General features: G+C 44.5%; 1 protein-coding gene across 5 annotated transcripts; it reads left to right on the forward strand.

Moving 5' to 3' along the window:
• Nucleotides 1–2,542: 2,542 nt before the first annotated feature.
• Nucleotides 2,543–42,841, forward strand: LOC123062205 (protein MON2 homolog). 5 transcript variants are annotated; one of them, XM_044485605.1, is made up of 44 exons: nucleotides 2,543–2,853; nucleotides 4,806–4,991; nucleotides 5,309–5,398; nucleotides 5,984–6,057; nucleotides 6,137–6,289; nucleotides 12,978–13,089; nucleotides 13,234–13,289; nucleotides 14,940–14,994; nucleotides 15,079–15,135; nucleotides 15,522–15,623; nucleotides 16,650–16,730; nucleotides 16,808–16,860; nucleotides 18,041–18,110; nucleotides 28,097–28,160; nucleotides 28,272–28,420; nucleotides 28,497–28,621; nucleotides 28,712–28,769; nucleotides 28,989–29,086; nucleotides 31,896–31,983; nucleotides 32,070–32,135; nucleotides 32,208–32,267; nucleotides 32,361–32,447; nucleotides 32,575–32,749; nucleotides 33,621–33,667; nucleotides 33,754–33,885; nucleotides 33,958–34,086; nucleotides 34,158–34,210; nucleotides 34,289–34,337; nucleotides 34,552–34,610; nucleotides 35,162–35,310; nucleotides 35,382–35,536; nucleotides 35,691–35,819; nucleotides 35,907–35,992; nucleotides 36,502–36,617; nucleotides 36,713–36,825; nucleotides 37,715–37,838; nucleotides 37,919–38,037; nucleotides 38,757–38,961; nucleotides 39,055–39,226; nucleotides 39,930–40,254; nucleotides 40,405–40,544; nucleotides 40,642–40,763; nucleotides 40,892–41,093; nucleotides 42,354–42,841. In XM_044485605.1, exons 1-44 carry the CDS (start codon nucleotides 2,749–2,751, stop codon nucleotides 42,430–42,432), a joined length of 4,869 nt encoding a protein of 1,622 aa, XP_044341540.1. In that variant the 5' UTR covers nucleotides 2,543–2,748; the 3' UTR covers nucleotides 42,433–42,841. The 5 variants fall into 5 exon arrangements, with proteins under 5 accessions (XP_044341540.1, XP_044341541.1, XP_044341543.1 ...); XM_044485606.1 differs by having other exon boundaries at nucleotides 33,621–33,664; XM_044485608.1 differs by having other exon boundaries at nucleotides 31,899–31,983.
• The last annotated feature ends 29,248 nt before the right edge of the window (nucleotides 42,842–72,089 follow it).

Genomic DNA, 72,089 nt, shown 5'->3' on the forward strand with positions numbered 1-72,089 from the left:
ATTATCTCACAAGCAAAACATGATCACACCTTAGTACTCTTTGGGTGTTAATCACATAGCGATGTGAAACTAGATTACTAACTCTAGTAAACCCTTTGGGTGTTGATCACATATCGATGTGAACTATGGGTGTTAATCACATGGTGATGTGAACTATTGCTGTTAAATCACATGGCGATGTGAACTAGATTATTGACTCTAGTGCAAGTGGGAGACTGAAGGAAATATGCCCTAGAGGCAATAATAAAGTTATTATTTATTTCCTTATATCATGATAAATGTTTATTATTCATGCTAGAATTGTATTAATCAGGAAACATAATACATGTGTGAATACATAGACAAACAGAGTGTCACTAGCAAGCCTCTACTTGACTAGCTCGTTAATCAAAGATGGTTATGTTTCCTAACCATGAACAAAGAGTTGTTATTTGATTAACGGGATCACATCATTAGATGAATGATCTGATTGACATGACCCATTCCGTTAGCTTAGCACCCGATCGTTTAGTATGTTGCTATTGCTTTCTTCATGACTTATACATGTTCCTATGACTATGAGATTATGCAACTCCCGTTTGCCGGAGGAACACTTTGTGTGCTACCAAACGTCACAACGTAACTGGGTGATTATAAAGGTGCTCTACAGGTGTCTCCAAAGGTACATGTTGGGTTGGCGTATTTCGAGATTAGGATTTGTCACTCCGATTGTCGGAGAGGTATCTCTGGGCCCTCTCGGTAATGCACATCACATAAGCCTGGCAAGCATTACAACTAATGAGTTAGTTGCGAGATGATGTATTACGGAACGAGTAAAGAGACTTGCCGGTAACGAGATTGAACTAGGTATCGGATACCGACGATCGAATCTCGGGCAAGTAACATACCGATGACAAAGGGAACAAACGTATGTTGTTATGCGGTCTGACCGATAAAGATCTTCGTAGAATATGTAGGAGCCAATATGGGCATCCAGGTCCCGCTATTGGTTATTGACCGGAGACGTGTCTCGGTCATGTCTACATTGTTCTCGAACCGTAGGGTCCGCACGCTTAAGGTTTTGATGACAATTATATTATGAGTTTATGAGTTTTGATGTACCGAAGGAGTTCGGAGTCCCGGATGGGATCGGGGACATGACGAGGAGTCTCGAAATGGTCGAGACGTAAATATCGATATATTGGACGACTATATTCGGACATCGAAAAGGTTCCGAGTGATTTGGGTATTTTTCGGAGTACCGGAGAGTTACAGGAATTCGCCGGGGAGTATATGGGCCTTATTGGGCCATACGGGAATAGAGGAGAGAGGCCAAAAGGAAGGAGGCCTGCGCCCCCCCTCTGGTCCGAATTGGACAAGGGGCGCAACCCCCTTTTCCTTCTTTCTCTCCCCCTCTTTCCCCTTCTCCTACTCCAACAAGGAAGGAGGCCGCCCCCTCCCCCTTGCTCCTTTATATATGGGGGCAGGGGGCACCCCATGACACACAAGTTGATCTTCGTGATCGTTCCTTAACCGTGTGCGGTGCCCCCCTCCACGATATTACACCTCGGTCATATTGTAGCGGTGCTTAGGGGAAGCCCTGCGACGGTTGAACATCAAGATCGTCACCACACCGTCGTGCTGACGGAACTCATCCCCGAAGCTTTGCTGGATCGGAGTCCGGGGATCGTCATCGAGCTGAACGTGTGCCAAGGACTCGGAGGTGCCGGGGTAACGGTGCTTGGATCGGTCGGGCCGTGAAGACGTACAACTACATCAACCACGTTGTGCTAACGCTTCCGTTGTCGATCTACAAGGGTACGTAGATCACACTCTCCCCTCTCGTTGCTGTGCATCACCATGATCTTGCGTGTGCGTAGGAATTTTTTTGAAATTACTACGAAACCCAACACCCACCCCATCACCGGCCATCGGAGCGGCGGACAGAGGAGAGGCGAATCCACAGACTCGCTGGCAAAGCTTGGAGGGGGGAGTTGCCCTAGCTGCCAAGGAATAGGGGAGGGGAAGAGAAACCCTAGATTGGTTCACTTGTAAATTACCATACTTCTTATATCAAGACACATGTGTTAGCGCTAAAAGTAGTGGCGCGACTGTGAAGAGGGGAAAGGAAAACATCTTTCATATCAAAAACAAGTAAGAATACTGCCGATACACCATCCGCACATCAATATACTTCTGAAGAGGGCGACACTACCGCAGGAATGCTTAGTAGTGGCGTCCAAGATAGGATGTAAACCAGGCCCCGTTTAATCCCGTTTGAGCCCACCTATCGATTTATCTGTTTAAGAAGAAAATTTCGGAGAAAATAAACTATTAAGCTAACTAAAGCTAATTAAACAGGCCTTGCAGTGCTGTTTATTGCGCCATTTACATCCCTAGCCGAGCTAGCTTTTTGAGTTTGATTTTGTGGACGATCTTTTAAGCCAGTGCCTAACTCCTCGTCCTTTTACGGCCTGGGCATTGTGTTCGTGTTAGAAAGGGTGAACTTAGGGTGAAACCATACTCACCCTCAGATCATGATCGAACGGTTCCGCGACCTTCTTCCCACCAGACAACTACACCGGAAACACAGCGATGGCCGATTGCAACTAACATCAAGCTCCTGTCGTCGTCTCCGTCTCACCTCGTCAGATCTCACCAATCCTCCATCTCCGTCTGGTCTTCCCTCGATCTCCGCGAGGAGATAGTCCAAAACCCTAACCCCCTAGCCTCCCGGCTGAACCCGAGGAGGAGGAGGAAGAGGCGGAGATGGCCTTCATGGCGGCGCTGGAGGCCGATCTGCGTGCTCTCTCCGCCGAGGCGCGCCGCCGCCACCCCGCCGTCAAGGACGCCGCCGAGCACGCAACACTCAAGGTACGCCCCTCACCTCAGCCCCCGAGATTTCAGTGACGCTGCTCATTTCGCCTTCATGTACTTGCTCGCTCGTTTCGGATCCAACATGCCAACTGGCCAGGGGAGTAGTGTCCAGACATATCGAACTGTGGTTGGAAGTTGTTGTCAGTCTCCTGTAACTCTCTCATGTTCGGTTTCGTGATAGCTACGCGTAGTGAGCTAGCGCTGTAGGAGCAGGACTCCCGGTTTGATGATTTTAGGTGACATTTTGCAGGAGAACTAAGGTTTGGCCTTAGGTGACTTGTAGGATAGATATTTCAGCTGCAGTTTGTGACTTTCAGTTAGTCCCAGTTAATGGTTAGTGTTAGTGAGGGTTTATCCACTTGGTGGGTGCATAATTTCAACTGTAGAGAATGGTTGTGAGTTTTTCCAAGGTTTGGTTCTTGCATTTGGAAACTTGCAGTTGATTTTGTTTAGACCTTCGTTTTTCATTGGAGGTCCCAAGCTAAATCTTTGGGCACATAGCTTATGAGAGTAGTTTGAGTAATTGAGCAAGAAGACTGGGCACATACACTGATGCACCCTGTAGAGCTGGAGGAAATTTATTGGTTTCTCCAGGTTGAATGGTTCTGTACGTACCAAGCTGGGTTTCTGTGGTTGGAGGGATAAATTTTATTTACTGTGGTGGAGACTGGAGACAAACAATTGGCTTTTTTGTTTACATGTTTCTGGGCACTGGGCACCTATAAGTGCTTCTACAGGACTTCATAATAGAATACACAAAAACATGACTTGATGCTAGCATAACTTGAACAAAATATACTGGTGCTGGTTTATAGTTAAGATGCAATACTACATAACAAGAGTTATTAGTTTGTCACAAAAAATAGCCATGAACTATGGACATATGCACAATGAAACATTGCTGCTCATATTTATTTGATCAAGTGAGATCACCCGTACCCTACCTCTTAGAAGACTTGGTGCATGAAACTAACATTCACACAACGACAACAACAAAGCCTTTAGTCCCAAACAAGTTGGGGTAGGCTAGAGCTGAAGCCCATAAGATCTCAAAACCAACTCATGGTTCTGGCACGTGGATAGCTACCTTACATGCACCCCTATCCATGCGCTAGTTCTTGGGTGATATTCCAGTCCTTCAGATCTCACTTGCCTTTTCTTTCGTGTGTGTGTGTGTGGGTTGGGGGGGGGGGGGGGTTGGGGGGGGGTGTTACCACTTTTTATATTTTCGTGTACCCTTATTGTATTTGCACTGCCAAGGTTTTTTTTTTGCCATGTTATCTTTTTTTTTGGAGATTCACCTTGTTATCTTGGCTGCATAGAGAAGTGAACTTCAGTGATGCTGGGACACAATATTGCCCATAACTAATTCGACAGGTTAAACAACTAATGTCTTTGTTATCAGCAGTATCCTCTGAAGTCTGAACCAAATTAGCTTAGATTTTAGTCAGCATTTAGTTGTACTTGGCCTGCATGGACATGTCGTCCATATTTGTGCACATTGCTGCCTTGCATCAGTCTTTGATCTTGTGGAAAGTACCTGCCACCTTCCTGTATTAGTTTTCTATGTTTAAGACGCTTTTGATGTTGTTTTGATTTATGAAGCAACTAACTAGATAATTGTCATATACTTATATTTCATCACCATTTTATTGTTGGGATGCATCAACAACATATCATGTCCAGTTTCAGAAAAATGATTAAGCAAACCCATCCAAAATTATGTGTTGGCACTAATTCCTACCATAATCCAAGTAGTGTCAGAATTTCTTCGTCTGTAATAGCTAGATGATGAATATCGCTTTTCTTATTTCTTATGTTACTCCTGCACAAATACCAGTACTTTCTAGCCTTTCTGTACATTTAACATTCATTTCAGTTCTCATGTGATATAAGTGGTATGCCACTTGCTTAATTCACATTCATTTTCAATTCTTTTTGGCCTGCAGCTCCGTTCTCTATCTAATCCAAGGGAAATAGCTCAAAAGGGGGATATATTACGGATCTTTCTGATGGCATGCAGTGTCAAATCAGTGAAGCTGAGTGTGATAGGACTATCCTGTTTGCAAAAGCTTATATCACATGATGCTGTAGCATCATCTGCGTTGAAGGAGATATTAGCTACTTTGAGGGATGTGAGTTTCTCTTCACTTATGTATCCACTCGCCTCACTTTTTTAAATTTAGTATAATAATATTTGCCTTAGAATTTCTGTGGTTTCTGTTGATGGGCTTATGTTAATTGTTATTCTGGATAATTGAGTTTGATAATGTGTTTTTCTTTGGAAAGCTGATTCTTCATCATAACATTTATATTTTAAATAGGATCTTGTGCTTTATTTGACCTCTTGTAAATATTTGTGTGATTTAATTTGATGGATCATCCTGTAGTATGTTAACTCTCAAGACCTTTAAACTAATTACACTGAACTGTGATGTTTGTCTGACTGCAGCACTCAGAGATGCCAGATGAGAGTCTTCAGCTGAAGACATTGCAAACAATGTTGATTGTCTTTCAGTCACATTTACGTCCTGAAAGTGAGGTAGCAGTTATGAATGGTTATCATCTAAATTTTTTAATGTCTGTAATAGATGAAATGGTTTCTTACCATCTGTTGTATGCTTAGCTGGCCTTATAACACATAGAAGCTTCCCTCTATAAAAAGATTGAATGTACGACTCTAAAGTGAGCCAGTGAGCAGTCACCACTTGTTAGCATTCTTGCCTTCCGTTTTTGCATTTGACTCATTTGAATTTATTTATTTTGTAAAATAAGGTACTCTGCCTGTTTGTTTTATTTCTTTGGAGTGCTGGTGCCTGGCGTTTGAACTTGGGTTACCAGATGTTTATGTTTCAAACATAGTGCTTTTTTATTCATTACAGCAATCCAGGGAATCTTTCTTAAGTCCAACAGCAGAGAGTAACTCTGATTGCACCATGAATTTTTGTTTCTGATGGGAGAGGGGAACACTGCTGTTGATTATTTCTTGGAGTGCATGTGAAACTTGACTATTTTGATAGTTCATGCAATTCTACAGGATGATGTACTATTTATTGAATGCCTTTTGGGAATCATTAGTATTGCTGTCCACAGGTTTATCTTATTAGTATATTGTTTCATTTCTCAGGAGGACATGTCTCAAGCCCTTGGCATATGTCTTCACCTACTTGAAAGCAGTCGATCTTCTGACAGTGTCCGCAAGTAAGCCCATTCAAGTTGTTGGCTCATGGATTCACAATTTCTTTGTGGCAATCTCCTAAATCATACATTTCTCATTTAGCACGGCAGCAGCTACGTTTAGACAAGCAGTGGCATTGGTCTTTGATAATGTTGTTCTTGCCGAATCACTTCCGACTGGTAAAGCATCCCCAAGATTTGGCTCGAGTGCTAGCTCTGTTGCCAACAATGTTACTCGTAGCTTCGGCCAGACGCTGTAAGGCTCAGTCTATTTCTCTTTCTTCAATATTGTTCTCATCCAGTAGCAATACAGCTAATATCATAACAAGTTTGTTAGTAAGAAACACACCTTTATGCATTATCATCTATGGAAAAAAAATCATGTTGCATCAAACCGCTCGTGTCTGCCTGTCTGGCATATTATCCATAGATGGGACACACATGAGATGAGACACTAATCATGATGGATAAGTCTGTGTACTAGGGTCCTTGTGGGGCTGCAGCACATGGTCCTTGTGGCAGTTAGGAGGATAAAGTCCTGGACCATCAAGGACTGGCTGTTAGGATAGAGTTTTGTTCTTGACCATCAAGGACTGTCAGTTAGCATCTTAGACTAGCATCTTAGACTGGCATCTTGGCAGCATCTTAGCATATGCCTTGGCTGGCTAGCAGCCTATAAATATGTATCCCCAACCCCTCGGGTTGGCATGGCATTGTGTGAGAAATAAACCAACGAAAATTGTCCCAACTCTCCTAGTGTCATCCACATCTATCAATGCTCAGGCTGAAAGGTCTAACAAGTGGTATCAGAGCCAGGTTAACCTGTACCCTGAGCATTTCCTGTGAGCAGCCCAAGTCGGTAGCAGCAGCTGCTCCGTCTGCCTCTGGTTACCTTCCTCCCTCCGGACTGTCGAGCAGCAGCTCGTCTTCATCGGCCTCCTCTTCACGCAACAGCCCCCCTGCAGCGAGCCATGTCTGCAGGTCGCTCTCAGCACACGGCTACCTCGAGCATGCGGCGCCGGCAAGAGGCCGAGCGCGCCGTGGCAGAGGAGCGTGAGCGAGCGGCTGTAGCAGCGGCTGCTGCGGCGGCAAGAGTGTCGAGGCTGGCTGCAGCGGAGCTGGCAGCAGCCAGAGCGGAGGTAGAAGCAGCCAGGGCGGAGGTTGAAGCAGCAGCAGCAGAAGCAGCCCGTGAGGCTACGGAGGATGCCAAGGCACTCCGCGGCAGCCCCGGCAGCTCCAGCAGCTCCGCGCCTGCGGACGAAGGCGCCGACGCAGATCGCGCCAAAGTGGCGCAGGAGCGGACGGCGCAGTGGGCAGCCGAGCACGCCCGCGCTCCAGGTGGAGGCGCGCACCGCGACGGCGGCTGCAACGACCAGGACCGCGGCCTCTACGAGGTCCGGACTGTGGTCAGGGATGTTGGTTCCAGTGTTGGGTGGCCTACCCTCACTAAAACCAACTACGTCGAGTGGGCCGGGATCATGAAGGTCAGGCTCCAGGTGCGGCGCATGTGGGAGGCAGTCCAGGACAGCAACGTCGACCACCTAGAGGATTGACGGGCACTGGACGCCCTCATCGCCGCAGTCCCGCCCGAGATGCAGTTCTCGCTTTCCAACAAGCGGACTGCCAAGGAGGCTTGGGACGCCATCGCCGCAGCACGCATCGGCAGCGACCGTGCTCGCAAGTCCACCCTGCAGGCACTTCGTAAGGAGTGGGAGAACCTAGGCTTCAAGCCAGGTGAGGACGTTGATGACTTTGCTCTCCGTCTCAACACTCTGCTGCAGAAGATGGTGAAGTTTGGCGATGCCACCTACACCGAGGAGAGAGCTGTCGAGAAGCTTTTTCAGTGCATTCCCGAGAAGTATAAGCAGATGGCTCGCTCGATCGAGTCGTTGCTGGACCTCTCCACGATGACGATCGAGGAGGCGATAGGTCGACTCAAGGTCGTCGACACCGACGAGCCACAGCCCCCCCGGGGCCCGTCACCACCGGCGGGAAGCTGCTCCTAACTCGGGAGCAGTGGGATCCCAGCCTTGGTGACAGGAAGAAGGGGGATCCTTCCTCCTCGACGGGCGGCCGCAAGCGTGGCAAGCAGCGTAAGGCGCGAAGAGGCCCCCCGGGCAGGGCACAAGGACGTGCCGAAGGTGACACCCGCGGAGGCGCCAAGGACGGCGCCGCTGGCAAGCCCAAGCCGGCACAAGACAACAGTTGCCACAACTGTGGCCGGTTTGGCCATTGGGCCAATGAGTGTCGGCAACCACGACAAGGCCAAGCTCACGTCGCACAGGCGAAGGAGGAGACGGCTCTGTTCATGGCGCATGCAAGCATTGAGCTACCCTCGGCGACTCCAGTCGCAAAGGCTTTCATCCACCTTGATGAGCCAAAAGCACACGCTCTTCTCGGCGATGGCTCCGGGAAGGACAAGGCTACGGGGTGGTGCCTCGACACCGGCGCCACCCACCACATGACCGGTCGAAGGGAATTCTTCGCCGAGCTCGACTCCGATGCGCGAGGCTCCGTCAAGTTCGGGGATGCCTCCGCTGTGGAGATAAAGGGCGTCGGCTCCGTCATCTTCACCACCAAGATGGGAGAGCACCGGCTGCTCACCGATGTCTACTACATCCCCGCGCTAAGGAATTCCATCATCAGCTTGGGACAGCTGGATGAGAACGGCTCACGCGTGCTGATTGAGCATGGGGTCCTACGCATCTGGGATCGCCAGCGTCGCCTTCTCGCCAAGGTGCCCAGAGGTGAAAATCGACTCTACGTCCTTGATGTGCAGGTGGCACAACCGGTCTGTCTCGCTGTCCGTCGAGACGACGAGGCGTGGCAGTGGCATGAGCGCTTTGGGCACCTTCACTTTGAGGCCCTGAAGCGTCTAAGTGCCAAGGAGATGGTGCGAGGCCTGCCATGCCTCGACCATGTGGAGCAGTTCTGCGACATCTGCGTACTGACAAAGCAGAGACGACTCCCCTTTCCCCAACAGGCGAGTTTTCGGGCTAAGGAGAAGCTGGAGCTCGTGCACGGAGACCTGTGCGGCCCGGTGACGCCAGCCACACCAGGAGGTCGACGCTACTTCCTGCTGCTCGTCGACGATCTCTCCCGCTACATGTGGGTGATGATCCTCAGCAGTAAGGGAGAAGCGGCGGACGCCATCAGGCGCGCGCAGGTTGGTGTGGAGGCGGAGAGCGGCCGCAAATTGCGCGTGTTGCGCACTGACAACGGCGGCGAGTTCACGGCGGCTGAATTCGCGTCGTACTGCGCCGATGAGGGCATCCAGCGCCACTACTCCGCGCCGTACAGCCCGCAGCAAAACGGCGTCGTCGAGCGGCGCAACCAGACGGTTGTGGGGATGGCTCGGGCTCTCCTCAAGCAGAGAGGGATGCCGGCTGTCTTCTGGGGAGAGGCGGTGCTAACGGCCGTCTACATCCTCAACCGCTCTCCTACTAAGGCACTCGACGGCAGAACTCCGTACGAGGCCTGGCATGGGCGGAAGCCGGCGGTCTCTCATTTGCGGGTCTTTGGCTGCCTTGCGTTCGCCAAGGAGCTCGGCCACATCGGCAAGCTCGACGACAGGAGCACTCCGGGAGTCTTCATCGGCTACGCGGAGGGCTCAAAGGCCTACCGCATCCTCGACCCAAAGACACAACGTGTGCGCACAGCGCGAGACGTCGTGTTCAAGGAAGGGCGAGGGTGGTAATGGGACAAGGCGGTGGACGACGGCTCGACGCCGACGTATGACGACTTCATTGTCGAGTACGCTCACTTCAAGGAAGCTGGGGGAGCAAGCAGCTCCTCTTCACCGGGCACGTCTACCCCGGCCCCCAAAACTACATCGACTCCGGCGCCTGCTACACCGACGACACCACAACCGGCGACGCCGCATACTCCAGCCCCGGCGGTCGCCACTCCGGGCTCGTCTTCATCAGCACCAGCTCACGCAGAGCACAACCCGATGAAGCTCGCTTCCCCGCTCACTCACGACGAGGAGCGGGTCGACGCATGGTATGGAGGCGAACAGCTGCGGTATCGCACGATGGATGATCTACTCGGCGACCAGCCGGTGCCGGGACTGATGCCACGTGACCTGGAGGCGCAGCTACAGCTCGTGTGTGAAGACGGCGAACCACGGTCCTTTGCAGAGGCCGAGAGAGACGCGGCATGGCGCGCCGCGATGCAGTTGGAGATGGATGCGGTCGAGCAAAACCGCACCTGGGAGCTCGCTGATCTCCCTCGAGGTCACCACGCAATCACCCTTAAGTGGGTGTTCAAGCTGAAGAGGGATGGAGCCGGCGCCATCATCAAGCACAAGGCTCGCTTGGTGGCCCGAGGCTTCTTGCAGCAGGAAGGAGTCGACTTCGACGACGCCTTCGCTCCCGTGGCACGGATGGAGTCCGTGCGACTTCTCCTTGCGCTGGCTGCCCAGGAGGGCTGGCGTGTCCACCACATGGACGTTAAGTCGGCATTCCTCAACGGCGACTTGAAGGAGGAAGTCTACGTGCATCAGCCACCTGGGTTTACGATTCCCGGCCAGGAGGGCAAGGTGCTCCGCCTGCGCAAGGCTCTCTATGGCCTGCGGCAGGCACCCAGGGCGTGGAACGCCAAGCTGGACTCCACGCTGAAGAAGATGGGTTTCGAGCAGAGCCCGCATGAGGCTGCCGTCTACCGACGGGGGAGTGGAGGAAATGCCTTGCTGGTGGGCGTCTACGTTGACGACCTGGTGATCACCGGCACCAAAGGTGCAGAGGTGGCGGCGTTCAAGGAAGACATGAAGGCCACGTTCCAGATGAGTGACCTGGGGCTCCTCTCCTTCTATCTAGGGATTGAGGTGCACCAGGACCACTCCGGGATCGCGCTTCGACAGTCCGCCTACGCCAAGCGCATCGTTGAGCTAGCTGGGCTCACCGACTGCCATCCAGCTCTCACTCCGATGGAGGAGAGGCTGAAACTGAGCCGCGACAGCACGACGGAGGAAGTGGATGCTACGCAGTACCGACGCCTTGTGGGGAGCCTTCGCTACCTCACTCACACACGGCCGGACTTGGCATTCTCCGTCGGCTATGTCAGTCGGTTCATGGAGCGACCAACGTCGGAACACCAGCAGGCAGTGAAGAGGATCGTCCGCTACATAGCAGGGACCCTCGACCACGGCCTCCACTACCCTAGGTGTCCTGGGGCGGCACACTTCGTCGGGTACAGCGACAGCGACCACGCCGGCGAAATCGACACCAGCAAGAGCACGAGCGGGATCCTCCTCTTCCTCGGCAAGTGTCTCGTGAGCTGGCAATCAGTCAAGCAGCAGGTGGTGGCCCTGTCCAGCTGTGAGGCTGAGTACATAGCGGCCTCCACTGCCTGTACTCAGGCGCTCTGGCTTGCTCGACTGCTTGGTGATCTTCTCGTTCAAGACACCAGAACGGTGCAGCTCCTGGTGGACAGCAAGTCCGCCCTGGCCCTGGCAAAGAACCCCGTGTTCCACGAACGGAGCAAGCACATCCGACTGAGGTATCACTTCATCCGCAGCTGTGTGGAAGAAGGGAGCATCGAGGCGAGCTACATCAACACCAAGGATCAGCTCGCAGACCTGCCCACCAAGCCCCTTGGGAGGGTCAAGTTCCTCGAACTTTGCTCCAGGATTGGGATGATTCAACTCTCCCACAAGACGACGTACAAGACTTAGGGGGAGAATGATGGATAAGTCTGTGTACTAGGGTCCTTGTGGGGCTGCAGCACATGGTCCTTGTGGCAGTTAGGAGGATAAAGTCCTGGACCATCAAGGACTGGCTGTTAGGATAGAGTAATGATGGATAAGTCTGTGTACTAGGGTCCTTGTGGCAGTTAGGAGGATAAAGTCCTGGACCATCAAGGACTGGCTGTTAGGATAGAGTTCTGTTCTTGACCATCAAGGACTGTCAGTTAGCATCTTAGACTAGCATCTTAGACTAGCATCTTAGACTGGCATCTTGGCAGCATCTTAGCATATGCCTTGGCTGGCTAGCAGCCTATAAATATGTATCCCCAACCCCTCAGGTTGGCATGGCATTGTGTGAGAAATAAACCAACGAAAATTGTCCCAACTCTCCTAGTGTCATCCACATCTATCAATGCTCAGGCTGAAAGGTCTAACAAATCACAGGCCAAGGCATGGCAAAAAAATCCCTCAAAGATTTGCTGTAGTGTTCAAGTGTGAAAGGTATCAAGACTAGTGGATCATAAATATTTAGACAGTTAAGCTAGAAACCAGGATCCCGAGTCTTATTGTGAAGTGTCTGGCTTCTATGTGATGATCCCATTCTTTGTTGTTTAATCATGATTATAGAATAATATGAGCATTCAAGCAATACTATTATATTTTTGATAGAAGATATTCTTATTAGCCTGTTATGGTGTATCACCTCTGTTCCAAATTATAAGACGTTTTGGATATTTCAATATCGACTACATACGGACTGAAATGAGTGAATGAACACACCAAAACGCGTCTATATACATTCGATTCAGAAAAAGTTAAAACATCTTATAATTCGGAACGGATGGAGTAGTAGCTAATTGACTGTTCAGTCAGTGCAGATTAACTTCTATCCTTCAACAATCCTTTCTTTTCTACTATCTTGTATATTTGGGTATCTGAAGCTCATATTTCTCTGTTAGTATTTCTGTCCATTGACAACATTGGCATCATATGTATTTAGAATCTTATCAACTGCACCATCATTATATTTTGCTGTGTGCTGGATACTTATTGATGAATGCACATTTGTGTTGCCCGTTCGACCAAGAGAGATCTCGCTCATTGCTCCTGTGCTTTTTTAGTACATTTGTCATGGTCATGCCGTTAACATGGATGATAGTTTAACCAATTCTATATTGCTTATGTTTCTGTTCCATCAACCTTTTCCTTCCAGATGATGTTGAAAAAAACTTGATATTCAACATACCCTGCTTTACAGATCACTAGCGTTTAGCTATGGAGAACTCACCATGAGGGAAGATCTTACTGACGTTGGAAAACTCGGTCTCCGTCTGCTCGAAGACCTGACTGCTCTTGCTGCAGGTGGATCTGTATGTGTGAACAATTTCTGACTGTACCTTTTCTGTTCTTCGTTAAATATGAATAATTAACTGGCTCATATTTTGCTGCTACATTTTATTTAGTATTCTAGACCTAAGTTTTCTTGATAAAGTTACTACTGTCTCTTTCTTTAGGCTAGGTGGTTGCATGCTCAGTCACTGCATCGGACGTTTGCCCTTGACATACTTGAGTAAGTTCTCTTTTCATACTGAAAATCTTGGATACTTCCATATTAGCCAGTTGTCACAGCTTTCATGATGCCCAATATTCTACACATTTTGTGTTTTAACAAAGTTTAGTGTTGGATGAAAGGTTGTTTACTTGAGCTGCTGCATTCACATGTCTTCTAAAAATTGAAGTGCACGAGCATCTCTCATGAAGGAGGTGCTTCGCGAGATGCTTAGAAGAGGGTTGTTTGCGACATAAGCATCCATTAAAAAGCCCAACCTTTTAGTGCAAGTATATACGCGTTTAGGTGGTTACATCTTCCTACAAACTCACAAGTGCCCATGCAAGCATTAGTGCTTAACGAAGAATTTAATTTGTGCCCGTGGATTTGTACATTTTTTCTTCAGTATGGCAAAGAAAACTACCTGTAAGCACCTTGTATCATTGAAGATGTTGGCGGTAGTGGAATAGTGGACTGTTGCAATTCAAATCCTTAATGCGTTTTCCCAGTTTTTACTTCTGAGGGGAGCATGGAAGCACTACATATCACACTATTATCTCAAAGATAATCCAATGTGAAAACAAGATGTATTGATTCAAGTGCAATAGTCCACATTACTTGCTCAAAGATGGTTCCGTTATGAACAATAGATACAGTCAGTTCTTTGTAATCTGGAACGATTTTTGTTTCATTTTTATATTTTCTTTCTAGATATGTTAAATGGGGTAAATATGTCAGATTTGGATTAAGCCAGCACATCGTTAATTTACTAGTCATGCTGACTTGAGTTTGCTCTTCATTTTGTTTGGTTGGAGTTATGAAGGCATTCTCCAAATTTCTGGATTGTTATTAACTTGTCTCAAAGATAATCCAATGTGAAAACAAGATGTATTGATTCAAGTGCAATAGTCCACATTACTTGCTCAAAGATGGTTCCGTTATGAACAATAGATACAGTCAGTTCTTTGTAATCTGGAACGATTTTTGTTTCATTTTTATATTTTCTTTCTAGATATGTTAAATGGGGTAAATATGTCAGATTTGGATTAAGCCAGCACATCGTTAATTTACTAGTCATGCTGACTTGAGTTTGCTCTTCATTTTGTTTGGTTGGAGTTATGAAGGTGTTCTCCAAATTTCTGGATTGTTATTAACTTGTTTCAATATTTTTTCTGTTTCTTCTGTAAGTGCATTTTTCTTCTGTTTCTGCATTTGTTTTGTGATTTGTTGCTGTTTTCCTGTCTTATTTGTTAAGTAACACACCAAAATTTGATGTATTATTTTCCTCAGTTCCATTATAGTTTAGGCAGATTAGTGATAGCAATCTTTTCATCAGCAAGCTTCTTTTAACTTTTTTGTCCTTATAGAATATATGGAAGGGGAGCCTTGGCGCAGCGGTAAGGCTGTTGCCTTGTGACCTCCTTGTGATCCTGGGCAAGGCTGGTCACGGGTTCGAGTCCTGGGAACAGCCTCTTGCAGAAATGCAAGGAAAGGCTGCGTACAAAAGACCCAAAGTGGTCGGACCCTTCTCCGGACCCTGGGCAAGCAGGAGCTACGTGCACCGGGCTGCCCTTTTAGAATATGTTGATATTATTTAGGATTGGACTTGAAGATAACTTATCCTGAGTCCTGACTCTGTTGCTGAGTTTATCTTGACGTGCTTTGTGCTAGGTTTGTGCTATCGACATATGTTCCTGTATTCCGGGCATTATTATCTTACCAGCAGGTTCGTGTTTATGTACATCTTTTGTCCTCAGACATTTTTGTTAACCATTGATCCATAACAAAAGAGTCTCTTAAAACTTGCCAGGTATTGCGACATCAAATATGCTCACTTCTTATGACTTCACTCCGCACGAATGTGGAGGTAAGTAAATGGAAATAAGGACTTTCTTTTAAATGTATAGCATGCTAAATGTCTAGTCAGAAAATTACAAGGCCTCGCCACTATTGCAAAATTTATATGCAGAAGCACGAATATGACCTACCACTTTACTAACCAAGAAGTTTGAAGTGCCCTTCAAGTACTTTTAGGTGCATCCAGTATCTATGTTAAGTCCAGGAAGGAAAATGTCAAATGGTGAACCTCATCTTTTGGTGTGCCAGTACCTCGTTCAGTTGCAAGGAAATAAAAATACATAAATGAAAATGAATTTTTATGAGTTCTTTACTATTTCCGTTTCCCGATTTCATGCATGATCCAGTTATTAACTGATTCTGTATTGGTATGTTTGCTGATTTACTTATCTTCAGCTTGAAGGTGAAGCAGGGGAACCTGCTTTCCGCCGTTTAGTCCTACGTTTGGTTGCTCATGTTATCAGACTCTACAGCTCTTCACTTGTCACTGAAAGTGAGGTATTGTTCTGTCCAACCTCATGTACACACCAGTACCGCAACAGGCCTGTGAGCCACTAAATAGTCTGAATTAAACCATCTAAAACGATCAACTTAAGCTCCAACACAGAAACCTTCTGATAACTTTAATTGATCAACCAGAGTCCAGAAAACTGCTGATAATAACTAGGCTCTGTTTGGCATTGCAGTGGATTATGGCAATTGGCAATCTCTTTTGGTAGAACCACTTTCAGAGGTTTGCATTTTTTGTTAGCTACGTTTGTCTAAAAATCAAACTGTGAAAGGAAGATGTTACTATGTCCCAGATGACAGAACAATCCACTGGAAACGGGGGAAGAACCATGGGATAGCAGTATTTGTCTAATTCTAATAGGAATGGCTCCTAGATCTTTTACAAATGGCTTTTCCGTAGCAGCTTTAAATTAAGCACTGTCATCGAAACCCGGTGCAGTTCTATCAGTAAACCCCTTCTTCTGCAATATGTAAGAATGCAAATCTATACTTAATGTGAGTCCAGCCGATAGCTTTTGCTAAGTATTGTGCAGGTTATAATTAAAAACAAAAGAACGGCTGGACTAGCTATCCAGGTTCAGTACACATAGGTATGACTGTTTTTAAAATAGTATAGACAATCTTGACCATTGGATCTTATCTGGATTGGTGTGATTGAGCACTAAGACTCCAAGAGTAGCCAACATATTTCAACGACCCTATGAATCAGAATTATTCACTTTACCTTCTATTGACATCAACAATCAGCCCTAGTTTGTTCTATCAATGATTTAGCAGTTGATGTGAGTTGTCATTCTGCCATTTTAATGGTAGTTTGTTCCATATATATTTCCCAATAGTTCAACCATAAGATCTTGTATGTTGAGCAAAATATGTTGTACTTTCAGTTCACTTAAAGGATGAAATAGTTAATTAGACAGCTCTATATAGTAATGACTTAATGAGTGCTCAAGGTGCTTTTACTTTATTCTGGTTATTTATCCTACATGAGCACTAAGATGCTTCTGTTGACAGGTATTTCTGAACATGCTTGTGAAAGTTACCCGCCTGGATTTACCTTTATGGCATCAGATACTTGTTCTCGAAATTTTGAGGGTAAGTTCCTTGGATACAACGGAAATTGATGTTTGTGGATGATCTGTTCTTACTTGTGCATACCTTTTGATTACCAGGGTTTTTGTGTAGAAGCTCGCACTCTGCGCTCCCTATTTCAGACGTTTGACATGTATGTATTGTATCCCCATAACTCCATGCTTTCTTTTGATGTGGTCATTCTATGCCTATGGCTGACTTTATTTTTGACTTGTCTAGAAGCTTCTAGATCATGCTTGTGTTGCAGGATAGGAAGTTTGTGTCTGCATGTCTTTCCCAAAAATAATTGTTGGCAATATTATAAACTGGCTCATAATTCACATTGTATTATTAATTGTTCGTTTATAAGGGAATTGGTTCCAGAGTTTAACTTGCGTAGGCATGTAGGTAGCACATATCATGATGGAAGTTATATTCAGTTGAAATTGTGTAACTTGCTTCATTTGCCTGAGAGAAAGGTTTTTTAGACCAGTGTCTTGAGACATGTTTGGTTCCTTTCCATCCTTTTTGCCTCTAATGAGGTGAACTACCAAATATCTAATCAGGATTCAGGAAGCTTTATCTTCTATGAAGTCTGTCATAGTTCATTCTTGTGCTATGATAGCCTTGCGAGTCTAGCGGGACTTGAAAATATAGTCGCGGTAACTCATATCCCAAATTAGGGACAACTGTGTGATGCATTAATGCATAGATTCTTGAACTTTTACTTCATTTTTCACACCCATTTTAGGCTAACCACATCTTTTATGTGAAGTTATGTTAATTGGGTTAAAGGGTGATAGATAAGGTTGCAGTGCTGTCAACAGTACTGTTGCTATAGGACAAGTAGGTAGATTCAAGAAATCCTGCCAGAGACACCATGATCCTAAAATGTTTAGCATCATTATTTATTTATGTTTAATTGACGGAAATGGCAAGTCAAATCTCATTTTAAAAAGGGCCACTTCTTAGATATCAGTGAACCTTGTTTTCTTTTGGTGATTGGATGTGTTAAACCTCTCAAGGGAATTTAAGGATTCTAACATGCGACATAGATAGTTGTTAACATGCTACTGGTGTTGTGCAACCTTATTGGGGTTGCAACTAAGGTATTTTACCCGTAACTAGATTAACTGATGAAGGTAACAACTGAAAGCCCCTCTGTTATGTTTTAAATTTGTTACTTAGGTCAGAAGCCTGCTTTGTACCTCCTTGTCATACGAGTTACTACACTGATGCTTTTCATCTCTGGGCATGCATTATACATTGGGCACATTTATACTTATTCTGGAAAACCTCAATTAATATTTGTATTTTTTTTGCTATTAATACAGAAACCCTACAAATACTAATGTTGTGGAGAACATCGTTAAAGCACTTGCTTTGGTGGTAGCTACTATTCAGGTGATATACCTTACCACATAACATTCTCATTTTGGTTTGTTGGCATTGCACTTCTAATTAGTCTCATCATTTCAGTTCCTTGTATGTTCTTGTACCACTTTCATGACATGACATGACTTTTCCTTTTTCTTTTGGATAGTAGCTTCTTTATTTATTTTTGTGCATGATTTGTGTCTCAAGATCAGACGTATTGACTTGGTAATACCATCTCCAGTATAAGCTGCCTTTCTGTTTTTATGCTGTATTAGATGAACTGACTTCTCACTCATGCTGATAGGCATCCATACCATATGCTTGGCCGGCATATTTGGGCATTGATGTGCATTTATGATGCAAACCACTAGCCTTTTTATCTATATATTTATATATGATCTAAAAGTAGTTGCACATCCCAAATGGAGCTTTGTTGAAAACGGTAAAAAAATCGCGAATATGCAAAGCTTGCGTATCTTTCATTGATAGAAGACTAGAACAAGTTACAAGGTCTTCGACACTGAAACAAAATGGAATGTCGGAAGAGAGAGAAGGGGGGCGGGGGGGGGGGATATAAACTACCACATGCAGACTACTCCCTAAAGCACCCGCTTGCGCCCATAGCTGAGCTCCATCCTTGATGAGCTGTAGGAGGTGGCTTAGGGAGGGGTGTAGACGTCGAACATGCACCCATTCCGATGCTTCCAAAGGTACCATGCCGTCAGAAGGAAGAGGGAAGAGAGCCCTTTTTGGTAGGAGGAAGGGGACGTGGCAAGGCATCTGACCATCACTCCAAGAAGAGGTCGTTCGGTTGTGGTGGAGCAATGGTGGAATGGCACCAAGTTACTCGTACCAAAGCTGGCGAGAGGAGCAGCCAACCAGGAGGTGCTGCATGCTCTCTGGCTCCTGGTTGCATAGGAGGCAATAATCGGTGTGAGGCAAGCCGTGACGCGCGAGCCTTTCCGCGGCCCAGCACCAGTCTTGGGCAGCCAACCACATGAAGATCTTGGTGTTCGAGGCGCCCAGGTTTTCCAAGTTAGCCGCCGGTGCGGGTCTGGCAGCAAGCCAATGAACATGGTAGAGTAGCAAGAAGCGGCGGTGTAAACTCGGGCTCGGTTCAATGCCAGACTAGCTTTTCTGGGATATTTGAGAGGTGGGTGTGGCGGAGCAAGCGCCAAAGCTCGACATACTGGACCATGGCGGCAGGGCCAAGGGCACCTTGGATATCCTGTACCCCATGATCGAAGCTGTAAACCTTCCTGAATAGTGCGGGATTTGTGGCGTCGTCGAGGGACCATCGTGACGATAAGTGGCGCAAGCTCGGTGATGCAGCAGCCGGGGACCTAGTGATCCGTCCAAAAAAGATGAGAATGGCCATCACCAAGCTGCCAGGAGGTAGATGCGTGCACAATAGCGTTAACCTCGTCATGAGTTAGAGGAAGGTGACTGTAGGGACGGTGCAGATCAGTACGTTGTAGCCAAACCCACCAGGCGCGTAGAGCCAGACCGGCACAGTGAAGATCCCGAACTCCAAGGCTGCCGAGGTGCAAGGGCCAGCAAACTCGAGGCCAGTTGACCTTGCATTGTCCACTGCGGGCATCCTTGCGTCCTGCCCAAAGGAAGCCTCAGATCGCCTGGTTCACCCTCTTGAGGATGGATTTGTTGAGCGCGATGGCGACGAGGAAGTGGTTGGGGATAGCACAAAGAACGTGCCTCACCAGGGGCAACCGATCGCCGAGGGATAGCATAACAACACGCCATGTGGGGATCTTGCCTTCGATCTTCTCGGCCAGGGGAAGAAGAGCGGCTGTAGGCACCTTGCCAAGTGAAACGGGCAAGTCGAGGTATCGCACCGGGAAGGAGGATATGGGGCAAGCAAGGTCGCTCTGGATCGTGTCGACGTGTTCTTCAGTACAACCAATTGGGGCGGCGGAGCATAGTGACTGCCTTGTTTGCTCGTCTACGTGACAACGCTTGCGATTTGCATGGCTCAAATGTGGTGACGCGAGCTCTGCATTTTTGCGTGTCCATGCCGCACATCGCCGTCAGAAGAGCCATATCTTCTTACCCAAGACTGCGGACTGCACCGTATCTGAGCCGGCTGCCCTTGCCGACGCGGCCTTCGACCACTTCTCGGCCATCATTGGATCTTCTGATGAACGTGCTTTCTCGCTCGCCCTAGAATAGGTTCACCCATGGCACTTTGATCTGGCGGCTCTTGACCATTCTCCGAGGATGAGATTTGGCATGCGTCAAATCCATGCCCATGGGCAAGGCACCGGGACCAGATGGGTTCTCCGCGGAGCTCCTTCGTGCATGTTGGAATATTATCAAGGACATTCTTGACGCCTTTGGAAAGTTCTATTCTCTCAATGCCTGTGGCTTCGAGAAACTCAATGAGCATTCTTCACCTTGCTGCCCAAGCGAGCTGATGCCGAGTCCCCGTTTGACTATCGTCCGATCAGCCTTATTCATCTCATTGCCAAGCTCTTTGCTAAAGCCCTCTCCCTTCGGCTTGCCCCTCGTCTCGGAGGCATGGTGTCCACGAACCGGAGCGCGTTCATTGCCGGGTGCAGCATCCAGGACAACTTCTTGCTCATGCAGCAAACCGCTCGCCTCATCCACAACCTGAAGGTCCCTCTCATGATGCTCAAGCTCGACATTGCCAGGGCATTCGACTCAGTCTCGTGGCCATTTCTTCTCCAGATCCTCAGCCACCTTGGCTTTGATCCGTGCTGGCGTGAGTGGATCTCCATCCTCCTCGCTACGGCTTCGACTCGAGTGGCTTTGGTATCCATGCTTGTGAATGGCGTGCCAGGGCACCCTATTTCCCATGCCAGGGGCCTTCGGCAAGGTGATCCGCTTTCTCCGATGTTGCTCACTCTCATCATCGACGTCCTAAACTCCTTGATTCTTCGTGCGGTCGAGAGAGGAATGCTTCGGCGTCTCACTCCCAGGCACATGGCTTCGAGTGTTTCCCTCTATGCCGAAAACGGTAATTTTGATAGTACCCTGGTTTTTGTTTCTCTGAGCAAGTTAGTGAGGCACGTCCTGTCACAGTATCTCATGAGTTATCCTCAGCCTGGCCCTAGATATCGTGATGCCGTGTATTTGAGTCACCTAAGTTCGGTGAGACATCATAATACTTCCTCCTGTTCACCCTGTAGGTCTAACCACACAATGCACACAGGCCAATAGACACAAGGCTAATCTAACACTTAACATGTATGAGCCTATGTTGCCCCTATTAGACGAGGTGATCCCACTGCCCAACATTCTATGTCTTATTTCAACCAACGGTCATTCTCTACCAGCATTAAAATCATGGGCTAACATGGAAATAAAAAACATAGTAACTGGCACTGCAGCCTTGATGAGTTGATTCCAGTTGAATGCTATTTTTATGAAAGACCATTCCTAAGAAATTTCTTATATTACAAAACGGAGGAGTGGAGATTCACCTGGCCTGTATGGCTGGGCGCAATGCCAAACCACCTGAGCTACACTTTTCTTATCTTCTGTCATCCATAAGTGCATTTTCCAAAGTTTTCTTGGTATGTTCATTCTTGTTTCCTTATTCTTGTTTTATACTCAAGTTAGCAGCATACCCCCGCTTTGACTTCAGCAGCTCTCCTTTTAGCCACTGTTCAGGATATCGGTAACTGGTACCATATCTGTCGGGGGCTGATAAGGGATTAATCGGCGAATCGGCCATTTAACTAAATATATCGGTAACCCATTTATCGGTAGGTTAACTAGGGCCATATTTATATATCCGAGGCTACATAGCAACATGCATTCTACTGAATGTCTAAATATGCAATCCTAGGCTACATAGCAACAAGGAAGAGTGTTACATTGATGTTCTGATGATGTCTAGATATACATAGAAGAGCAGCAGCAACAACAACACAGCAGCAATAATTGTACATCACTATCTAACATCAAAGGAGAGCAGCACAACAACAGTACGTTTTTTTTTGAGACAATCTCGCGAAGCTTTTATTTAACTCGTCACAATGTTTACAGGGACGAAAGATAGATCACCTGGGTTGCCTAGCCACACACGGCGGCCAACACCAAGTGAGAGAGCATGCTTTGCTAAATTGTGAGCCTTGACATTTGAGCTCCTAAACTCATGGCTAAAAAAGCAATTAACAAAATTCTTCGAACGATCTACTATCTCCCTAATGATAGCTCCGTATACCGCTGCACTCGGCTGCCCAATATCATCGATGACCACTTTGCAGTCCGAGGCCACCGAGATCCTGTTTTCATACATATCCTTTGCCAGAGCTAACGATTCCCGCACAGCCAGGGCTTCAAGCGTCGTAGGATCATCAATGCCATGAAAGGTAATCGTGGACGCACCCAGGAAACCTCCCTAGTGATCCCTGCACACCGCTGCCACCGACCCTATGGGTCTGGTTCTCATGAGCGCTGCATCAACATTGATCTTGCATGTTCCATCTTTCGGTGGTACCCATTGGTTCAGACGAGGTTGAGCCACCCTATGTTGCCCTTGTGGTTTTGTTAGTACCTGGAGATCGTTGAGAAAAGAGACCACAAAAGCGTTTGTTGCATGTGGTGTTTGGTGCAGGCCTTCGTGAATCAGTTTCCTCCTTGAGCTCCATATTGCCCACAAAGTTACTCTAAGTCTGGTGAACTCGTCATGTGATAATGTGTCCTTCATCGTGAACAACCATGATTTAGCACTTGGGTTGACGCAAGTAGCCATTTGGCCGACCAAATTCTCCGGTGCTAGAGCCCATACGCTCCTTGACATGGTACAGTCGAGCAAGGCGTGTCTCCAGGAGTCCGCCGCCCCACATATCTGGCATGCCGGCGAGGTAGCCATGTTGCGGTGGTGTAGTATATCATATGTGGAAATCGACTCCCTCGCCAACCGCCACAGGAACACACGGATTTTGTTCGGAACCTGGGTGTGCCAGAGAGACGTCCAGTTGCTGCTCTCCTCGAAGCTAGAAGGCCCCTCGGTACCATATAGCCAATTTTCACGGCTTAGCTTGGTACATTGGATCATGCGATATGCCGAACAGACGGTGAACATACCTCTCTTCTCTCTACTCCATGCCCAAAAGTCATCCACTCTCCTTGTGCATAATGGGATCTTGAGTATGGCCTCGGCATCAATAGATATGAACACTGGACGGACCAAATCCTCCTTCCACGTGGCTGTAGTTTGATCTATGAGCTCATGCACGCGGGTAGGTGGATCTTGAATCAGAGAAACTATGGGCCTAGGGATACCATCCCTCGGAATCCAGTTATGTTCCCATATCATCGTGTCCTCTCCCGTAGCGATTCTCCTAATGATTCCTTGCTTCATTATGTCCCTTCCATCAATTATTGCACGCCAGATCTGCGAGGGGTGTGCACCCAGCTCGGCCTCCAAAATTCCCGTCTCAGGGAAGTATGCTGCCTTCAGAATCAAAGAGCTCAAAGTGTTAGGGTTATTCAGCACTCTCCACGCCTGTCTGGCAAGTAACGCGAGGTTAAACATCTCTAGGTCGCGGAAGCCCAGCCCTCCCATATATTTTGGCCTCGTCATGATCTCCCATGATACCTAGGCTGGTTTCCGTTTGCCTTGCTTGCTACCCCACCAGAACTTCCGTATGATGGATGTGATATTTTCACACAGGCCTCTCGGCAGGCGAAAGCAGGCCATAGAGTAAACTAGGATTGCCTGAGCAACGGATTTGATGAGCACTTCCTTTCCTGCTGAAGATAACAGCTTCTCCATCCACCCCTTGACCTTTTCCCACACACGGTCACGAAGGTATTTAAAAGTGCCATTCTTTGAGTGCCCCACATCTGTTGGCATTCCCAAATATTCGTCACTCAAAGATTCTTTGTGGACTTGAACAGCCAGCTTCACACTCTCCCGGGTTGCCTAAGGACACCCCCTGCTAAAGAATAGTAGACTTATCATTATTCACTCTTTGACCCGAAGCACCACAATAAGCATTCAATAGGTTTGTCACCGCATCCGCTCCCTCAACACTGGCTTTGAGAAACAGCAGGCTGTCATCTGCAAACAAAAGGTGGTTTACAGCCGGAGCTGTTGGAGCCACCTTGATTCCTTCTAGCACTAATGACTGAGAACTGGATTTTAAAAGGCACGAAAGGCCCTCCGCTGCAATCAAAAACAATTAAGGGGAGATAGGGTCTCCCTGTCGAATACCTCTGGAAGGTTTGAACTGGTCTAGTTTCTCTCCATTAAAAAGAACTGAGAAAGACACTGACGATACCATGTGCATCACTATATCAATCCATGCCTGTGCAAATCCCAGTTTGGCCATAATCGCCCTCAGATACTGCCACTCCAAACGATCATACGCTTTCATCATGTCAAGCTTCAGAGCGCATGTGCTGTTACTCTTTGCCCTAGACCTCTTCATGAAATGTAGACACTCGTAGGCACATATGATGTTGTCAGTAATTAGCCTGCCTGGGACAAAGGCTGACTGCTCCTCAAAGATGATGTCAGGCAGTATTTGTTTGAGTCTATTTGCCACAACCTTTGAAGCTATCTTATATAGGACGTTGCATAAGCTTATAGGTCTGAATTGAGAAAGGAGAGTTGGGTTTGTTACCTTTGGTATTAGCACCAATACCGTATCATTTATACTCTCCGCACTCTCCTCTCCTCTGACGATTCTAAGTATCGCCCTCGTGATCTCCTCGCCACACAAAGACCAATGCCTCTGATAACAATGAGTTGGAAAACCATCTGGACCCGGTGCTTTCGTCGGGAACATTTGGAATAGGGCCACTTTCACCTCGTCATTTGTATATGGCGCGCATAAGATATCATTCATGCCTGCTGTCACCTTAACCGGAACATGAGACATGACCTCGTCAAGCCCTGTCACACCCTCGGATGTGTATAAAGTTTGATAGAAATCATTAACCATCTCTCTAAGATCTCCAGGGTCGTCAATTAGCACACCAAGCGAATTAGCCAGGGCTTTCACCATATTCTTCTTGCGCCTGATGCTAGCTTTGAGGTGAAAAAATCGCATGTTCTTGTCCCCGGAGGCTAGCCACTCAATTCTTGACCTCTGTCGCCACATCAGTTCCTCCCTGTGATATAATTCGACCAGTTTGTCATTGATTTTTATCTCCACATGTGAAGGTCCCGACCTCGCAGGATCGCCCCTAAGGCGTTCAAGTTCAAGTTTCAAAGCTCGGATCTCTTTCCGCACGCTACCAAAGGTGTCTTTGTTCCACTTTGACATGTCTGTAGCTAGAGCAGCCAGCTTGCGCCGAATCTCCTCCACAGTGTGGCCCGAGTGCTTTGAGCCCCACTTCTCTACGATTGTCTCCTGCCATTGTTCATGAGTTTCCCACATGGTCTCATACCTGAAACCCTTACGTCCAGTTGGCGCGCTGGGCTCATTTATCTCCAGGAAAATTGGACAGTGGTCCGAAGTGGCCGCCGTCAGGTGGGACAGGCTAGCAAGGGGAAACTGAGCACTCCATTCTGCAGATCCAAGCGCCCTATCAAGTCTGACACGTGTGAAAGTGCCGCCCGCAACCTCCTTTTCGAAAGTCCAAAAACGGCCTTTGTACCCCAAGTCCATCAACATGCACACGTCAACGGCATCTCCAAAACCCTGGATCTGGGCATTACTCCGCTGCCCCACCCCTCGTGCTCATCCGGACGCAGAACTTCGTTAAAATCTCCAATGCATAGCCATGGCAATGCGCTTTGACTACTTATGTTTTTTAACACTGTCCAGGTTAGTTGTCTCAACTGGGTTTGTGCTTCACCATACACACAAGTGAGTCGCCACGGATCTTTCCCAGGGTCGAGAATTGAGCAATCAATATGATACACAGAGTAACCAAGAATCTCCAGTTTTATTGGATTGTTCCAGAAAATACCAATGCCTCCACTCCTCCCTTGACTATCTATAGCAAAACTATTATCATATCCCAAGGTTCCAGCAAGTGCTTCTACCCTACCTCTTTCAATCTGAGTTTCTACAATACAGAGAATAGGGGGGGGGGCAAACTTCTTCGCTAACTCGCGAAGCTCATTAACTGTCGCGGCGTTGCCCACCCCGCGACAGTTCCAGCACAGGGTATTCATTGCGCCCGGCGACCCTCTAGATCGGAGGACGCGATGTGTTCTCTTGAAACTTGACCGCTAGCGAGATTTTTGGAGCGTTCTCGGAGGCTGCAACAAACTTGGCCCGCTTGGGTTCCTGCTTGGAGTTTGAACTGACCTCCACGGGTGGTGCTAAGAGCATGAGTGCTGTATTTCCGGTCTTCACAGGGGCTGCAGGCGCCACCTGTGCCTGAGAGTTTGATGATTGGATCTTCTCCACCATGTCACCCTTGGTGCGCTTGCGGTTATCCTCCACTTCTGTCATCGCAGTGTTACGCTGCGTGCCCTCCTTCGAGTAATCCCCCGGTACTGTACTCCTTCCCCCTGACTGGCGAGTTCGCCCAGCGCCTCTTCCACGTCCTCCGCGGCCACCTCTTCCTGCTGATCGGTTCTGCCCCGGGCATGGACCAGCACCCCGGAACCATTCTGCTCTTAAGTTCCTTAAAAACTAGGGCCGACTTTGGATGTATGCCGTCCCCATGTTCCTTGAACTGGTGCCCCAGGTGGCCACACACGGCACACCAATCAGGAAGCCTCTCGTACTTGACCTTGAAAATTTGCCGCTCTTCCCTGTGCACCAGGCTCACTGCATTCTTCAAGGGCTTGAACACATTAATCTTGATTCTGACCCTATAGAAATTTCCCTCAAAGTCCCGCGACTTGGGTTTCGCATAGACAAACTCTCCTACCTTCCTGGCTAGGGCTTTTATGAGAGGGTAGAAACCATCAGGTAAATCATGCACCTGCATCCATAGCTCCAGAGTATCCAACTTCACCAGCGAGGGTTTTGTGAAACCATCGTATTCAGCCATAATCACTGCATTGCCCTTGTAATTCCATGGTCCCTCTTGCATCGCCCTCTCCCAATCACCGAGACACGCAAATTGCATCGTATACAGATTTTCCTCCAAGGGCCGTATCTGAACTGGCTGCGCTAGATCCCAGGCAGCTCTCATCGTCTTGTAGAAGCCATATTGGCTGTACTTCTTCTCCGTGTGGACGCGCGCTATGGCCATCCATCTAGTCGTCTCTGGCGGCAGCGGATCCTCCTGATCCACTACCACATCGTCCATGTCCTCCTCCTGGAGTCCAAGCTCGCTCATGAGCGCCTCCAGGTCCTTTGCCTTGGAACTCGAAGCCGATTCCGCCATGGTTGCCCTAACCTAAGAAGTTTCGATCGGGTGTTGTCGCCAAACCCTAGCCTTACCCCAGACCGAAGGAGCGTGTACCAAGACCGGGCCGCACTGCTCGAGTGCGCCGTGATCAGTCCGAGCACAGCCCTACGGCGAAGACGGGGGGAGGGTAGCCGGAACCCTACGGGGCGATCCAATCGCCGCCGAGGGTAGAAGAAACCCTAACGAGAGGGAATCGCTTGCTTTGATAGAAAAATCGCACAGCAACAGTACTACTTGTACATTCTTGGCATAGGAGAGTGGTTTTGGGCCAAAATATGCTGCCCAGTTAATCGGCCCAGACGATAATTCGGTCTGACAACCAATAAATCGGCTTGTCAGACCGATTAACTGGGCTTCCCAGTTAATGGGCCGAATAGGCCTTTCTCATATCGGAGGGGGGCCGAATAGCAGTTAACTGCAGTTAATCGGCCAATATTTGTAACAATGCTTTTAGCTAACTTCCTATCTTAGTATCCTGCTTTCATTAATATAGAGAAAAAGAAATCATTGCTTGCTTAATTCTCTGTTTGCGTGCAGGCGTAAATTTGGTCTTTGTTGTTTACATAACATATTGTCAAATCTCGCTGGTAAAGTCTTACAAGAAACAGTGGGTTTGACATGATGATGCCTGTTTGTCGTCATTTTGTTTCTAGTGCAATGCTACATTCCTATACATATATTGAGCACACATTCTATTATAGGCTTCAGATTCAAGCGAAGAGACTCTTGCAGCTGTTGCTGGAATGTTCAGTAGTAAAGCTAAAGGTACCTTCTACAATGTTCAAATTCCGTTGATAGTTTACTAACTCTGTTATCTTCATTTGTTTACTCAAATTGCTGAAAATACGAATAAAATGAAACTGATATGATTTACAGGGATTGAGTGGAGCATGGATACCGATGCATCAAATGCTGCTGTTTTGGTTGCTAGCGAAGCACATACCATCACTCTTGCCCTTGAAGGCCTCTTAGGTGTAGTTTTCACCATTGCTACTTTGACAGACGAGGCTCTAGATGCTGGTGAGGTAAGACCGTAAGAAAGAAAGAATTATTTAGAAGAATTTGGGAAGGTAAATTTAATAAATGTTTTTTGCCTTTTAGCTTGAATCACCAAGATGTGAAGTGGATCGTCTGGTATGTAGTGGACAATCAGCTCTTCTTTGTGTCGCCATGGTCAATTCAACATGGTTAACCATCCTGGACTCCCTTTCACTTATTTTAATGAGGTGAGATCCATATTCAAACTTACATTTTTCTTGTACTTGAGGTCGTTTTCTCGTTTTCCTATGCTTTGCTCATGGGAATCAAATTAATAGGTCACAGGGAGAAGCTATAATATTAGAAATACTGAAAGGATACCAGGCATTTACTCAGGTGACCATAATAGTCTGTTTTACCTATTGCTTTGGAGAAAAACCCTGTTTTAGTGATCTTATAGCATGACACCCACTTGCTATGGCTTTTAATGGGATGCTGATGTTTGTTGTTTCTGTTTTATCCTTTCTAGCCCCATTGTCTGTTGTAGTCCTTTCTACAGAATTATACCAATTACCTTTTCTTCACCATGATAATATGGCATACAAACTCTTGCAGGCCTGTGGAGTGCTCCGTGCTATAGAGCCATTAAACTCTTTTCTAGCATCGCTTTGCAAGTTTACAATCAATAACCCAAATGAAGGAGAGAAGAGAAGGTATGCCACTGGCATCTTGTTTGTTAGAATAATACCACACTTCTCTACGGGGAGCTCCTCTTAAGTCTGTCTTGCATTTTGAATACATGATGTCTTTTTCAGTATAATGGGCTTAGTTACTATATACGCATGTCTAAGTGATTGTGGTTTGTGGTCATAATACTTGTTCACCTGATGGGTTCCAGCCATGTCACCTGCTGATCATTAACTTCAGGGTCTATATAAAGTTTTTTTTTTTTGAGAAAACGCAAAAGGCTTGCGTTTCTTTGTATTGAAAAGATAGAGTTTGTTACAGCCTCCTAGGAGGAATGATTACAGGCATGAATCAGTGGACGTCCCAGGTTTGAGGGAGGATGGCGCGCAGGCCACGGGCTCCAGCCGTTGCCCAGAGTTTGGCTTCGTCTTTGATCTGTACGGTCTGTGCGTTGGTCGATGGAGTTGCGCCGTTGAACACGCAGTCGTTGCAATGCTTCAGGTCATCCAAGGGATCAGCAGGGTTGCGGTGGTAAGGCCTTTTTGCATGGGTTTCGGTGTGTTTCGCCGCGCCGAGCACCACTACTCTGATAGGGATCCCTCGGTGGAGGGCACGCTGCATGTCAAGCGCAGCCAGGACAATATCTCGTGCCATACTTGCTTGGTGAAGGGGCATTCCAGGATCAGGTGCTGGATTGATTCAGGCGCTTGGTCGCAAAGCGGGCAGCGAGGAGGGTGCGGCAGTCCGCGACGAGCAAGGCGGTCGGCCGTCCAGCAACGTCCCAGCTGGGCAAGCCAGTGGAAGAATTTCACTCGCGGGGGCGCAGCTTCCAAGCAGGGCAAGAGGTCGAGCCATGGAAGGTGGCGAGGTAGGCGGACTGGCTGTGTAGGTACCTGCCGCGTTCCACTTCCAATGCAGGCGATCCGGCTCGGCAGTGAGTGTGATGTGCTCGATCGCATGCCAAGTAAGCAGGTATTGGCCGATCTCGCGGATCCCAAGGGTGCCCTGTATGTCCGATGCCCATTGGTGCGCATGCAGTCCGTCTGCCACCGTCCTGCTCTTGCGGCGGTGTTTGGGGATGAGGGCGTGTAGCTGTGGCGCTAGTTCTGAGATGGCGCGCCCATTGAGCCAACGGTCTTCCTAGAACAATGCACGCTGGCTGTCGCCGAGGATCATGGTGGTGGACGCGAAGAAGGCGCGCTCCGCAGCTATGAATTGGAGGTCGAGGCCAGACCATGCCCTGTTGTCGTCCGTGCGGGCGAACCAAAGCCATCTTGTGCGCAAGGCCAAGCCTGTGCGCTCCAGGTCGTGCACCCCGAGCCCCCCAAGCTGGGTCGGGCGGCAGACGCGTTGCCAGTTGACGTGACAGTTGCCGCCGTGCGCCTCGGTGCGGCCAGACCAGAGGATTCCTCGCTGGACCAAGCGCTGCTTATGCTGATCCCAAAGCGAGCTGACGCAGCCGGGCTGGGGGATTACAGGCCCATTAGCCTAATTCATCTCGTCACGAAGATCTTCGCAAAGGTGCTCTCCCTTCAACTAGCGCCCAAGTTGAACGAGCTAGTCAGCCCCATCCAGAACGCTTTCATCCCGGGACGAAGCCTTCATGACAATTTCGTGCTTGTCCGGCAATCGGCGCGCCTTCTTCATCAGCTGGGTGCCCCGCACATCCTCCTGAAGCTGGATCTTGCACGGGCATTTGACTCCGTGTCATGGCCGTTCCTGTTTGAGGTCTTGCGCCAGTATGGCTTCAGCGATCGCTTCCTCGGTTGGATTGCCACTCTCCTGTCGTCGGCAAGCACAAGGGTTCTCCTCAACGGCGTGCCGGGACCCGCGATCTGGCACTGCTGCGGGCTTCGTCAAGGCGACCATGTGTCACCACAGCTCTTCGTGCTTGCCGTCGACACATTGGGGCGCCTCTTCCGTCGCGCGGTCGAGCTCAGAGTCCTGCAGCAACTGCACCCTCGCCGCGCGATCCCCGCCCTCTCGCTATACGCGGACGATGTCATACTCTTCTGCCACCGCACGACGCACGACACACTCACCGTCCGAGAAATCCTGCAGCTATTTGGCCGGGCGTCAGGCCTTCGGGTCAACTTCCTGAAGCTACGATGATCAGACATGGCTGCCCCGGCCATCGCCAACCTTGGCTGCCCTATCGCGGCGCTGCCCATCACCTACCTGGGGATCCCACTCACCCTTGGACGCCCATCCGCTGCACAGCTGCAACCCCTCGTCAACAAGACCGCTGGCAAGCTCCCCACCTGGAAGGCGCACCTCATGAACAAGGCTGGACGCCTTGCCTTTGTGAAATCGGTGCTGAGCGCGATCCCCATTCACCAACTTCTGGTGCTCGCGCTGCCGAAAAAGATCTATATAAAGTATTTAAAAAGAGTTTCCTTTCTTTGGGTTTGCCCCTAAACCCAATGTCGCTTGTTCTATTTTGACTTGCTCCCTTGCCATGAGCGAATGGGAATGGATCAGAGGCTGGTGGGATTGACATGATACGGTACGATTCACTATACAGCTGCTGATGAGCTCCAGGCCAATAATCTGAAGCACATGGAATTTATCCTAGGAAGGAAAGACAATTCCAAATCTATTTTGTCTACTATGAATCTCATGGAGTTAGATCCTGGCTTTGGATGATTGCTGATTATGTTAATGTGTCAATTTGAAATCTAAACTTTGCCATTTAAGTGTTGGGCCAGCACATTTATTATCATTTTAATATTTATGTGATAAATTTGTTTACACTAGTGCTTGAGCTGTCTATAAAACAAAGCCATAAAGTTTTGCATTAACCTTGTGCGCTTCTTCTCTTTTTATACCTGTTAGTGGTATCTTGCTCTCTCCTGGATCAAAGAAGCCAGAAACTTCAATGGATCAGCGTGACAGTATTATTTTGACACCAAAAAATGTGCAGGTAACGGGCGAGATTTTCAGCTATGTTGTTTCCATTGCCTGCTCAATTTGTATTACATATCTATAGTTGGTATTTTTTTAATCCAGGCATTGCGGACACTTTTTAATGTGGCACATCGATTACACAATGTCCTGGGCCCCTCCTGGGTTTTGGTAAGTAGAGAATAAGATTAACTAGCTTTAGTTACTGTGATATTATATATCTGATTCTTTAAAACTTTTAAGGTCCTGGAGACTCTTGCAGCACTTGATAGAACCATTCATTCTCCGCATGCTTCAACCCAGGTTGTACAGTGTGAAGTTGTTAAATTCTTGTACTATCAACATTCTCATAGGTCTTTAACTTTTCTGAAGAGGTGCAACAAATTTTACTGACAGGAAGTATCGGCTTCTGTTTCAAGACTCTCAAGAGATACATCTGGACAGTACAGTGACTTCCATATTCTCTCTTCTTTAAATTCTCAGGTCAGGAGGCAAACATGATATTATAGTTAGTTTTTCTTTTGGGTCATAATGTTTCTTTTTTGCTGTTTTCGTCTCTTAACTATATTTTGCATTCATTGAATGCCATTTTGTTTCTTTGTGGATGTAGTTGTTTGAAAGTTCAGCCTTGATGAATGTAGCTGCAGTCAAGTCACTTTTATCTGCATTGCATCAATTGTCAAGTCAGCACATATCAGGAAATTCTCAATTATCAGGCCAGCAGATTGGGAGCATTGCATTTTCAGTGGAGCGCATGACATCGATACTTATCAATAATCTGCATCGTGGGTGCTTTCCTTCTTGAAGCATGGATATGTTCTTTTCATACAAAATGCCTATTGAAATCAGTGATGATCTTAATGTTCTGTGCTAGAAGTACTCAAATAGATATACCCCCTCCATTCCAAAATATAAGGTGTATTAGTTTTTTCAAAAGTCAAATATGTACATGTTTGACCAAGTTTTTAGGAAAATATATCAACATCGACAGTACCAAATTTGTATCATTAGATCCATCACTAAAAGTATTTTCATATTTTATTTATTTTGTATTGTATATGTTGATATTTTATTCTATAATCTTGGTCAAACACACACAAGTTTGACTACACGAAAATCGATACACCTTATATTCTGGAACAGAAGGAATATTTGGTAAAACAAAATAATAATTTGTGACGGATCAAGTATAGACACAAGAAGATTCATTTGCATAATAAAACAACAATGTTTGCTATTTTCTGCTCTATTTTCACATAATGAACACAATTTGCAACTTGTGTCATTTTTGTAGATGTGTGAACACTCGTCTTGCAGGTCCGTAGTAGGCTATTGTGTATTAAATATATATCATCTCGTATCCATGCCGATAGATCACATTAAATTATTATCCTTGTTTTGTGAGCGAGCATGTTCTGACATGAAATATGGCATAACAATTTACCAGTGCGTGAAATGATTATGTGGAAGAATGAGCTTTGAGTTATAGATGTGAGAGCTTTCTAAGGGCTTAACAACAATGCACTGAACTTAATCTTAAACTTTAACTCGATAGTTACAACTGAATGTGCAGTATAGTTAGGATATAAAGGTTATTGATTCCATAGTACTGTGTCTTCATTGTTTCTTACATTTACTTGTTTCATCATGTTACAGGAGTTGAATCAATATGGGATCAAATTGCTGCACACCATCTTGAGGTAGCAGTGCATATTTTTGTATTGACTGTTAGCTTTATTATTGTCATTTGTAATGCCACGATGATCTTGATGATGGCAACAAATTGCAGCTTGCCAATTGCTCCAACCCACAATTACGTAATATGGCGCTTGATTCGTTAGATCATTCAATTTGCTCTGTAGTGGGTTCTGAAAAGTTTCAGGGAATCAGTTCAGCACCTCATCCTTCGAAAGAGTACCAAGTAAGAGCGCAAAAATTTACCTTATTCATCTTCTGTGATTTTTTCTGACATTTTGAATTCGGTGCTTGCTAGTTGGTCGAAGAAAGTGAAACACGATCATTCGAGTATGCAGTTTTATCTCCACTGGTGATCCTTTATTCATCTAACAAGAATATTGATGTACAAATGGGTGCACTGAAAATTCTTTTGCATGTTCTTGAGGTACTTACTTTGTTCTGTATGTCTTCCATTTGGTACATCATACAATATACTTCTTACTCGTACTGTTTCAGAGACATGGTGAAAAGCTGTCCTATAGCTGGCCCAGCATTCTTCATATGTTGAGGTGTTACTGCAGTTCATGCTTGATTTGTTTTCTATTTTGTATTTGTTACCTGTAGTTCCTTACGTCCATTTTTTCTAGGGCTGTTGCCGATGCATCTGAAAAAGACGTCATCTCCTTAGGTTTCCAGGTAAATTCCAAATCACGGTCTTTATGTTTGGCTTGACATGGTAGTTTAATCGAAAGTTTGTAGCCCACTTCGGAGCCTGTACTATTGACCTTTAACACCAGATTATGGATAATGTTCACTTCTAAAATGGAGAACGAGCCAACAAAATATATATGTTTTTTTAGTTATGCGAATAATCAGTTTGGTAGTCTCAACAGTCACTTTTTTTTTACAGAGTGTACGTGTAATCATGAATGAAGGACTGGCGACAATACCTGTACAATGTCTTGATGAGTAAGTCTTGAATTCGCTGTGCTACCAGAAACTATAAGATCTCCATTATTATGTATAAGAAAAATCTCTTTTTGATAGCTGGTCGGGCACCAGCTCTTAAGGGCCTGTTTGGATGGGTGCCCACGGCTGCCCTGCCAATTTTTTGGCGTTGACCAATGGGGTGGACACGCGTTTGGATGACAGCAAAAAATTTGGATCCTAACCAACTTTTTGGTCACCTGCGCAATCTGCACCTGATTCCACGCCCGCGTGGTGGTGAAATCCTGGTGGCAGATTCGCTCGCCAAAAAATTGGCACAACATCATTTTGATAGGGTTCCTATGGGCACCAACCAAACAGGCCCTAAGTCATTCACAGAAGTTACAAACAATAAATGCACTAAGTCAATAATCCTTGTTTTTTACCAGGAGATTTATTGCATACAAAATTTATGATGCCTGAGCTGTAAAGTTAATGATGCTCATAAAATTGAGCATGGACATGCAAAGTTCATGAGTTGTTTATAGTATCTGCTTCAGTGTTTTCTGATTCTTTTATGCCAACAAATGCAGATGCATTTTGGTTACTGGGGCGTATGGTGCCCAGAAAACTGACATAAACATAAGTTTGACAGCAGCTGGTCTTTTGTGGACTGCGACCGATTTTATCGTGAAGGGGTTAAGTGGAAGGTCTGTTCAGAAAGCTAATCACTTGAATGAAGGTACATGGGCACTTCAGATAACATTACCATTCCTTTTGATTTTCTATACTTCATACATGCTCTCATTGCAGAGGTTCAGTTGGGTGTATCAACGGAAGAGGGAGATATACCAACCAGTGAGGAAGGCGTCAAGAGAAATCCCTTGCAACAACTGGTTGATTACAATAAGCTGTTCTTTTCAGTTTTTTCTGTCCTTCAAAAATTAGGTGCAGATGACCGTCCTGAGGTATGTCTTTTCAACATGCCATTCGTTCTGTGCATGGCCATTCATGATTTGCTCAACATCTTCTGAGTAGCTTATTGGTGATTCCGTGGCACAATTGATAATTCTTTGACATGTACAGCCCAGCATAATTTATACAATTTTTTTATATTCCAAGGTTCGGAATTCAGCAGTTCGGACTCTGTTTCAAACTCTCTGCACCCATGGTCAAAAACTTTCTCTAAGTATGTGGGAGGATTGCCTGTGGATATATGTTTTCCCAATGCTAGAACATGTTTCCCACTTGGTAAGTAATGTAGCAACGCATGTTTTGATCTTTCCCTTGAATCTTCTTCACGTATAATTAGCCCCTAATTTTTATATTATTTTTCAGGCATCTACCTCTTCTAAAGATGAGTGGCATGGGAAGGAATTAGGAACTCGTGCAGGGAAAGCTGTTCATATGCTTATCCATCACAGGTTTTCAGTCTTTGAAAGCACTGTAATCAGATTATATTTGTTCGATATGATTTTTTTGTTTAAAGTAAAAAGGCCACCTCTGTTATTTGGTTAACTCCATTATCTTTGGGTCGCCCCACAAATTGGAAGTTAAGTTGGTCATTGAACCTACTTCCATCTTAATCCTGTAGGCTAACTTGTTTTGATTTTAGCGCATGTGCACGTCTGCTCGTTGTAGGAAAATAGTGAAGTTTCCACAATCCAAAAAGCAAAAAAAAAAAAAACTTCGTGCACGCACGTTCATGTACTCTGATTAACTACGCCCACCTTGTTTATCTTAAGAACTGAACCTGAATGGATGTGAATTAATACCGTTGCTCTTACCACTAAGCCACATGCCCATTCGTGTTTAGTCTTACTCATTCTGGCATCAAACAGCGTTGAGTTCCTTGTGAGCTTTCATGTTTCTTGGTAATTTCCCTTGTTCTGCCCTTTTATTTATCTGATGGATTGTTCTTTTGCTTATCCAGTCGAAATACAGCGCAAAAACAATGGGATGAAACTATTGTTCTTTTATTAGGTGGTATAGCACGGCTTTTACGATCATTTTTCCCTCTCCTCCAGCAATTGAGCAAATTTTCTTCCGGTCAGTTTTCTGTAGTGGCCATTATGCTTATGTTGCATACCAGTTAGTAAATTACCAATAACTGTTATTGACATACTGTGCTTAAAATTTTGCAGGTTGGGCAATTTTGCTTGCGTTTCTAAAAAATAGCATCTTAAATGGTAGCAAGGAGGTAGCTCTTGCAGCTATTAATTGTTTGCAGACATTTGTTAGTTCAAACTGTCCGAAGGTTCTCTCTCTCTCCCTCTCTCTCTCTCTCTCTCTCTCAGATAGCTTAGTACAGTTTGTAAGCTAAATTGAATTGTTGAGCTGTCATTATTTGCCTGTTCAAATTATTTGTGATGGTGAAAGCTTAATGTTGTATTTTTCTTTATGGGAACAACCGAGTGTGCTACCTACTGTTCTCATGATTTGAACACTGTTATGACATGATCTCGCCTTTGCTATCCCCTTACCCCCTCTAAATTTATACAGAGTTTTAAACATGTTCTCGCATTTGCTATCTCCTTACCCCCTCTAAATTTATAGTTCTAAACATGGTATCGTATATGTCATCTCATGATATAATAGGAAATATAGAAGTCAAATTAATGAAAGCACTAACAAAAGATGATTCGAGTCTGTATTGTCGATAACAACTTTGTTCGTGAAGCAAATAAATCTGTTATTTCTGGACCAAACTAAGTCAAACTGGAACTGTTTGACCAGTGACTGGATAAATGGAGTAATTGGCATTTTAGATAAGTTGTGTAATTGTGGATGTGTTTACCATCTTGGCAATGGAAGCTGTGAGCGGAATGTAATCACCTGATGACTGCTATTACGACTTATGAACTGCAGTGGCTGTTTATGTTTTTTGTTGCATCTGAAAGAAACAAATCAGATGTTTTCACAGCTATGCGGGGGCAGTGTAACTTTAAGGAGCCTACTTGTTCTTCAAAGATTTAAATATTTTATCTGCACTTCCCTATTAAAGGACTTGATTTACACTTTCACAGTGGTATAAATGTCATGTCTTGGACTTGTCACCTTCTTTTATTTTTTCTGCTAAAAACAAGAGTACATGTTTTAAAATCATCACATATACATGTTTGATGTATAATTAATAAAAATTTCAGGGCAATCTAGAATCCTCCTTTGTCCAATCCGTTCTTGATATTTACGAACTTGTTCTTCAAACTTCACCAAACTATAAGAGTGACTCAGCTGATAAGGTGAAGCAAGAGGTCCTTCGTGGTCTTGGTAAATTTCTGGACTTCGTAGTTTGTGTTGATAAGTTCCATGTGTTGCAATGAGCTACTAATCATGTTGCGATCATGCAGGAGATCTTTATGTTCAAGCGCAATCTCTATTTAATGACGACATGTATCTAAGGCTCATGGCTGTTATGCATCTAATGATTAAGAGTTCCATGAATTCTTCAGATTATGACAGTGAATTGGTATGCTCGTGAACTCCAATTTTATTAGTATTGTTTGCTACACTGTGGAGTTAAACGTAGAATTCTAGAAATGTCCTGTGTAAACTGTAAAGTATGTGGATATTTTCCCTGGTTAGCCATGCACAGTGGGGAGCGGGTTATGTTTGCGTTTGTAGAAAGGTAAAATGTGGGCATGATGAGTAGGACTTACACAACCATTCGGAACTGGCTTTTCCCCACTGTTTGAGGTCCAACCAGCCTGCGATTGGAATGTTTAGTGGTGTGTTACTGCCGTCTGCAAGTTGCTCGGCTTACAACCATTTTTGACGAGTTCCAAATGTTTTGACTGGGAACAACTAGTTTAATGTTCCCTTTCCGAAACTAACAGTGGCCCACAACAAACCTTTCTCTTGTTTTTATACCCTGGGTAGGATAATACACCATGAAAGAAGCTTTAGTCTCTGTTTTGTCTTTTAGATAGTCCCAGAAGGTGCCTTTTATTCCATGGTTCTTTAATTTTACTCTTCTTATGATTGACAGAAATACATGCTGTTCTCAATAAATAAATAAATTCTGTGGTACTTCTTTTGTGACAACCACAAAAAAATTCTTTAATCTTCATTTCCCTCATATGTACTCTTGGATTTTTTTTTTAATTCCATGTTCCTACCTTGACAACTTCCATGCTGTAGAACAGGATGTATTGAACTTCATAACTCACTTAGCCTTTTATGCTTTAGGGTAGCATCCCTGCTGTGCAGCGTGGTATCTTAGAAATTATTTCTATGCTACGCCCAACAACTATGTTATCATCAATGTGGTCGCCCCTCCTGCTTGAGCTGCTATGCTATCTTAATGGAGAAGAAAGCCCCCTGCACAGGAATAGTAAAGAAATACGTGAACAGAATTCTGATGCACTGGCCAATGGCACAAAACATGCTTCTGGTAAGACATGTTATCATATCTTACATACATGTTTGTGTAATTTAGGAAATATGATATCTTGAGCAATTTGTGTGTAATTTATCATGGCTACAGTTGAACGAGGCCATATCAATGGCAGTGGCACAAAAGGGGATACTGTGGTGGGCTGTGGCTGGGGCATTCTATTTATAGAAAAGCTTGTGCCAATCATGGTCAACCTTTTCCTGGAGGCTCCACCAAATGAAAGGTGTAGTGCCTCACCACAAGTTATTCAAGGTGTTGGAAGGTAAATTGCCTTAGCTTTACAGCCTTACAGTCCCTAGCAAAGCTTTGGGGGTAATAGTTATGTGGTAAACCTGTGCATCTGGAATTCCTTAGCTTTTCATGTGGTAAACATAACTTGTATCGGTTGTAGTTATAAAGATAAAATGCAAAAGTAAGAATATTTTTCCCCAGTGAAGATCATGTGCTTACTCCAGAGTGTTCATACTAATTACAAAGTCATGGAAGGTTAATTTGGAACCATCTAGATAATGAGCCTATGAAATTGGATTGTGAAGCAGCACAGGGCTGTCGAGGAGCAACTTCAACATGTTGTGCTAGATATTGCTCTAGAGGCAGAGATAGGCTCATATGGCAGCAGGAGTTCAATCCAGAAGCTCCTAGAACACAAAATCTATGCCAAGATCTTAGATAAGAACGCCAAGTTCTGTTAGTAGTGGGTACATAGTCTGAGTTATAAAACTAGAGGCGAGGACCTCTATTTATAGGCTTTGTGAAGCCTTCACATCTCAGCTTCTACTCATAACTAAAGACTCTAGAAAACATTACTTAAAGGACATCTCAGCTTCTAACCCATAGTTAGAAGACTCTAGAGAAGATTACTTAAAAGTTTAAGAAATCAAAATTGACTTTTTTTCTTTACCTTTCTCCTATTGCCCCTCATCAGATTGTATATTTACTCCTTACTCTGGAAATTGTTAACGCAGGTGCATGAACACAAGGAGAGACAATCCCAGGGGTACCCTTTGGAGGGTTTCTGCTGAATGCTTCAATCGTGTTGTGACAGATGAGGTGAGGCAGGAAAATGCTGAATGTGGAAGTGACATGAATTCATATAGACTTTCTAGAGCTCGCTTCTGGAAGGAGGTTGCAGATGTATACGAAACCTTTCTTGTTGGATCTTGTGGGCGTGTGTTGTCTTCAGATGTTCCTTCAGCTGACTCTGCTACAGCTGATGAGAGCCTTGAGATGACTGTCCTTGCTGTTTTTGGAGACAGTGTTCTGAAATTGCAGAAGGAGGCTCCTGTTGAGGTTTGTTCATAAATAAGATTTATTTCTTTAGCTTTGCAGTTGTACATGAGAGATAACTAGTTGTGGCTTGGAAGGGTTCTAAAAAATCTGTCCTTGTAAAGGCTCAATTGTGTCCATCTAACTGGTACTTCAAATGTCTGTTCTCTCCAGGTATTGCAAAGGCTTGTGAACTGTCTTGATCGTTGTGCATCACGAACAGGATCCCTACCTATTCAAACTGTCGGTCTTCTACCATTGCACTGCAGCAGATTTTCTCTGGGCTGTTTGCAGATGATGTTTTCTTTATGCAGGTGCGGCATTTTTTTTCTATTTCATTTGCTTGCTTATACCAACTGCCAAAGTGAGAGTACACTTAGACACAATGTTAACTTGTTCCTATAATTGCAGTTGCATATCGAAGACAAGCTCACACCCTGCAGTATCAGAAACCAGCAAAGTTTCTATTTCCATTCTTACAAAGCGATGTGAGGTTATACTGGGTCAGTTTTTAGCTGATGAAAATGACTTAGGTATTTTTCAAAATCGATGATGATTTTATCTTGAGCTTCCTTTCATAGTAACGTTGTTGCATCACTAGTATATTAATTTTCTACAACAATGCCCCCAATTTTGTAATGATAATGTTATATTGTTGCAGGAGACCGTCCATTGCCTAGTGTGAGGATTGAAGAAACGGTTTGTGTCCTTCAAGAGCTTGCTAGGCTAATATTAGATATTGAGACAGCTAATGCTCTCAACATACCACTGTACCTGAAAGATGCTTTACGGGAAAACCAGTCCCATGGGAGGGCCCATTTGTTGTCGTTGCTTCCCACTTTCTCTGAGCTTGTCGTCTCAAGGTGAGAGAAGGGTTTTCTAGTCCTATAGAGTTACTTGGAAGTAATATAGAGCTAATGTTCCAGACAGTAAGAAGTACCTAAATTAGGTAGATAGTGATTTGTGAAATTGTTAGCAAGTAATGCAAAGTTATGACCAAAGTTACCACTGGTAGTTGCTGTACAGTTCACTAGTTGCTGTCAAAGAGTGTACAAAGATTGTAGCTGCAATTAAGTAATAAAAAGCTACCCAAGTAACATGTAGAATCGCTAGTAAATAATGTTGATCTATCTATCCCTGGCATAACTGAGAGGTCCCCAATAGCACTATAGTTTCCCGTACAATCGTTGATAGTCGCCAGTACATAACACAAGTCATTGATAGTTGCACAAATAACACAGCTGTGAGCTGGCACTGTAGAGCTGTGAGCAAATAATATCAGAGTTACTCTTTGGGGATACAAACTGACTAGCAAGTTACGTCACTGATTTAAGTAATAGCCGCTTTCTGACCATAAACTAGCTGTCAGCTGAGAAATAACTTGTTGTTCCATCTCCAGAATGTAAGAACTGAAATGTCGTGTAGATCACTGCAAGTGTCAATCTTGTAGACCCAGTTTGAATGATCATTTAAAGGTTAAAACTGAAATGGTCACAAAGTATTGGGCACTCCTTTGTTATGTGATTGCATTAGTCCTTCGAAAAAATCAGTAGATCAGTCTCTAAATTAATACGATGAACACAGTACGCAGCAATACTGATGTTCTAGAAAAAGGTGGCGACGTAGGACAATATCGTTTGACAATTCACGGAAAATACCCTCATGGGTGTTATCTTTCCCTAGCAGGAAAAATGTTGCCAACTTGCTATAACTATTTGGTTCTATTTACCGGTAATGAACTAATGGATAGCTGATAGTTGCTGTTAGTTGATCAACTCAACCAGAATTGTGTTCCTGAATTTTCCCATTAATATCAACAATTGTTTGTATAAAATAAGAATAAATGATTCCTGTGGACTATTGTTTTCTTAAATAATGTCTTTCATACAATACATGGTAAGTTGTAGAATATGCATAGTTCATAGGATTTAGGTAGGATCTCAGATTCTATGATTCAACCCAACCACATCATCCTATCAGAATATATCCTACTCAGTCGAGAATCTCAATCCTCACAACCGTGGTCAACATGTAATCTTTATCTTAGCTTTGGGTTCATTTGAGCCATTATTTGTCTGCTTACTCTTTATATTTACACTGGCATTCTGTTGTCCCTGCATCAGAGAAGCCAGGGTTCGGGAGCTTGTTCAGGTGCTTCTCAGACTCATCTCCTCAGAGCTAGGACTGCAACGCCTGACGTAAAGATGAATGATGAACTCCGTTTTTATTCTTTTGCTGGACTGGAATGCTATATCTTCGTTAGTATTCCACCTCTTCATTTACATCCATGATCCTGTATATCCGTCATTACGGGCGAGAGGCGTTTGAGGAATCAGATCTATAAATGAATAGGGTTGTACATGTAACATTTTGTTTTCTGTTTCTGTAAACATTAGGTATATAGCCAATATTTTTCATGTTTGACGTAGCAGTAGTCAACCTCTAGTTGTGACAGTAACTTGTATTTTGAACTGTGGATTAAGGCTGTGATGGTGTTGATACAAAATAATGAACCGTCTACACTGATGAATGATCTGTAAGCACATTCGAGCCACTACAGTTGTATTTGTCACCTTGGCGTGTGATTTTCATTTGGCCAGAGGTTTTATCAGCTCTCGAAAAATGGTTACCGGATACATACTCCCTCGGTCCCAAAATAATTGTCTTGACTTTAATGCAGCTTTGAAGTTGTACTAGAGTCTGAGACACTTATTTTGGGACAAAGGGAGTATATTATATGTATAAAATTTGCACGGATGTATAGTGTTAGCCTTGTTTATTTGGGCTTTTGCTTCTGCTTTTGCAACTTTTTCACTTTGGCCAAAAAGCCGTAAAAACTCCTAAATACTCCCTCCGTCCCAAAATAAGTGACTCGACTTTATACTAACTTTAGTACAAACTTAAGTCACTTATTTTGGGATAGAGGGAGTAGATGCTTTTGGAGCTTTTATGGCTTTTGAACTTTTATAGTTTTTTTGGTCAAAGTGAAAAAGCTGCAAAAGCAGAAGCAAAAGCCCAAACAAACATAGTGGGAACTTTTTTGCTTTTTAAAATGTGTTCTTTGTGGACCTTGTTCTAAAACATGATAAGATTTGCAACAAGATATACATAGTACTCCCTCTGTTCCAAAATAGATGACTCAACTTTGTACTAACTTTAGTGTAAAGTTGGATCATCTATTTTGGAACGGAGGGAGTACAAAAGTATAGTTTTATAAACAATCTAATTTGGTGTTCTATATAATATGTTCTTCTACAAACTTGATCAAACTTGAAGATTTTTACTTAGGACAAACCTAGAACATCAATTAATCAATTTGGAACTGAGGGAGAGGGAGTACTAGCTAAATACTCTTGTGTTGCTATGGAAATTAAAATGACCATGCATTGCTATCGAAGTTCCTTTTATTGCATGAGTTGGTTGGCTAGTGGCATCGTAGTTCCTAACCTCGTGTAATTAAAAATGTACATCAATTGAATTAACTACACAAATGTTTGTGATACAATTTTGTTATTCAATTGGGAGTGTGGATTACCAACTTTGTGTAAATAAAAATCACCACATCAATCACGTTTGATCCAAAATCACCATAACATAGCATGTCTCATGTCGTATATCAAGCCTAACCAAAGGCATGCAACACGAGCTCAAACACCATCGTCACCAAAGAAATCATCTCCAAGTCCACCACCATCTCCTCCTTGTCCACCATCTCCACCGTCACCACTCCAATCCACACGGCCATCACCCCATCTCCACAACCACCACCACCATTCCAAAGAGAGACCTCTGTTTGGGTCAACATTACCCCACGAGTGAGCTCCAAAGGCCTTTTTGTCATGGCATCCATTGTGGTTGGATTCATGAACATCATAGCACGTTCTTTGGCCTACTTTTCATTCACAAGCCTGTCCTCCTCGAGTGTAAGCCTACACTCCTCCCTTCAACTTCCTCTCTTCGGCCGCCAACTTTGACCTCCATTTCTCCTCCAACATCTTGAGCTCATTCCATCTTGTTGTCTTCTCTTCTTTGCGTTTGGCCGCCAAGGCTTTCTTGGTTTCAATCATGGCCACAAGCTCTTCTTTGTATATGCCATCGTAGGCTCCTGTGATGGCCTGGCTTATTAAGGATGATAGACTACTCATATCAATAAGGAATTCCTTCTTTTCCGGGAGCCCATTCGGACAAAACTCCAAAGTTAAGCGTGCTCAGCTTGGAGTAGTGTCAGGATGGGTGACCGACCGGGAAGTTGCTCCCGGGTGCGCACGAGTGAGGACAAAGTGCGCAGAAAAGACTAGTATTGATCTGTGGGGCCAGTCTAGATCCCGCCAGGAGTAACGACCACCGGCGGGTGTGTCCGGGGCGTTACAGCTCCTCTCTTTTCCAATCTTGTTATCATTCGTTCTCTTGTTTGGATTTTTATCCTCCTCGTCATCTTCATCAACGGGCATGCTTAACCTTAAACCTGGGCATCCTCCGGGTCGGTCTTAGTTCGAGCTGGATTTTGCAAAGCCCGGCCTCAAAATTCCAAGCCTAGCCCGGCCCGAAGCACATGAACAATGCGCTTTTTAAATTAAAATAATAAATTTCAGGATATTTAAATGATATATTATACCTGTATTTCTAATAAAATAGTCATTTATGCCCTGTTCGGGCCTTTTTCGGGCTTTCGGAGCCTGGCTTCGGGCAAAAAAACTGAGCCCGCCCAGACCGGATGTCGGGCTTTCGGTCGGGCTGTCCATGCCCGGGTCTACTTAATCTTGATCTTTTCAGTATGGTCTCAGAGTTTCTCCTAATCCACTTCTCATTTTGGCAAAGTTCTTTATAGCAATGGTGCAATGTGAAAGGGCTTGTGACCGTACTTCTTGTTGCGTTGCTTGAATAGATCTTGGATGATAGGCCCATACTCTGAGATTTGCACACCACCCAGTGGCGCATGGTTAACTTGATCAATACAACCGGACCATCATTTGCATTGGTCTTGGATGGTACCCTAGCGGTGCCCATGAGAGCCTTGTATGCGCTTGATGTGACTTCCATAGTGTTGTTGTAGTACTCGACAATCCTACACCAAAACCGGTCCTTTGATCGATCTGTTTCCACCTGATGCATCAGGTGACACGTTCATCCAAGCGTGACACAAAGCAACATCTTCATCTTGATAATAGTTGTGAGTCCTTGATCTTGATGGTGCCTTCACGGTTGAGTCTCCATGGGATCATCAACCTCTTCAGCCTCCTCGGCCTCGGCCTCAGCCTCCTCCCCCTCCACTTCGGGCTCGTAATCCTCCTCGTGCTCTTCTTGTTGATCAAACACCGAGTCATAGTTGAGATCTTCAAGCCGAAGCATATGTGACTCCTCCAAAGATGACAAGAATTCGGCCGCGTTCATCTTCACACTAGGAAACAAAAACAACAAGCTCATCACCCTACGACCGCAAGCAATCACCAAACAATGCACCAGTCAAAATGAAACGTTTATTTTTTTACCCTGATGGCATTTTGATGAGGAACACTAGATGACAAAAAACTATATGTCAGATTTATTTGGCTACTTCTAGATGCTTCCACTCTAGTGTAGTATTTCTTTTCTACCCCACCTACTATTTTCTAGAGTCTTCTAGTTGTGAGTATCTATGAGTAGAATGGTGAAACTTAAATAATGTTTTCTAGAGTATTCCAGCTATAAGTAGAAGTATGTGAAGGCTTCCCAAAGCCCTATAAATAGAGGTCCTCACCTATACTCTGTAACCAGACTATGTCCCCACTACCTATAATAGAACTTGTTGTTCTTATCTAAGATCTTGGAGTAGATCCGGTGCTCTAGGAGTTCTGGATTGAACTATTGCTGCCTTATCGGCCTGCATTCGCCTCTAGAGCAATATCTAGCACAACACGTTGAAGTAGTTCTTTCAACTCTAGTGTTGTACACTTTGTAGCAGCAAGGTGGAGTTTCTCCTCCACAACCTTGTGCTGCTTCAGGTGGCACCAGAGCCCCGTTGATCCGTACAAGTTCTTGCTCTCGTTGAGAGAAAGTTACATCAAGCAATGGAGCAATTGGAGAAGAGGATGGATGCTGCAGAACAACAAATCAAAGAGCTGCGTGAAGATGTTAATCGGAGATTTGACCAGCTGGTTAATATGATAAGAAAGGGTGCCCCCTGCTGCCAATGAAGGAGATTCATCTAAAGAAGAAGATGTTCAACAAAGAAGAATGAGAGGTAATCTTGGAGCAAGACCACCACAACAACGTGCTTCAAGAAGGCCAATTTATGTTGAAGCTTCTGAAGGTGAAGAGTATGATGATGCCCTTGGGGAACCTGATCTCTATGCATATCGGAGAGTACCGAACCCTACATATGCAAGAGAAACATACAAGGTGAACGTTGTGATCCCAACTTTTAATGGAAATGTTGATATTGAAGGGTGCCTAGATTGTTTATATGAAGTGGAGACTTTCTTTGAGGTAATGGAGGTTCCGAAAGATCATAGAGTTCCTTTGATCGCATACAAGCTGAAAGGAGGAGCCAGTGCATGGTGGCAGCGCGTTCAAAAAGAGCGCATGCTGAGAGGAGAACCTCGTGTGAGAACTTGGCGGCAAATGAAAAGTCTCTTGAAAGGGATATTTTTGCCCGCTGACTATGACCGGATCCTATCTATGCAATTCCAAAATTGTGCTTAAGGAAATAGGATTGTTTCAGATTACACGGAGGAGTTTCTAAGGCTACAAGTGAGGTGCAACCTTGCCGAAACTGAAGATCAACAAGTTGCAAGGTACATCAATAGTCGCAATGATGTTATTCAAGATTGATTGATGATGCAACAAATCTGGTCCATTGATCAAGCACAAGCTCTAGCCCTGAAGGCTCGGAGGTTTGTAAGGATGAGAAAGACAACTAAGGCTCCATATCCTCCATATACCCATACCGAAGGCTCATCTAGGAGCCAACCTAATATAGTGGAAGAAAAGACCGCTCCACCAAAGGCAAAACAACCCATCCCAAAGCAAACTAGAGGCAAGGGTAAGGCAAATGAAGGCCCAAAGTGCTATAAATGTGGTAAAGAGGGACACATATCCAGCGGCTGCCCACTGAGAAAATTTCTTAACACCATTATCCATGATGGTGAAGACGATGAGGAAGAATACGAATATGAAGATGTAGAGGGACAAGAGGTTTGCCAAGAAGAAGGTGAAGAGGTGGTATGTGTGATTTAGTGTCTGCTATGTTCCACACCACAACCCGACGACACACAATGAAATAAATATTTGAGAGAAAATGCATGGTGATTGGCAAGGTATGCAAATTAGTGATTGATAGTTGCATTTGCGAGAATCCTATTGCCTAGAAGTTGGTGAGCCATTTAAAGCTTGATACTCATGATCATCCAAACCCCTACACTATTGGGTGGATCAAGAAAGGAGTGAATATGAGGATCACCAAACAATGCAACCCACTTTCTTTGGGCAAGCATTATCGCTCAAAGGTGTTGTCTGATGTGGTTGACATGGATGCTAGCCATGTTCTTCTTGGGAGACCTTGGGAATTTGATTTGGATACTACACACAAGGGTAAGAGAAATTCTTACTCTTTCATTTGGAACAAGAGAAAGATCATTATTCAAAAACTGATGGTAATATATCTAAGGACGAGGGGAAAAGTATGTTAACTATCTCCCACACCTCTAATGAGTTTATGGAAGACTTGAAGGAGGCGGATTTGCGTGCTGCATGCTGCACTTATTATAAAAGGATAAGAGCACCCGACTATTGAAATTCCAGCAAAGGTACGTGGCTTATTAGCAGAATTTCATAGCATACTTGGGGAGCCACAAGGCCGACCACTGATGAGAGGGATTGAACATATAATTGGCTTAATTCTGGGAGCAAGTCTTCCTAATCTTCCACACTATCGAATGAGCCCCAAAGAGCATGATATATTGAAGGATAAAGTGGAGGAATTGCTACAAAAGGGGCACATTCCAAAAAGTATTATCCCATCACGCCCAAGAAAGATGGATCTTGGCGCATGTCTATGGATAGTAGAGCCATTAATAAGATCACTGTAAGGTATAGATTCCCTATTCCCCTTCTGGATGATATGTTGGATCAGCTTAGTGGAGCAAGAGTGTTCACAAAGCTGGATTTAAGAAGTGGATATCATCAAATCCGTATCAGGCCCGGGGATGATGGAAAACAGCCTTCAAGACAAAAGAAGGGTTGTTTGAATGGCTAGGCATGCCATTTGGACTCTCAAATGCACCAAGTACCTTTATGCACTTGATGAATCAAGTCCTTCGACCCTTCTTATCCCACTTTGTTGTGGTCTATTTCGATGACATCTTGATCTGTAGCAAGGATGAGGATGAACACTTTGATCACATTCGAAAGGTGCTAGAAGCACTAAGGAAAAATGAGCTCTACGTCAACTTAAAGAAATGTGTTTTCCTGCAAACACAACTTCTTGTCCTAGGATTCATCATAACATGTGATGGTATTCGTGTTGATGATTCTAAGGTTGAAGCAATCCGAGAATGGACAACTCCGAAGACCATTTCTGAGGTAAGAAGTTTTCATGGTCTTGCAACTTTCTATAGGTGATTTGTGAAGAATTTCAGCACTATCATGGCACCAATTACCGAGTGCCTAAAGAAAGGAAAGTTTCTATGGACAGAAGTGACTGAAGCTAGTTTCAATGAGATTAAGAAAAAACTCTCACAAGCTCCTGTCTTGGTGCTACCTGATTTCAACAAGACTTTGAGTTGGAGTTTGATGCAAGTGGAGTAGGCATTGGAGTTGTTCTATCTCCAGAAAGGAAGCCCATTACTTTATTTAGTGAGAAGTTAAGTGAAGCTAGATAGAAATGGAGTACCTATTGATACGTCCATTTTGCATCATGCTTTTATGTTGATATTTATTGCATTATAGGCTGTTATTACATATTATGGTACAATAGTTATGCCTTTTCTCTCTTATTTTACAAGATTTACATCAAGAGGGAGAATGCCGACAATTGGAATTCTGGAGCGGAAATGAGCAAATCTGAGAGACCTATTCTGCACAACTCCAAAAGCCCTGAAAATTTATGGAGAATTATTTCGGAATATATAAAAATCATTGGGCAAAGAAATACCAGAGGGGTACCCACCAGGTGGCCACAAGCCTGGGGGTGTGCCCTACCCCCTGGGTGCACCCCTAGGGCTTGTGCCTCCCCTGGCAGGCCTCCGATGCCCATCTTATGCTATATGGAGGCTTTTGACCTGGAAAAAATCAAAAGGAAGCTTTGGGTACGAAGCGCCGCCGTCTCGAGGTGAAACCTAGGCAGAAGCAATCTAGGGCTCCGACGGAGTTGTTCTGCCGGGGAAACTCCCCTCCCGGAGGAGAAAATCGAAGCCATCGTCATCACCAACGATCCTCTCATTGAGGGAGGGTTAATATCCATCAACATCTTCACCAGCACCATCTCCTCTCAAACCCTAGTTCATCTCTTGTATTCAATCTTTGTCTCAAAACCTCAGATTGGTACCCGTGGGTTGCTCGTAGTGTTGATTACTCCTTGTAGTTGATGCTAGTTGGTTTATTTGGTGGAAGATCATATGTTCAGATCCTTAATGATATTCAATACCCCTCTGATCTTGAACATGAACATGCTTTGTGAGTAGTTACGTTTGTTCCTGTGGACATGGGAGAAGTCTTGTTATAAGTAGTCATGTGAATTTGGTATTCGTTCGATATTTTTATGAGATGTATGTTGTCTTTCCTCTAGTGGTGTTATGTGAACATCGACTACATGACACTTCACCATGATTTGGGCGTAGGGGAAGATAAGTAGATGATGGGTTGCTAGAGTGACAGAAGTTTAAACCCTAGTTTATGCGTTGCTTCGTAAGGGGTTGATTTGGATCCACATGTCTCATCACTACAAAAAATACACTTCCACGATGATACGTGATTGCCACAGCAGGTCACATTTTCTGTCATGCATGTACATCCATGACGATTTTATGACAGAATCAAGATAGTCATACCTGTGCTGTCGTAGAAGTGTTCCATGACAGTAACAAAATTATCATTACGGAAGTGTCCACTTCCATGACGATAAATGGCGCGTCATGGAAGTGTTTTTGTTAAGGGTAACCGACACGTGGCATCCATCATAATGGGTCGCTATTAAGCTAGCGAGTTCCGGTTTGGATCCGATAGCTCGTTAACAGCCATGACCAATGGGGATTTTTCACGTGTAAAATTCTCATTCGCTGGAGGATCCACGTGTCGGCTCAGCGTTGGGACAGATGTCATCCACTCATTGTACGGGAGGCACCTATGATACGTTGGCACGTGGCAAGGCCCAAGAGTGACCCATTTAGGTGAAAGAGGCCGGCCCAGTAAAAATTAGTAGGCCGGCCCATATAGGGCCTACTTGTGTCTGGTCCATTTAAGCCCACGACCCATACGAGATGTGCCATTTCGACCCGTCAACGGCCTGTTAACTATTTGCCACCATTGTATCCCATCGTCAGTTCGAGCACATTAACAGCTCACTATATATTTGGGCTCAATATAGGCCCAATGTGGTTTCGACCTCTTAACGACCCACTCAATGGATGGGCCAATTTTCGGGATGTACGCCTTTTGGCTTTTTAGCGACCCATTTGAGTGTTGGGCCAATTTCCAGCCCGCTGTGTCCTTTAGCCTATTAATGGCCCATAAATGAGTTGGGCCATTTGTAGTCGGACCTGAGTTTTGGCCTCTTAACGCACTAGTAGAAAAAGGGTCAAACGTGAAGCACATTAGTGCCGGTTTGAATTTGAGTCGGCACTAATGTGACCATTAGTGCCGGTTCCAATGGCTAGGCGGGCGGGCATCATTAGTACCGCTTCGTGGGCAACCTTTAGTACCGGTTCATGCCACGAACCGGTACTAATGAGGCTGTGTCAGGCTATGGTCAGGCTGGGGCCCCCACGAAGACCTTTAGTACAGGTTCATGGCATCAACCGGTACTAGAGTTTCTTAGTAAGCTGATTTTTAGTCCCACCTCGCCAAAAGAGAGGTAGTATGAGCGGTTTATAAGCCGTGAGTGCAGAGAAAATGACGAAGAGGCGCAATGCTCACCTGCATGTTGCTTAGCTTCAAGCCTTTCAGAATAGCATAGATTGCACTGAGCCATGTGCAGTGCAGTCTACACTATTCCGAAAGGCTTGAAGCAAATTAACCAGCATTGCACCTCTTTTCTATTTTTAATAACTTATTTGAACTCCGGACTTCTTGTGTTTCAAAGCGGCGTCATCAGTTTCCAACACGTTCTGACATCATTTGCTGTTTTTCAGTCATTTACCGAATTGTTTAGAGAGCTAAATGACCGTGAAATTAAAAATCACTACAAAATGAACTGTGAAAATATTGAAATTTGGCATGGTATCATCATTTCACCCGCATAGCATGTGCGAAAGAGTAGAGAGGGTCACGGCAAAAACTGGACGCACTTCGTGTACAAACTAGACAATGTCTTTCGGAGTATCAGGGTTTCAGACGAGAACTCATCTGTTACACGGGCACTTCAATGTTTTTTATACTTATTTGAACTCTGGACTTCTTTTGCGTTTAGTATGCAGCATTCAAACCGGCGTCATCAATTTCTAACACGTTCTGACATCATTTTTGCTATTTTTCAGTCATTTACCGAATTGTTTAGAGAGCTAAATGACCGTGAAATTGAAAATCACTACAAAATGAACTGTGAAAATGTTGAAATTTGGCATGGTATCATCATTTCACCCACATATCATGCTATTTTTCATGCATTTAATGATTTGTTTTGAGAACTAAATGACCTGGAAATTGAAAAGCACTACAAATGAACTCTGAAAAAGTTGAAACCTGGCATGGTATCATCATTTCACCCACATATCATGTTCAAAAAAATAGAGAGGGTTACGGCAAAAACTGGATGCACTTCGTTTACAAACTGGACAATCTCTTTCGAAGTATTCGGGTTTCTGATGAAATTAAACTCATCTGTTACGAAGGCATTTCATTTTTTAAACTTATTACAACTCCAGAATTTTTGTGCATTCAGTACGCACCATTCAACTACTAGGCAGGAGGAGCTCTTTAGTACCGGTTCCAACTGCTAGGCGGGAGGAGCTCTTTAGTACCGGTTTGTGGCGAACCTTTAGCACCGGTTCGTGCCACGAACTGGTACTAATGAGGTTGTGTCAGGTAAGGCTGGGGCCCCACGAGCACCTTTAGTACCGGTTCATGGCATGAACCAGTACTACAGTTTCTTAGTAAGCTGTTTTTTAGTCCCACCTCACGAAGAGAGAGGGACTAGGAGCGGTTTATAAGCCCTGAGTGCAGAGACGATGAAGAAGAGGCTCAATGCTCACGTTGCTTAGCTTCAAGCCTTGAGGAATATGGTAGACTGCACGGAGCTATGTGCAGTGCAGTTTACACTATTCTGAAAGGCTTAAAGCTAATTAACAAGTATTGCACCTCTTTTTTATTTTTAATAACTTATTACAACTCCGGACTTCTTCTGTTATGGCAAAAACTAGTTGCACTTCGGCATTTCATTTTTTTAAACTTTGGTTATAACTCCAGACTTTGACCATCAAGTTTTAACCATCAACTTGGCGTGGTATATAAAAATAAATGAACAAAAAAAATAAATAATTAAGAAAAGAAAAAATAGCAGAAAAGAAAAAAAACTATAGCAGAAAAGAAAAAAAACTATATAAAAAAACTACTCAGAAATAAATAGAAGAAAATAAATATAGCAGAAAAGAAAAAAAACTACTCAGAAATAAATAGAAGAAAAATAAAGGATAAAAGAAAAAAATATTTGCTATTTTTCATAGAAGAAATAAATAGAAGAAAATAAATATAACAGAAAAGGAAAAACTATACAAAAAACTACGCAGAAATAAATAGAATAAATAAAGCAGAAAAGAAAAAAACTATAAAAAAATTGGGGCGCTGCCCTGTGGGCCTGCAATTACAGGCCCTAAAGGCCCAGCAGACTCACAGGGCAGAGCACAGAAGTTAGGCCCACAAGCCTGCTATATAGAGGAGTTCAAAGAGGCAGCCGCGGCTGGGTTTATAAACCAGTGCGGCTGCCCTTCGCCCGGCGAGGTGGGACTAAACTTTGTGCACCGCGGGGTGGCAGCGCTAGGCCTTTAGTACCGGTTGGAGCCACCAACCGATACTAAAGGCCCATCCTATATATATAGCACTTACGAAAATTTCAGTTTTCATCCCCCACTTCGTCTCCAACCGCGCGCGCCGCTCGATCCCGTCGTTGTCGTGTCGGCGCCCGTCGCCCGCCATCTGTCGTCGTCGCCCGTCGCCCGCCGCCGTCTGTCGTCGTCGCCGCGGCGCCGCACCTGGTACGTCTCTCCCGTACGCCGCCGCCGCCGCCCCCGCCGCCCCCGCCCCGTATGCCGCCGCCCCCGCCCCGTATGCCGCGCGCCGCCCTCGCTCCGTACGCGCCGGCGCGCCCGCGGCGTACTGTGCATGCACATACGTACACACACACGTATACGTATACACGCAGTACACACACATACACACACACATACACATACAAATTTTTTTACTAGTTGAATAATTAATATAACTAGTTTATTTTTAGTAAGAAAATAATCGAACTACTTTATTTAGGTATATATATGGGATTTGAACTAGTTGAATAATTAATATAACTAGTTTATTTTTGTAAGAAAATAATCGAACTACTTTATTTATGTATATATATGAGATTTGAACTAGTTGAATAATTAATATAACTAGTTTATTTTTAGTAAGAAAATAATCGAACTAGTTTATTTAGGTATATGAGATTTGAACTAGTTGAATAATTAATATAACTAGTTTATTTTTAGTAAGAAAATTTAGGTATCTGAGATTTGATGATCTAATTAAAATATTATTTGTTAATGAGTTTTTCTGTTTATTTAATTTTTTATATATTTTTAGTTTATATAAATGTTAGATTAATGTCGAATGTTAGATGAATTAGATAGAAAAGTTAAATATATAGTAATGTCAATTGTTAGAGATGAATATAGTTAATATATTAATGTCAAATGTTAGATGAATATATATTTGAATTAGCTAGATATTAATTAATGTTAGATAGTAATAAGTGTTTAATGTTTCACCTATATGAATATAGGAAATGTCATCTGACGATGAAAAAGATTTTATTATGTGTGAACACTGTGAAGACCAGCGCGGCCTGTGCGACAGAAATTTCCTTATTGATGGTAGGCGCTTCAGCATCAAGCTGGATGAGACATTCGAAATGGATACAGTAAGTCACAACGACAATTATTATTTGAATGCAAAACTTATGCTTCATTTGCTTCAACTTATAATTTTAAAGCATGACTTATGCTTAATTTGCTTCAACTTATAATTTTAAATTTTCACTATTCTACTAGCGCATCCCCTGCCATGCAAGAATTTTTGTCTTGAATAAGATAGGTTTTAGTGCTATAGATGATATGGAGGTAAAGAGAGTTTACTTGAAGACCGAGCATGGGTATACTTTCAACGTCAAATTATATAATGGAGACACATACACCCATTTTGAATGCAAAACTTGGCAAGCACTATGCAAGGCTTATGCATTTGAGCCTGATATGGTTATCACCTTTGATATTCGTCCGGAAGATGATATTGAAGATAATATAGACATCTGGGTCGATGTGCAAACGCCTCCAGTTCTACCATCATGTGAGTTTTTCTCAACCATGCATGCATATGTTTATGTCTTTGATACAATTTATTCAAAAATAGTTGACAACTAATTTGTATTGTCAGCTTATTTCGGTTCAAGCAAACATGTCCGGCGCTTGGTAGACAGGACCTACTACTGCCCCGGGGCTGAACTAAACTGCGAGGAGATAAGTCATTATGTTTCATGGCTTGAGGATCTTCATACTGTCAAGACAAATTTTCTTCTTGAACTTAGAAATGTTAGTACTCAAAACGTGCGACCAATAGTGATCGTATTGAACTACGATCACATCTATAATCGAAAGATGGTAAGATTTTTACTATTTGTCCTTAGTGCATCTTTTGCATACATTATTTTTGAAGCTAAACTTTCATTGCTAAGTATATTAATTACTATACGATGTTCTTCAACAGGGACTCCCGATGACAGTTGTGCCTCAGTGGATCGAGACAAAAGGTCGCATGCCAATGGTTAGCTTACGACCAAGATTTCCTACATTGCACATGAGTGCATTTAGGATTTTTGAAAGCGAAGAATGCTTAATAGTGAAAGATTGGAGCAAAATTGTTAACGATCGCAGAGAAGTACTAGGGGGCAGCAAGGAGAAGCGCAACACAAGATTAGGAGACAGATTCATCTGCATGCTCCAGTATGATGAATCAGGAGAGCTATACATGTTCTATGCTATTCTACCTGAGAGGGAGCAGCAAGAGTGATTTAGCTAGTTCATGCTCTTAGTACTTGTCCTCTCTCATGTCCGTATTGTCCTGAACTTAATTAATCTCAAATAGTGATTTGCTTGTGAACGCTTATAATATCATGACCATGTTGAACTCGATGATATCTTTGCTTCTGTTACAAGTAAATGTTTCTTCTTTAAGCTAGCTAGTGTTGGTGATGATTAGATAGCGGTAATGACTATGATGATTAAATAGTGGTAATTAATGACGACTACGATGATTTTTAGCTAGCTAGTATATATATATACTCTTGTTGGTGATGATATGATGCAAGAGTTTATTTATTTATTAATATGTGATGATGGTGATGATGAGTTATTATATATATCATTTATGAAAGAAATCACAAATTAGTTTGAACTGGATGGATGCTAGCTAAGTGATCAAGTATATATATATATATGCCATATCCATATCCATATCAAGTATAACAACTCATTATAACGTAAAACAATCCTAAATTAAATTGATAACACAAATTTAAATGAAAAATAAAAAATAAAACAAAAAACCCATAAACATTTAGTACCGGTTGGTGTTACCAACCGGTACTAAAGGGCTCCCGGCCCCCGGAGCTGGCTCGTGCCACGTGGTTGCCCTTTAGCACCGGTTCGTGCTAAACCGGTACTAAAGGGGGGGGGGCTTTAGTGCCTACACTTTAGCACCGGTTACGGAACCGGCACTAAAGGGCCTTACGAACCGGTGCTATTGCCCGGTTCTGCACTAGTGACGGCCCATGCTCTTCATGACCAATACTAGCCCGGTTTCTCTTTCGGCCCGCTAAAGGCCCACAACACAGTTGGGCCATATACAGTCTGACTTGACTTTCAGCCTCTTAGCGGCCCATGCTCTTCATGGTCCAGTATGAGCCCGCTGTCACTTTCGGCCTGCTAAAGGCCCACAATATAGTTGGGCCATATATAGTCCGACCTTACTATCGGCCTGTTAACGGCCCGTGAAATCGAATGGGCCCACTTATTGCCCACTTCGATATCGGCATGTTAACGATCCGGGAGGTAACAGGGCCACGCATTAACTGTTGGCTCGTTTCAATTATAGCGGCCCAATAGGGCTTTAGGCCTGGTTACAGCCCATTAACCTAATGGGCCCACTAAAGTTTGAACATGTCTATAGGCCCAATTAGATAACGTCAATTCCGGCCTAGCTATAATTTGAGCCCATTACGACGAGCAATTATGGATGGGACAAAAAAGATCAATCAAAGGGCTATGAGAATTTTGGCCCATGCGAGCCCATTAGGGAAGCCCATTAAGGGCAGTAGGCCGCTTCCTTCATATAGGGCCCATGACTGTTCGTGCTAACTAATAATTTCACTGCTTTTTTGGCTTCCTAGCGACCAGTTAGCTGGAATGCGAGGCGTGCTAAGAAAACGTACGGCATACAAGGAAAAATGTTGCACATCCAACATATATCACAAGAAATTACATCCACTGGGCAATCAAAGATTGATGCCAGTGCGAATAAATGGACAGACCTTAATGATCTACAACCTCACAATCTGCAACCTCAGCGCGGATGACGCCCATAAGCATGTTAGCAAGTTCTTCCTTCTTTGCTACACTGTCTCTGAAAACATCGATCAGTTGTTGTTGCGCAAGAATGTTCACCTCTGATTCCTCCATGATTTCCATGATTGCTTCAACCAGTAATTCGTTCACAAATATACATTTTTCCATTGGATTCGAGACAGGAAACTCAACAGATTCAGATGGACATTTTGGAAGGCTTGTATTATTGATAGTGGAGAGTGTCTCGACCACTGCATCATAACATAAATTAGGAGGGGAACCGAACAGGTTAATCAACAGTTATTGCCATATTACCTGACCTAGATTTATTAGAAAGAAACAATGGGGTTGTCTTGCTATTTTCAGAGTTTGTCTTCTTATCTTCAGTAGCCTGCACCAAATTAACACACTAGCATTGCTATCATTGGCTAGGTCAGATAATAGGAAAGCAACATTGACACAACAAACACTTGGGCAACCAGACCACACCAGCCTACACCAAATTAACACAATATGTCACAACCATCATCTGCCAAGTAAGGCAATAGGAAAGCAACATTGACACAATGAATGACTGGGCAATCAGAACAACACTTCAATTTAGTAATGTGCATGATATGAGACAATACACTCATCCAGCTCAGTATGCAAAACTACCAGGCAGTTTTCCTTACAAAAATCAACATTGTCGCCTTTAATTATACATTTTTCTACAAGTAAATTTAGATCAGATAAAGGTTGGATTCATGATGATTAACAAAATACATGTTGATGCAAAAATTTAGTGATATACAACAGGTACTTACATCAGCATTGGAGCACAGAGAATTCCCGCAAGATAGTTTCCTCAAACACGATCCTACTTTAGGAAGTCTTCTATCCTTTAAGCTTATTTTCTAAATGAGAGATGGGTAAGAAACATGTAGAAAATATGATCTGAATGCTATAAAATTTCATGATGTGAAGATACACACACGCTTTTTAGAATGGAGTTGACATATTTTTGCTGGACTGGAGTGGACTAGTTCTTTGGCCACTTGAATCTGCTTATTATCAGTAGGGGTTGGGTTTCTCTGTGCTGGAGAAGTATCTATGAACACTGGAGTTGGTTCACTATCTCTTGGAGTTTGGATCTTTTGCAAAGACCTTGTTTGTAACCCTTCAGATTCTAACATAGCCGTCTTCCCCTTGAATGCCTTATATAGAAGAATGGTGCTTCAGTTATAAAACATGCTACGACAGAGAGATGGAATAGGTACTGAAGAATAGAAAGGCATGACATATTGACATGTATTCCCTCCATCCGGAATTAAATGGATGTGTCTAGGCGTATTTCAGTTCTAGATACATCCATTTTTATCCATTTCCATGACATGTAATCTGGACGGAGGGAGTATGATGTAAGAGCTAGGGATATGACAGGACAACGGAGTAAAAAAACACTAGTTGAATGTAAAACTGTCTGATAGCGAAATACATATAGAAAAACACTAAGGCAACATATGCGTTTATTATTGGGAAACTAAGGTGGCATTGCAACAGACCACTAGAACATCACTTCAATGTAAAAACATGGCATGGTAGGTAGATGAAGTACATGCTGATGAATAACAATGCATAATATATTCAGAAGCATGATGTCCAAACTAAGCAGATGGCATTGCGATAGAGTAGAATGACAGTACTTGAATTTGAAAACATGTTATCATGAATGGAATAAGTACTGAAAAACAGGAAGGCATGACATATTTACATGCATGATCAGCAGGCTAAGCACATGGCATTGCAACAGAGTAGATGCACTCCAGGACATTATATGCATGTTGTACCCATATCACGGGCCAAGTTAGAGCAAGGAACTTGTGGGGTGAATAGGATTCGTCATCTTTTTGCAAGTCTTCTGAAGAACTGCCTTTACATGTTCCATCATATTGGGTATCATTGACATCAAGTTTGTTGGCCGTTACATTGCTCCGTGAGGTTCTTGTGGATATATCAGTGTGTGCAACTATATCTGACATGCATGGAAGACAAGTAGTAGTTAGATTTATGTAATGAGTGCCTGTAGGAGATGACATAAATAGTAGGACTAGGCTTAACTAACAGGTCTCAAAAACTAAAGGGAGAACACAGATGAAAGCTACAAAATATGTATTGTTTGTACTCTAGATTAACTAGATGGCACACAAAAGTATTAAAAGAACAACATAGGTAATACTAGAAGTGGTATAATCACTAGCCTGTGGGATAACATTGGCTGATGGATGATAACTATGGAAACCTAAAGAACAAGTCTCTTATCTGAACTATGGAACAACGTTAACTGTTGAACAAGACACTTAGGAGATCAGCATGAATATACAGTGAAATGTGATAATCTATTTTCCATGCTTAGATGAATAACAAAGCCATAAATGTTGCACACAAGTAAGATGAGGGTACAACCTATCTGGCCGCCATCCATAGGAGTGAGCATCATGTGCTGACCTGTCGATGGCCCTACAGTTTTTGTGTGGGGACTATAGCTCCCTTCTGGTGTATGCTTCCCTTATTGGAGCAGCTACGGTGAGAAGGAAGACGGTGTGGATGAAGATGCAGAAAACACAAAATGTTAAGAACAACACATATCTCTGATCTAAAGAAATACCCCAAGAGATCAACAGTAAGGTACGAGAGTGGTCACACGTCTGTTGACTGAAAAACTAAATTGGGGTCACACGATTTTATTTTATTTTGGTATTGTCCAATCTATGCCGGATGGCTTGACGACTGTCTTGTGCCTCTCAGCTGACACTGTTCAGAATCTTCCCAGAAGAGCGAGCGACCATCGGCAGAGCAGCCGGCCTCCACCGTCCCTGGCCGTGAGAGCTCCGACCAAAACCCCGCTCCCCGCCCCACCGCACTGCCGTGGTTGCGCCGCCCTCGGCTAATCCACAAAGACTCGTTGTCATCCAGATCCGCAGCGAACTTGCGCCCCCACACCCTTACGTTAGACACCAGCCAACCGGCAACCTAGGAGCTCCGCCACCTCGAGGGGTGCTGCTTCCCATTGGGAATCGATTGGACCAGAATAAAAATCCAGACAACTAACGCCTAAATAAAGTGATTTAAGATGAGTGTATGACCTATCTTGCGGCCCGGTGAAGTAGGCAGCTCCAGTTGCCGAGTCGGTGAGGCCAGCGCGGTTGTGGTGGCTCTCGACAGTAGGAAAGCAGAGATGTCGCGATGGTCGACCGTAACATCCCAAATTTTCAATTTGGAATGTTATACATAGATCATTCATGCATATCATATTTTATTGCATTTTGTTTTGCGATCCTTGAAATCCTAAGCAACTCAAGGACCCTCGGAGAGAGTTGGGGATTTCCTTGTTTTCATATTTGAGTTTTATCAAATATTGAAACAAGGATTTTTGGTTTTAATTATTTTTCCCTCCGAAAATATTTCATATTAAAATACATGAGAGGAGATAATGTGACTTCTCCAAAACAAATGAAATATTGGAGGAAAAATATTAAAAATCAAATATTTGATTTTTATCCGGAGTTTATTGCTATTTTATTTGTATTAGAAAAATTGTATGTTTCTCAAAGTTGCATTTTAGGCCCAAGAAAATGTTCACCTTGTTCTAAATATTTTATTTAGACGGTGAAAATTTGTTTTGGCTTTTTATAATTTTATTTTATTTTCTAGGATTTTTTTAGTTTCGGCAGAATTTATTTTTTTTATTTTTTTTAAAAAGTTTTAGCGCCCGACTGGGCCGAAGCCCAGCCGAGCCGGCCCAGCCGCTCGCGCCTCGTCTCCGCTCGCGAGACCGGGACCGCGCCGCCGCCGCAAAGTGGAGTCCGGTCAGGACTCTCGCGCCGTGCCCCCTTCTCCAAGCCGAGCCGCCCCATCCCCTCCTTAAAAGCCGCCGCCCCGCCGCCCTTGGAGCCCGCACCACCTCGCCGCCTTGCCCGCGTCGCCGCCGCCGCCCTTTGCCCGCCCCGCCGCCGCCCCGCACTGCCCCGCCGCCCGCCGGAGCAGCCCCGCCACGCCGGACTTCGCCGGAGGTAGAACCGTTCGGTTTTTAAAAAAACTCGGTTCGGGTTTTTTAGAAACCCTAGTTTTTTGGGATAGATCGGTTCATAGGTTTTTCGCGGTTTAGTTACTTTGCGGATGTTCATTTTAACGAACGGAGTTTACTCGTTAGTAACAGACAATGAACGTTCGTTTGTTAGCCTGTTCGTCAGTTTTCTTTTTCTCGAATTTTCTGCGATTATTTTCAATCGCGATTTCTGATCCGATTTTCATTTTAGTTTATCTTTTCGCTCGTTTGTCGGAATCAGGCGATTCAAGCGCCTAGATCTTTGTCTCGAGACCCTCTTTCCATTTAACCAACTTGAACAAGCTTTTGCTACCGTAAAATTTAACCTTAGTCCAGATTAGTAAACGGATCTTGTTTCGTTTGCAGTTTGAGTTTCGTTGCTCCGTTTGATTGATTCTTTTCGCAAACCGGAGTTCTTAAGTTGAGCTTTCTGGTTAGATCTTCTTGTTTGAGTTTTACCTGTGTTTCTTTGCTTGATTGCTTATGTATGTTATTGTTTGTTTGCGATAGAACACCCGGAGTGCGAAGCGTGCTACTACGAATCCCTAGGTTTTGCGAATCATCAGCAAGGCAAGTAACACTTTGATCATACCCCTTTATCACCCATTTTTATGCATTAGTTCCAATCCTCGAACATTGCATGGTTAGGATGTGGTTAGCATGTGGGTTGGGAAGTAGTTGATGAGGTAGAACCTATTGCCCTATTATATTCAAACCCTTGGGAGTTACTTCTACGTATTGCTATGCTATGCTCGTAGACGTGGTTGGGTGAGTGAAATCCATGACAGTTGTGAGATTGTTAATTAATTGTTCAACTTAAGGTGGCAACTTGAATACACATCTGGGTGGATTGTTTGTTGGGCACCTGGGGAATCCAGTATTGTCCTAGGATATCCCGGAGTACCCATGTGATAATCCTATGGTCCGCCACCCAGGCTCAAAGGGAAATGTGATATTTTCATGCTAGAAACTTCTGTGTGCAGCCACAAGCTATTATGGGCTCTAGGATAGTTGAGTAAGTTGCGTAAAGCTTCCGAAGAGGTGGATTAGTAGGTAGTGGGATGTAGGTTGGTATGGTCTGCCCGGAGTAAGGAGTTAATGCTTCTGAAAGATTGTGTCTCGGTCATCCGTTTCTCAAACACCCTGTATTGCAAGAAATCCAACGAAGGAGATCGGGTCTATGGGGAAAAGTGCACAAACCTCTGTAGAGTGTATAAACTAATCATGGTTAGCCGTGTCCCCGGTTATGGACATCTTGAGTATCTAGTACTTGGAGTATCATAAGTATCTCATGACTCTAAACTAATATTGTTGGGTTGTTAATGATGGGGAACGTTGCAGAAAATAAAAAAGTTTCCTAAGGTTTCACCAAGATCCATCTATGAGTTCATCTAGCAACGAGTGATCGGATTGCATCTACATACCTTTGTAGATCACACGCGGAAGCGTTCAAAGAACGGGGATGAGGGAGTCGTACTCGATGTGATCCAAATCACCGGAGATCCTAGCGCCGAACGGACGGCACCTCCGTATTCAACACACGTACGGTCAGTGTGACGTCTCCTCCTTCTTGATACAGCAAGGGGGGAGGAGAGGTTGATGAAGATCCAGCAGCACGACGGCGTGGTGGTGGATGCAGGAGTCACCGCAGCAGGGCTTCGCCGTTCTACTACGAGATGGAGAGGTGTAGCAGGGGAGAGGGAGGCGCCAAGAGTCAAGGGTGCGGCTGCCCCTCCCTCCCCCCTTTATATAGGCTCCCCAAGGGGGGGCGGCGGCCAAGGGTGGAGTGGCCCCTAAGGCAAGTGGGGCGCCCCCCCACCCTAGGGTTTCCAACCCTAGGCGCAGGGGGTGGGCCAAGGGGGGCGCACCAGCCCACTATGGGCTGGTTCCCCTCCCCACTTCAGCCCATGGGGCCCTCCGGGATGGGTGGTCCCACCCGGTGGACCCCCGGGACCCATCCGGTGGTCCCGGTACAATACTGGTGACCCCCGAAACTCTCCCGATGGCCGAAACTGCACTTCCTATATATAATTCTTCACCTCCGGACCATTCTGGAACTCCTTGTGACGTCCGGGATCTCATCCGGGACTCCGAACAACTTTCGGGTTACTACATATTCATATCTCTACAACCCTAGCGTCACCAAACCTTAAGTATATAGACCCTACGGGTTCGGGAGACATGTAGACATGACCGAGATGGCTCTCCGGTCAATAACCAACAACGGGATCTGGATACCCATGTTGGCTCCCACATGCTCCTCGATGATCTCATCGGATGAACCACGATGTCGAGGATTCAAGCAACCCCGTATACAATTCCCTTTGTCAATCGGTACGTTACTTGCCCGAGATTCGATCGTCGGTACCCCAATACCTCGTTCAATCTCATTACCGGCAAGTCACTTTACTCGTACCGTAATGCATGATCCCGTTACCAGACACTTGGTCACTTTGAGCTGATTATGATGATGCATTACCGAGTGGGCCCAGAGATACCTCTCCGTCATACGGAGTGACAAATCCCAGTCTTGATCCGCGTCAACCCAACAGACACTTTTGGAGATACCCGTAGTATACCTTTATAGTCACCTAGTTATGTTGTGACGTTTGGTATAACCAAAGCACTCCTACGGTATCCGGGAGTTACACGATCTCATGGTCTAAGGAAAAGATACTTGACATTGGAAAAACTCTAGCAAACGAACTATACGATCTTGTGCTATGTTTAGGATTGGGTCTTGTCCATCACATCATTCTCCTAATGATGTGATCTCGTTATCAATGACATCCAATGTCCATAGTCAGGAAACCATGACTATCTATTGATCAATGAGCTAGTCAACTAGAGGCTTACTAGGGACATGTTGGTGTCTATGTATTCACACATGTATTACGATTTCCGGATAACACAATTATAGCATGAATAAAAGACAATTATCATGAACAAGGAAATATAATAATAATCCTTTTATTATTGCCTCTAGGGCATATTTCCAACAGTCTCCCACTTGCACTAGAGTCAATAATCTAGTTACATTGTGATGAATCGAACACCCATGGAATTCTGGTGTTGATCATGTTTTGCTCTAGGGAGAGGTTTAGTCAATGGATCTACTACATTCAGGTCCGTATGTACTTTACAAATATCTATGTCTCCATCTTGAACATTTTCACAAATGGAGTTGAAGAGACGCTTGATGTGCCTGGTCTTCTTGTGAAACCTGGGCTCCTTGGCAAGTGCAATAGCTCCAGTGTTGTCACAGAAGAGCTTGATCGGCCCCGACGCATTGGGTATGACTCCTAGGTCGGTGATGAACTCCTTCACCCAGATTGCTTCATGTGCTGCCTCCGAGGCCGCCATGTACTCCGCTTCACATGTAGATCCCGCCACGACGCTCTGCTTGCAACTGCACCAGCTTACTGCCCCACCATTCAAAATATACACGTATCCAGTTTGTGACTTAGAGTCATCCAGATCTGTGTCGAAGCTAGCATCGACGTAACCCTTTACGACGAGCTCTTCGTCACCTCCATAAACGAGAAACATTTCCTTAGTCCTTTTCAGGTACTTCAGGATATTCTTGACCGCTGTCCAGTGTTCCTTGCCGGGATTACTTTGATACCTACCTACCAAACTTACGGCAAGGTTTACATCAGGTCTGGTACACAGCATGGCATACATAATAGACCCTATGGCTGAGGCATTGGGGATGACACTCATCTCTTCTATATCTTCTGCCGTGGTCGGACATTGAGCTGAGGTCAATTTCACACCTTGCAACACAGGCAAGAACCCCTTCTTAGACTGATCCATATTGAACTTCTTCAATATCTTATAAAGGTATGTGCTTTGTGAAAGACCTATGAGGCGTCTTGATCTATCTCTATAGATCTTGATGCCTAATATATAAGCAGCTTCTCCAAGGTCCTTCATTGAAAAACTCTTATTCAAGTAGGCCTTAATGCTGTCCAAAAGTTCTATATCATTTCCCATCAAAAGTATGTCATCTACATATAATATGTGAAATGCTACAGAGCTCCCACTCACTTTCTTGTAAACGCAGGCTTCTCCATAAGTCTGCATAAACCCAAACGCTTTGATCATCTCATCAAAGCGAATGTTCCAACTCCGAGACGCTTGCACCAGCCCATAAATCGAGCGTTGGAGCTTGCACACCTTGTCAGCATTCTTAGGATCGACAAAACCTTCCGGCTGCATCATATACAATTCTTCCTTAAGGAAACCATTAAGGAATGCCGTTTTGACGTCCATTTGCCATATCTCATAATCATAGAATGCGGCAATTGCTAACATGATTCGGACGGACTTCAGCTTCGCTACGGGAGAGAAAGTCTCATCGTAGTCAACCCCTTGAACTTGCCGATAACCCTTAGCGACAAGTCGAGCTTTATAGATGGTAACATTACCATCCGCGTCCGTCTTCTTCTTAAAGATCCATTTGTTTTCTATCGCTCGCCGATCATCGGGCAAATCTGTCAAAGTCCATACTTTGTTTTCATACATGGATCCTATCTCGGATTGCATGGCTTCAAGCCATTTGTTGGAATCTGGGCCCGCCATCGCTTCTTCATAGTTCGAAGGTTCACCGTTGTCTAACAACATGATTTCCAAGACAGGGTTGCCGTACCACTCTGGTGCGGAACGTGTCCTTGTGGACCTACGAAGTTCAGTAGCAACTTGATCTGAAGTTTCATGATCATCATCATTAACTTCCTCTCTAGTCGGTGCAGGCACCTCAGGAACATTTTCTTGAGTTGCACCACTTTCTGGTTCAAGAGGTAATACTTCATCAAGTTCTACTTTCCTCCCACTTACTTCTTTCGAGAGAAACTCTTTCTCTAGAAAGGATCCATTCTTGGCAACAAAGATCTTGCCTTCGGATCTGAGGTAGAAGGTATACCCAATAGTTTCTTTAGGGTATCCTATGAAGACGCATTTTTCCGACTTGGGTTCGAGCTTTTCAGGTTGAAGTTTCTTGACATAAGCATCGCATCCCCAAACTTTTAGAAACGACAGCTTAGGTTTCTTCCCAAACCATAATTCATACGGTGTCGTCACAACGGATTTCGACGGAGCCCTATTTAAAGTGAATGCGGCAGTCTCTAAAGCATAGCCCCAAAATGATAGCGGTAAATCGGTAAGAGACATCATAGATCGCACCATATCTAATAGAGTGCGATTACGATGTTCGGACACACCATTACGCTGAGGTGTTCCAGGCGGCGTGAGTTGTGAAACTATTCCACATTTTCTTAAGTGTGTGCCAAATTCGTGACTCAAGTATTCTCCTCCATGATCTGATCGCAGGAACTTGATTTTCCTGTCACGTTGATTTTCAACCTCACTCTGAAATTCCTTAAACCTTTCAAAGGTCCCAGACTTGTGTTTCATTAAGTAGACATACCCATATCTACTCAAGTCATTAGTGAGGGTGAGAACATAACGATAACCACCGCGAGCCTCAACACTCATTGGACCGCACACATCAGTATGTATGATTTCCAATAAGTTGGTTGCTCGCTCCATTGTTCCTGAGAACGGAGTCTTGGTCATTTTACCCATGAGGCATGGTTCGCACGTGTCAAATGATTCATAATCAAGAGACTCTAAAAGTCCATCTGCATGGAGCTTCTTCATGCGTTTGACACCTATGTGACCAAGGCGGCAGTGCCACAAGTATGTGGGACTATCATTATCAACCTTACATCTTTTGGTACTCACACTATGAATATGTGTAGCATTACGCTCGAGATTCATTAAGAATAAACCATTCACCATCGGAGCATGACCATAAAACATATCTCTCATATAAATAGAACAACCATTATTCTCGGATTTAAATGAGTAGCCATCTCATATTAAACGAGATCCTGATACAATGTTCATGCTCAAACTTGGCACTAAATAACAATTATTGAGGTTCAAAACTAACCCCGTAGGTAAATGTAGAGGTAGCGTGCCGACGGCGATCAAATCGACCTTGGAACCATTCCCGACGCGCATCGTCACCTCGTCCTTCGCCAGTCTCCGCTTATTCCGCAGCTCCTGCTTTGAGTTACAAATGTGAGCAACTGCACCGGTATCAAATACCCAGGAGCTACTACGAGTACTCGTAAGGTACACATCAATTACATGTATATCACATATACCTTTCATTTTGTCGGCCTTCTTGTCCGCTAAGTATTTGGGGCAGTTCCGCTTCCAGTGACCACTTACCTTGCAATAAAAGCACTCAGTCTCGGGCTTGGGTCCATTCTTTGGCTTCTTCCCGACAACTTGCTTGCCGGGCGCGACAACTCCCTTGCCGTCCTTCTTGAAGTTCTTCTTACCCTTGCCTTTCTTGAACTTAGTGGTTTTATTCACCATCAGCACTTGATGTTCCTTTTTGACTTCTACCTCTGCTGATTTCAGCATTGCAAATACTTCAGGAATGGTCTTTTCCATCCCCTGCATATTGAAGTTCATCACAAAGCTCTTGTAGCTCAGTGGAAGCGACTGAAGGATTCTGTCAATGACCGCGTCATCCGGGAGATTAACTCCCAGCTGAGTCATGCGGTTATGTAACCCAGACATAGTGAGTATGTGCTCACTGACAGAACTGTTTTCCTCCATCTTACAGCTGAAGAACTTGTCGGAGACTTCATATCTCTCGACCCGGGCATGAGCTTGAAAAACCATTTTCAGCTCTTCGAACATCTCATATGCTCCGTGTCTCTCAAAACGCTTTTGGAGCCCCGGCTCTAAGCTGTAAAGCATGCCGCACTGAACGAGGGAGTAATCATCGGTACATGTCTGCCAAGCGTTCATAACGTCTTGTTCTGCAGGGAGAACAGGTGCTTCACCTAACGGTGCTTGTAGGACATAATCTTTCTTGGCAGCTATGAGGATGATCCTCAGGTTCCGACCCAGTCCGTATAGTTGCTGCCATCGTCTTTCAGCTTGGTTTTCTCTAGGAACGCGTTGAAGTTGAGGACAACGTTGGCCATTTGATCTACAATACATGTTGTAAAGATTTTAGACTAAGTTCATGATAATTAAGTTCATCTAATCAAATTATTCAATGAACTCCCACTTAGATAGACATCCCTCCAGTTATCTAAGTATAACATGATCCGAGTTAACTAGGCCGTGTCCGATCATCACGTGAGACAGACTAGTCAACATCGGTGAACATCTTCATGTTGATCGTATCTTCTATACGACTCATGCTCGACCTTTCGGTCTTCTGTGTTCCGAGGCCATGTCTGTACATGCTAGGCTCGTCAAGTCAACCTAAGTGTTTGCATGTGTAAATCTGTCTTACACCCGTTGTATGTGAACGTTGGAATCTATCACACCCGATCATCACGTGGTGCTTCGAAACAACGAATTGTCGCAACGGTGCACAGTTAGGGGGAACACTTTCTTGAAATTATTATGAGGGATCATCTTATTTACTACCGTCGTTCTAAGTAAACAAGATGCAAAAACATGATAAACATCACATGCAATCAAATAATAATAATAGTGACATGATATGGCCAATATCACATAACTCCTTTGATCTCCATCTTGGGGCTCCATGATCATCTTGTCACCGGCATGACACCATGATCTCCATCATCGTGTATCCATGAAGTTGCTCGCCAACTATTACTTCTACTACTATGGCTAACACGTTTAGCAATAAAGTAAAGTAATTTACATGGCGTTTCTCAATGACACGCAGGCCATACAAAAAATAAAGACAACTCCTATGGCTCCTGCCGGTTGTCATACTCATCGACATGCAAGTCGTGATTCCTATTACAAGAACATGATCTCATACATCACATATATATCATTCATCACAACTTTGGCCATATCACATCACAGAACACTTGCTGCAAAAACAAGTTAGACGTCCTCTAATTGTTGTTGCAAGTTTTACGTGGCTGCAAGAGGGTTCTAGCAAGAACGTTTTCTTACCTACGTTAAAGCCACAACGTGATTTGTCAACTTCTATTTACCCTTCATAAGGACCCTTTTCATCAAATCCGCTCCAACTAAAGTGGGAGAGACAGACACCCGCCAGCCACCTTATGCAACTAGTGCATGTCAGTCGGTGGAACCGGTCTCACGTAAGCGTACGTGTAATGTTGGTCCGGGCCGCTTCATCCCACAATACCGTTGAAGCAAAATAAGACTAGTAATGGCAAGAAAGTTGACAACATCTACGCCCACAACAAATTGTGTTCTACTCGTGCAAAAGGAACTACGCATAAACCTGGCTCATGATGCCACTGTTGGGGAACGTTGCAGAAAACAAAAAAATTTCCTACGGTTTCACCAAGATCCATCTATGAGTTCATCTAGCAACGAGTGATCGGATTGCATCTACATACCTTTGTAGATCACGCGCGGAAGCGTTCAAAGAACGGGGATGAGGGAGTCGTACTCGACGTGATCCAAATCACCGGAGATCCTAGCGCCGAACGGACGGCACCTCCGTGTTCAACACGCGTACGGTCAGTGTGACGTCTCCTCCTTCTTGATCCAGCAAGGGGGGAGGAGAGGTTGATGAAGATCCAGCAGCACGACGGCGTGGTGGTGGATGCAGGAGTCACCACAGCAGGGCTTCGCCGTTCTACTACGAGAGGGAGAGGTGTAGCAGGGGAGAGCGAGGCGCCAAGAGTCAAGGGTGCGGCTGCCCCTCCCTCCCCCCCTTTATATAGGCTCCCCAAGGGGGGGCGCCGGCCCTAGGAGATGGGATCTCCTAGGGGGGGGGCGCCGGCCAAGGGTGGAGTGGCCCCCAAGGCAAGTGGGGCGCCCCCACCCTAGGGTTTCCAACCCTAGGCGCAGGGGGTGGGCCAAGGGGGGCGCACCAGCCCACTATGGGCTGGTTCCCCTCCCCACTTCAGCCCATGGGGACCTCCGGGATGGGTGGTCCCACCCGGTGGACCCCTGGGACCCATCCGGTGGTCTCGGTACAATACCGGTGACCCCCGAAACTCTCCCGATGGCCGAAACTGCACTTCCTATATATAATTCTTCACCTCCGGACCATTCCAGAACTCCTCGTGATGTCTGGGATCTCATCCGGGACTCCGAACAACTTTCGGGTTACTGCATATTCATATCTCTACAACCCTAGCGTCACCAAACCTTAAGTGTGTAGACCCTACGGGTTCGGGAGACATGTAGACATGACCGAGATGGCTCTCCGATCAATAACCAACAACGGGATCTGGATACCCATGTTGGCTCCCACATGCTCCTCGATGATCTTATCGGATGAACCACGATGTCGAGGATTCAGGCAACCCCGTATACAATTCCCTTTGTCAGTCGGTACGTTACTTTCCCGAGATTCGATCATCGGTATCCCAATACCTCGTTCAATCTCATTACCGGCAAGTCACTTTACTCGTACCGTAATGCATGATCCCGTTACCAGACACTTGGTCACTTTGAGCTCATTATGATGATGCATTACCGAGTGGGCCCAGAGATACCTCTCCGTCACACGGAGTGACAAATCCCAGTCTTGATCCGCGTCAACCCAACAGACACTTTCGGAGATACCTGTAGTATACCTTTATAGTCACCCAGTTACGTTCTGATGTTTGGTATAAACAAAGCACTCCTACGGTATCCGGGAGTTACACGATCTCATGGTCTAAGGAAAAGATACTTGACATTGGAAAAACTCTAGCAAACGAACTATACGATCTTGTGCTATGTTTAGGATTGGGTCTTGTCCATCACATCATTCTCCTAATGATGTGATCTCGTTATCAATGACATCCAATGTCCATAGTTAGGAAACCATGACTATCTATTGATCAACGAGCTAGTCAACTAGAGGCTTACTAGGGACATGTTGGTGTCTATGTATTCACACATGTATTATGATTTCCAGATAACACAATTATAGCATGAATAAAAGACAATTATCATGAACAAGGAAATATAATAATAATCCTTTTATTATTGCCTCTAGGGCATATTTCCAACAGTTAATTACTTTAATTGGGATTGAGTTGGAGGAACCTTCTCAATGATGTTTCAACTACCATGATAGTTAAATAAAATCTATTCCTTTGTTGTAGGGAAAAATGGGCTTTTCGCAAAAACTATAACCATAGAGCTTTCCACCAGCCAAATATGCATGTAGTGATAGCATTATTCTGTTCTTGCTCTACCGTGTTATCTTGCCAGCATATTCCATGTGCCGACCCATTTTCGGGCTGCAACGTATTATGTTGCAGAGTTTTCAGACGAGGAGTAAGGTTCGTTAGGTCGTTGTCGTGCAACTCAGCTATGTCGTTGGAGTTGATGGACTCACTTTATCTTCCAAGCCTTCCGCTGTTATCGTATTAGATGGCCTTAAGCCATATTATTGTAATAAGTTCTCTTTTGAGACATTCGATGTAATAAGTGTGTGATTTGCTACTCTGTTATAAATCCTCGAGTACTGTGTGTGTCAGCATTACTGATCCAGGGATGACACTAAAGCATAGAGACTTGGCCGTTTGAGGTCGGGTCGCTACAAGATGGTATCAGAGCACACGCTGAGTGTAGGACACGACCACTAAGCTAAATCCCTAGATCACTATTCTCTTCGCATTTCTGACTCCTCTCCATTTTCTACCCTTTAGGATGGCGGACGCAAGGAACAAGTTTGCACAACCGAATGAAGAAGCACCTTTTGGGCGACACTTGAAGGAAGTCACTAGGTACCTGAACATTGGAATACCAAGCTTCACCTGGACTTACAACAC

This window comes from Triticum aestivum, chromosome 3A, assembly GCF_018294505.1.
Source record: "Triticum aestivum cultivar Chinese Spring chromosome 3A, IWGSC CS RefSeq v2.1, whole genome shotgun sequence".
NCBI lineage: Eukaryota > Viridiplantae > Streptophyta > Magnoliopsida > Poales > Poaceae > Triticum > Triticum aestivum.

Bases quoted from the DNA above. Each gene is read 5' to 3' on its own strand.
- LOC123062205 (XM_044485605.1), top strand. From the start codon at position 2,749: ATGGCCTTCATGGCGGCGCTGGAGGCCGATCTGCGTGCTCTCTCCGCC. The intron at 5,399-5,983 runs GTAGCAGTTATG...TTCATTTCTCAG, and splicing joins ATTTACGTCCTGAAAGTGAG to GAGGACATGTCTCAAGCCCT. The intron at 41,094-42,353 runs GTGAGAGAAGGG...TCCCTGCATCAG, and splicing joins TCTGAGCTTGTCGTCTCAAG to AGAAGCCAGGGTTCGGGAGC.